At 36.2% G+C, this 69,431-nt stretch overlaps 7 protein-coding genes across 16 annotated transcripts in view; 2 read left to right on the top strand and 5 right to left on the bottom strand.

The window, feature by feature from the left end:
• Window positions 1-438, bottom strand: part of LOC111784077 (serine carboxypeptidase 1-like) — a 6,543-nt gene extending 6,105 nt beyond the window's left edge. Inside the window, exons 1-2 of the mRNA XM_023664905.1 lie at window positions 251-438; window positions 1-144 (exon numbers count right to left, since the gene is read on the bottom strand). The exon at window positions 1-144 is cut by the window's left edge and continues 5 nt beyond it. Of these exons, the coding sequence (XP_023520673.1) occupies window positions 1-144; window positions 251-405 (299 nt within the window). The 5' untranslated portion in view covers window positions 406-438. The remainder of the gene's footprint in view (window positions 145-250) is intronic.
• Window positions 439-4,180: 3,742 nt separating this feature from the next.
• Window positions 4,181-10,096, bottom strand: LOC111784076 (phosphoglycolate phosphatase 1B, chloroplastic-like). Its single transcript, XM_023664904.1, has 11 exons — window positions 9,609-10,096; window positions 9,154-9,221; window positions 8,419-8,511; window positions 8,279-8,350; window positions 7,992-8,063; window positions 7,792-7,851; window positions 6,641-6,693; window positions 6,272-6,369; window positions 5,862-5,961; window positions 5,258-5,361; window positions 4,181-4,471 (listed from the first exon to the last, which is right to left on the bottom strand). Exons 1-11 carry the CDS (start codon window positions 9,901-9,903, stop codon window positions 4,365-4,367), a joined length of 1,122 nt encoding a protein of 373 aa, XP_023520672.1. The 5' UTR covers window positions 9,904-10,096; the 3' UTR covers window positions 4,181-4,364.
• Window positions 10,097-10,894: 798 nt separating this feature from the next.
• LOC111784075 (protein TIC 20-II, chloroplastic-like) lies at window positions 10,895-13,035 on the bottom strand. 2 transcript variants are annotated; one of them, XM_023664902.1, is made up of 2 exons: window positions 12,333-13,035; window positions 10,895-11,336 (listed from the first exon to the last, which is right to left on the bottom strand). In XM_023664902.1, exon 1 carries the CDS (start codon window positions 12,963-12,965, stop codon window positions 12,339-12,341), a length of 627 nt encoding a protein of 208 aa, XP_023520670.1. In that variant the 5' UTR covers window positions 12,966-13,035; the 3' UTR covers window positions 10,895-11,336; window positions 12,333-12,338. The 2 variants fall into 2 exon arrangements, with proteins under 2 accessions (XP_023520670.1, XP_023520671.1); XM_023664903.1 differs by having other exon boundaries at window positions 10,895-11,325.
• A 354-nt stretch (window positions 13,036-13,389) lies between these two features.
• On the bottom strand, window positions 13,390-25,121 carry LOC111784074 (zinc finger CCCH domain-containing protein 16). 3 transcript variants are annotated; one of them, XM_023664901.1, is made up of 11 exons: window positions 24,984-25,121; window positions 23,660-23,849; window positions 21,921-22,012; window positions 21,716-21,811; window positions 19,645-19,738; window positions 18,144-18,364; window positions 17,901-18,019; window positions 16,971-17,142; window positions 14,304-14,376; window positions 13,688-13,756; window positions 13,390-13,479 (listed from the first exon to the last, which is right to left on the bottom strand). In XM_023664901.1, exons 1-10 carry the CDS (start codon window positions 25,025-25,027, stop codon window positions 13,718-13,720), a joined length of 1,140 nt encoding a protein of 379 aa, XP_023520669.1. In that variant the 5' UTR covers window positions 25,028-25,121; the 3' UTR covers window positions 13,390-13,479; window positions 13,688-13,717. The 3 variants fall into 3 exon arrangements, with proteins under 3 accessions (XP_023520669.1, XP_023520668.1, XP_023520667.1); XM_023664900.1 differs by having other exon boundaries at window positions 13,397-13,482; XM_023664899.1 differs by lacking the exon at window positions 13,390-13,479 and having other exon boundaries at window positions 13,522-13,756; window positions 24,984-25,120.
• A 2,133-nt stretch (window positions 25,122-27,254) lies between these two features.
• On the top strand, window positions 27,255-41,320 carry LOC111784048 (type II inositol polyphosphate 5-phosphatase 15-like). The gene is made up of 11 exons (XM_023664867.1): window positions 27,255-28,208; window positions 28,296-28,545; window positions 29,350-30,142; window positions 31,233-31,357; window positions 32,526-32,610; window positions 34,341-34,506; window positions 34,605-34,645; window positions 34,783-35,050; window positions 35,414-35,537; window positions 40,018-40,381; window positions 40,514-41,320. Exons 1-11 carry the CDS (start codon window positions 27,377-27,379, stop codon window positions 40,868-40,870), a joined length of 3,405 nt encoding a protein of 1,134 aa, XP_023520635.1. The 5' UTR covers window positions 27,255-27,376; the 3' UTR covers window positions 40,871-41,320.
• A 410-nt stretch (window positions 41,321-41,730) lies between these two features.
• LOC111784049 (ycf20-like protein) lies at window positions 41,731-45,058 on the bottom strand. 6 transcript variants are annotated; one of them, XR_002813475.1, is made up of 5 exons: window positions 44,858-45,058; window positions 44,328-44,573; window positions 43,370-43,852; window positions 42,527-42,689; window positions 41,731-41,971 (listed from the first exon to the last, which is right to left on the bottom strand). XR_002813475.1 is itself a non-coding variant. In XM_023664870.1 (4 exons), the coding sequence occupies exons 2-3, from the start codon at window positions 44,495-44,497 to the stop codon at window positions 43,405-43,407; spliced, it is 618 nt and encodes a 205-aa protein (XP_023520638.1). In that variant the 5' UTR covers window positions 44,498-44,573; window positions 44,858-45,058; the 3' UTR covers window positions 42,195-42,689; window positions 43,370-43,404. The 6 variants fall into 6 exon arrangements, 5 of the variants coding, with proteins under 5 accessions (XP_023520638.1, XP_023520636.1, XP_023520639.1 ...); XM_023664870.1 differs by lacking the exon at window positions 41,731-41,971 and having other exon boundaries at window positions 42,195-42,689; XM_023664868.1 differs by lacking the exons at window positions 41,731-41,971; window positions 42,527-42,689 and having other exon boundaries at window positions 43,192-43,852.
• A 2,591-nt stretch (window positions 45,059-47,649) lies between these two features.
• On the top strand, window positions 47,650-65,605 carry LOC111784080 (acetolactate synthase small subunit 1, chloroplastic-like). Of its 2 annotated transcripts, none has more exons than XM_023664908.1 (13): window positions 47,650-47,978; window positions 49,227-49,440; window positions 50,388-50,471; window positions 51,490-51,558; window positions 53,710-53,793; window positions 57,107-57,256; window positions 59,491-59,577; window positions 61,683-61,787; window positions 61,872-61,994; window positions 63,146-63,298; window positions 64,203-64,268; window positions 64,749-64,848; window positions 65,309-65,605. In XM_023664908.1, exons 1-12 carry the CDS (start codon window positions 47,755-47,757, stop codon window positions 64,830-64,832), a joined length of 1,443 nt encoding a protein of 480 aa, XP_023520676.1. In that variant the 5' UTR covers window positions 47,650-47,754; the 3' UTR covers window positions 64,833-64,848; window positions 65,309-65,605. The 2 variants fall into 2 exon arrangements, with proteins under 2 accessions (XP_023520676.1, XP_023520675.1); XM_023664907.1 differs by having other exon boundaries at window positions 65,295-65,605.
• Window positions 65,606-69,431: the final 3,826 nt, after the last annotated feature.

Here is a 69,431-nt window from a genome sequence, read left to right as displayed (position 1 = left end):
TCATAAACAAAGCCGTCGAAGCTAGAGCAGCCAGGGCCGCCGTTGAGCCAGAGAACCACCGGATCGGCGGCGGGGCTCCGTTGCGACGTCACGAAGTAATAAAACAGCCTCTTCCCACTCGAACCTCCGTCGATATTTATATACCTAAAAAAAAACCCCTAAATTTCAATCCTATCGCACAGAGACCGAAATTCGGAACCCTAAACCCTAGAAATCAAAATCAAAATCACGAAATTGAGAAGGCACTGACCCGGAGTGGTGTTTGGACGGGAAATCGCCGGCCGTGAAGCCTGGCAAGTGAGTCACCGCCGAATTCGCCGGAGCTGCTTCTGTAAGCCAGCGATTATGGTTCGGAAGAAGTATCGATGCACTCCAAAACAACACCAGTACTCCTAATTTCCTCATTTCTTCTTCCTTCTTCTTCTTCTTCTTCTACCTTTCGCCGTTTATATATATATATATATATATATATATATATATATATATATATATAATGAGACCCTCCTTTTTTCCATTTCAAATTTTGGGTTTATTTCCTTTTTAGTCCCTTCACTTTCGGCTTCTTTCCTTTTCGCCCCTCTTAACTTTTAAATTTTATATCTCGGGTTTAATTAGATTATATGTCCTAACCTTTTGAAATCTCGACTAGAGTGATCTTTGTTGTTTGATTGAAAGTTTAGCTACATTGGTCCTCTCGGGTTTGGTATTTGGAATACTTTCTATATATTACTTCAAAGATAACGTGCACCTGCACTTCACACTCATTGTGAGACCCTACATTGATTTGAGAGAGGAATGAGTGCGAGGACGCTGGCCTTGAAGGAGGTGGATTATGAGATAGGAATGAAACATTTTTTTAGAAGGGTGTGAAACCCTCTGGCGAACGGACGCGTTTTAAAAACCTTGAGGAGAAGCCCAAGAGGAAAAGCCCAAAGAGGATAAATATCTACTAGTGGTGTGGTGGGCTTGGGCCGTTACCGTGATGTCCCACATTGGTTGGGGAANCAAAAAAGACAAAAGAAAAAGCATATATTTGACAAAAACAATGAATGGTGACAATGTTGGTGGTGTCTTAGTGTACATTTTAGAGTCTTCCAAGGTTTCTTTTTGGAAGTAAACCCTAAAAGTATATAACAATTGAGAAAAACAATACAAAGGATTGCTAAATGATTGGGGGAAGAGGAACCCAATTGGGTCCATTCCCATTTTGTGTCTTCATAAAGTTTATGTCTTTTGTTTGTTGGATTTTGATACCCCTACACTTTTCCGTCTTCACGAGTGATTTCTTTCTCATCAGTGTTTGTATTATTTGACTCAATAATTGCATCAATTATAAGCAAAAGACGCGTTTGATAGATAAAAGTTAGTGACATGCTTAGTAAGATTTGAAATTCAGCACATCAGGGTCCCGAGGTTCTAGAAATTTTGCTGAGACTGGAAAACTATCCTGACAAATCAAAACAAACCCTTTATGCACGTTTTGTTCTCACTCACGTGTGTCCTAGAAAAAGCTTCCGAAAGGTAACCAAGAAGGTTAAATGTACTTTGCTTGAAGTAATTCTGAGCCACTGAACAGAAATGTGCACCTTGTTTTTCGGTGGCGATAATCTATGAAGTGTCGATAGATGATTTTTATAAAAATAAATGATGTTAATACTATTTTTACAATTTAGTCTTTTTTTACTNTTTCTATATATTACTTCAAAGATAACGTGCACCTGCACTTCACACTCATTGTGAGACCCTACATTGATTTGAGAGAGGAATGAGTGCGAGGACGCTGGCCTTGAAGGAGGTGGATTATGAGATAGGAATGAAACATTTTTTTAGAAGGGTGTGAAACCCTCTGGCGAACGGACGCGTTTTAAAAACCTTGAGGAGAAGCCCAAGAGGAAAAGCCCAAAGAGGATAAATATCTACTAGTGGTGTGGTGGGCTTGGGCCGTTACCGTGATGTCCCACATTGGTTGGGGAAGGGAACAAACCACCATTTATAAGGGTGTGGAAACCTTCCCCCTAGCAAACGCGTTTTAAAGCCTTGTGGGGAAGCCCGAAGAGGACAATATTTGCTAGCGGTGGATCTGGGCCGTTACAAGGCGGTGTGCCAATAAGGCCGCTGGGCCCCAAAGGGGGGTGGATTTGGGGGGCGGTCTCACATCGATTGGAGGAAGGAAAGAGTGCCAGCAGAAATGCTGGGACCTGAAGGAGGGTGGATTGTGATGTCCCATAAAATATTGCCCGAGTTGAAATTTAGAGGTGTTTGTGAGTTGAGTCCCGTCTGATCCGGTTGGATTGAGACATTTCTTAGACTCAACTCAATTGTTCGGATTGTAAATTTTTTCAACTCAAATAACTCTTACTAAATAATGAACTCGATCTAAAAAGTTTATAATCCAGCTCAAACCGTGCGAGTTGGATTGGCTTGATCGGGTTGTTTAAACCATTAAATTTTTTTTAAATGTAACTAATTAAAATAATATTTTAGCGTTATATTATATATATATATATATATAATTGGAATAATTTTTAATTTATTTAGGGCTTGACGTGGGAGCTTTGTGACAAAAATTCAAAACAACAACGTTTGTGAACAAAAAAAAAAAAAAAAAAAAAAAAAAAAAAAAAAAAAAAAAAAAAAAAAAAAAAAAAAAAAAAAATTAATTAGGTTACTTTATGGACCCAACTTAATCAAATCGAGTTTTACCGATCAACGGCACGCGCTAAGAGGCGAACTAGACCGTAGACTCAGCCTTGACCTCTTGTCGAGGCTGAGGAGGAGGTATGAGCATCGACCAAATTCCTGTTTTCTATTTTACAGATCAGGGGCATGGGCCAGGAGGCGGACCAAATAATAGACTCAGCCTTGACCTCTGAGGCTGAGGAGGAGGTAAAGGCATCAACCAAATTTCTGTTTTCTATTTTACAGATCAGGGGCATATATCAGGAGGCGGACTAGACTGTAGACTCAGCCTAGACCTCTTGTCGAGGCTGAGAAGGACGTACGAGCTTCGACCCAATTCTTTTTAGGTATGGGTGTTTCATGTTTTTCTACTTTATTCTATGTTCGATCTCTTTCTACTAATAGCTTATTGATTTTCCCACTTTTTTTTTAGGTTTCTCTTTTTGACTAATGTTACAGCTGACGTTTTGTAAACAATATTTTGGTTAAATGGGAAAAGAATCGATGATCCACAACAAAAAAGACAAAAGAAAAAGCATATATTTGACAAAAACAATGAATGGTGACAATGTTGGTGGTGTCTTAGTGTACATTTTAGAGTCTTCCAAGGTTTCTTTTTGGAAGTAAACCCTAAAAGTATATAACAATTGAGAAAAACAATACAAAGGATTGCTAAATGATTGGGGGAAGAGGAACCCAATTGGGTCCATTCCCATTTTGTGTCTTCATAAAGTTTATGTCTTTTGTTTGTTGGATTTTGATACCCCTACACTTTTCCGTCTTCACGAGTGATTTCTTTCTCATCAGTGTTTGTATTATTTGACTCAATAATTGCATCAATTATAAGCAAAAGACGCGTTTGATAGATAAAAGTTAGTGACATGCTTAGTAAGATTTGAAATTCAGCACATCAGGGTCCCGAGGTTCTAGAAATTTTGCTGAGACTGGAAAACTATCCTGACAAATCAAAACAAACCCTTTATGCACGTTTTGTTCTCACTCACGTGTGTCCTAGAAAAAGCTTCCGAAAGGTAACCAAGAAGGTTAAATGTACTTTGCTTGAAGTAATTCTGAGCCACTGAACAGAAATGTGCACCTTGTTTTTCGGTGGCGATAATCTATGAAGTGTCGATAGATGATTTTTATAAAAATAAATGATGTTAATACTATTTTTACAATTTAGTCTTTTTTTACTTAAAAAAAATAAATAAATGGTATTAACAAAACTTTTCAAATATTTTTTAGATTTTTTTTTTCCTAAAAAAAATTAAGAGTATTGGAAATAAAAAATAAAAAAATTAACTAACAACGTAAAAATAAATATTAATAATAATGTATAACATAATTAGAAAATAAAATTTAATTATTACTAGAAATAACTTCTATAATTTTTTTTTTTTTTGAAAAATTAAATTAATAAACATTTTGCTTTATCACCGAATTTTTAAAAATGTTTTAAAATAAACTTGAGCCAAATTTAGAAAACATGATCAATACCAAATCCTTTGAAACATTAATGCGAATATGAAAGCAGCTGCCTGCCCAGATGAAGAACAGTTTACATAACATTGATGAACACTAAACTATTGTTCATATATAATTTTGGATTCAACATGTAGTTTTGATAATAAAGCATTGATTTTCAAGAACAGAGGAGAGAAAAAATAGAGAGACATGCTGAGTGATCATACAGTCGCAGCTTTGAGCGACAAGAAATCTGAAATCTTGTTGGTGTAGAAATCTGGTTGTATAGTGTTCTTGGGACTTTCAAGGGTTGATAAGCTTGTAACACCTATCAAAACGAACACGAGATCGATCAACGTTTTTCCATCAACACGTTACAAACTCGCTACAACAAAATTTTATATCCTTGATGTTTACTTTTTATTAATCATCTAACAAGAGCCTAGATTTATTCGAAAAATCGAGCACCGAATCTTCCTGCTAGCAGATATTGTCTTCTTTGGGTTTTCCCTTTCGGGCTTCCCCTCAAGGATTTTATAACGCGCCTGTTGGGAGGAGGTTTCCGAACCTTTATAAAGAATGCTTCGTTCTCCTTCCCAACCGATGTGGGATCTCACAACCCACCCCACCCCTCCTGGGGGTCCAGCGTACTCGTTTCTCTCTCCAATCGATGAGAAATCTCACAATCCACCCTCATTCGGGACCCAACGTCCTCACTAGCACACCGCCCTGTGTCCACCCCCCTTCAGAGCCTAGTGTCCTTGCAGCACACCGCCCGGTGTCCAGCTCTAATACCAACTGTAACACCTCAAGCCCACCACTAACAAATATTGTCCTCTTTGGACTTTCCCTTTCGAGCTTTCCCTCAAGATTTTTAAAATGCTTCTGCTATGAGAGGTTTCCACACCCTTATAAAGAATGTTTCGTTCTCCTCCCCAATCAACGTAGGATCTAATATACTTATGTTATATTGAGTAGCTTTCGGTACAACTAAAAGAGTTTTGGTATGCAACATTCAACGACTAAGATATAATATTTGAAAGATCAGGTCTCGAAATAGACTAAACGCCAAAGTTCAGAGACGAAAATAAGATTTCAGCCGAAAAGTTATTACCTGACAAAACAAGAAGAGTCTTGCAGCCACCATTCTGCCCAAACAGAATATCAGTATCTAATCTATCTCCAACCATACATATTTGTGACTTCTGAATCCCAAACCTGTCATTTGGAATGGCATGAGTATCATTTGTTAAGAAGGATACAAGAAAACAGAGGAACCAAGCTTCACTTCATTCAATTTTTGATATCTAATAGCACAAAGAATGACCAACAATGGATTATAGAACTGGAAGTGATATCAATATTCCAATAGACTTTCTATAAATCTTCCTATGTAAGATGCGTTATTTAACTCGAAACGTTCTTGCAAAGTACTTCCCTGCCTAGACTAGCCCGAACCCTTCTGTTCTTCCTTCCTGTGACCTTTTCTTTTTGTAATATCTGCAAGTGTCGAGATTACTTGTACACACTTCTACTATTCCCACAAGACAACGGTTTAATCCTACTACATATGGTTGTCAAAAAAACTCGTAAGATATAAGATCTTAAGTAGACGCCATGACTTGAAACCATCACTCTAGCTCCTTACTATTATCATTAGCCTTTATTAGATATCAATCATAACAGCAAATTTTGAACAGATCAACAACAAATATTACTTGTTTGCTAAGTAGTCCATCATGAAAGTTGAGGGCTTCCCCACGACCAATGGCTCACGTTGAGTCGATCCACAAAGAGCACCAACCATTGAACCACCACCTGAGTTATGCACACGAAAGAAAGCTAAAGAGCATTCCCGTTTACATGAATTCTTAAAATCTAAACAAACGTGAAAAACAAGAAAAAAGAACTTCAATTATTCTTTAAAGAGCTTTCGATTTTTAGCTTCGAAAATAGTTATCTACTTCAACAAAGTAAAACTCGTAATCTTTATCCTGACAAGGCGTTACAGACTGGGTTCTTGACAATCCATACAAGGAAACAAATTGAAACTTAACCTTGTAAAAGTAATGATCAAATACTCCCTAAAATAAGTGCTAAAAGCCAAAGAGAGTGTAGAGAACCGAACCTGCCCACTCTTGCGCATCGGTCAGGTGAGTGACAGCATCACGATTAGTTGCAATGAAGAGGCAACCGGGGTTCTCCCGTATGCAGAGTGTTCCATACCTTCATTGCCCAAGAAAAATATTAACAAAAAACTTCTTCGTATAGACCAAAATGAACATAGCTCAGCAGTGAAGACGTCTACCGATACTCACACATTAGTTGTACTAAAAAAATTTCTTAGGAGAGATCAAATATATTATGAAACATTCCATCGCATCACTATTGAGAAAAGAATGAAATAAACAAAATAATGATTCTGAGAATTAAGTTGTAATCATACCACCTGCAGAACCAAGTTAATGAATAAAATTTAATGAAGGCTAGGACTTACTGAACTTTGTAGTAGTTAAAGTATCGATCAAATCCAACGACAACAGCTCCCACCTTCATGGTAAACAAGAACTGATTTAGATAAAATTCATGGACTATGGGGCGAAAATGAGGAAGAAGAGGTGATTCTTGATTGAATATAGTAAGCCCGAGTTAGATTAGTGTATGAAAGTGATAGGAATGGCATTTGGGTAGTTACTAGTTAGGAATATCATTAGGGTGATAAGGTATATTAGTAATTACCTAAGGAATTTGTTAGTAGGGATTTGTTATGAATAGAATGAATGAAGGTGAGGAAGCCAGGTTTAGGCTTGAGTGATCTCAAGAGGGAGGGTCCAAGATACTCTAATTACTTGGGAAAGAAATGTCACAAAGAAGGATATTCCAAAGGATATCAATGTGTAATTGGCAAGATGGGGGAGTTCAGAGAGTCTCCGAAAGACATCCTCCATAGCTTGTAATTCTTTTTTAGTTTAGTAAAGTTTTACTCATAGGCTAGTGCTCTTCATCTCTGTCGGAATAGATGTGAGATCCCATATTGGTTGGAGAGGAGAACAAAACATTCTTTATAAGGGTGTAGAAACCTCTCCATAGCAGACACGTTTTAAAAACCTTGAGAGGAAGCTCGAAAGGGAAGGCTCAAAAAGGACAATATCTGCTAGCAGTGGGTTTGGGTTATTACAAATGGTATCAAAGTCAATCACCAGGTGATGTGCCGAGGCGGAGCCCCAAAGGGGGGTGGACACGAGGCGGTGTGTTAGCAAGGACATTGGGCTCCAAATAGGGTGGATTAGGGGTACCACATCGATTGGAGAAGGGAACGAGTGCCAACGAGAACGCTGGGCCCCAAAGGGGGTCGATTGTGAGATCCCACATTGATTGGAGAGAAGAACGAAGCATTCTTTATAAGGGTGTGGAAACATCTCCCTGGCAGACGCCTTTTAAAAACTTTGAGGGGAACCCCAAAAAGGAAAGCCCAAAGAGGACAATATCTGCTAGCGGTGGACTTGGGCTGTTACAATAGAACTTTGAAACATTCCTGATAAGTGGTAGTAGTTAAGAGAAGTTACATCTTCATTCCTATTTGAGAACATATATACGAAACTAAAAACGATAAATTTGTACGCAAATCAAGAAAGATCAGAAATATACATCCTCATCATGCTCCATCAGAAAGCCTGGCTTCAGTTCTATCTTCTTCCCACCATCATCCTGTAAGAAAATGAAAGATATAACATTACTCTGTAAATTAAGTTTATGGGATACAAGAAACATAATTTACTAAAAGATTACAAATATATGAGGAAGATATTTCATAGCTCATGAACATTGAGAAACTTTATCACTAATACCGGTCCGCCAAGGTACTGATATCCAGCTAGTTCAAGTTCTTTCAAGATGCCCTCCTCACCAATCACATAAATCTGAAATCACAAAGCCACAAAGTCACAAGTCGAGGCCAAAATTTATGATTCACTATTGAAAACTTTAAGAAATAAGAAGATAGTGCAAAAAATGCAGTTCATAAGACAATGTCAAGTTTTTAGTTCGTTATTTGATCTAATTCCAATAACCTTCAGCTAAAATGAGAAAGAAAAGATCATGAACAATATAAAAGATAGCTAAATCAAGCAATTACCTTCTTTTCCTTTGGGAAATCAATGGATTTCAAATACGCAGCAGCAGCAAAAGATGATGCGAAAATTTCTTCCTGAAATACTCGAATTTAGTTAGCGTGACGAATTTAGACCGAACTTAGTAACTTTAAGTAACACTTACCTCAGTAACATTGAGACCAAGTGTCTCAAACTTTTTGCCATACTGCTTCCTTGACTTTGTTGAATTGTTGGTAACAAAAACTAATCGCTTTCCCTGAAATTAAAAAAATAATAATAATAAGAGAGGGAGGAGAGGAAAAAATAAATGTGTAACGGCCCAAGCCCACCGTTAGTAGATAAGAGAAGCCCGAAAGAGAAAGCTCAAAGAGAACAATATCTACTAGCGGTGGGCATGGGCCATTACAAATAGTATCAAAGCCAGACACCAGGTGATATGCCAGCCAGCGAGGAGGCTGGACATGAGGCGATGTGCCAGTAAGGACGTTGGGCCCTGAAGAGGGGTGGATTGTGAGATCTCACATCGTTTGGGGAGGAAAACAAAACACCCTTTACAAGGGTGTGGAAACCTCTCCCTAGCATACGCTTTTAAAAACCTTGAGGCGTTGGGCCCTGAAGAGGGGTGGATTGTGAGATCTCACATCGGTTGGGGAGGAAAACAAAACACCCTTTACAAGGGTGTGGAAACCTCTCCCTAGCATACGCTTTTAAAAACCTTGAGGCGAAACCCGAAATGGAAAGCCCGAAAGAGAGGACAATATATGCTAGCGGTGGGCCTCGGACGTTACAAAATGTAAGAAAAAAGGAAAGACTATCCAACAACCGAAGGAAACTACAGATTTTTGTATCATTTTCGCTCGTGTATACAACTTTCTGTTAGTTTTCTCTAGTTTTATACCTTTGATCGAAGCATATCAAGGGTTTCTGGAACTCCATCTATAAGTTTGTCTCCTTTCCATATAACCCCTGCAGGTAAATCATTGGACACCTTAAAAATATTGACCACAAAAAGAAGGGAAAAGAAAAGAGGAAGAAACTATCAGTACTCAGTTTCCCCCTTCCAACTACAGGCTTGACAGGAAGTCAAAGAGTCTCAACTAATACATTATCTTCTATATTTCCCCCTTTTGCAATTTCATATCATCTCTGCAACGTTTAATCTTTTTATGAACAAAATAAACATAATAAACTGTTTATGAAGTTTGCAATCTGTTCTTCAAAAACATCAACTACAGCCAATGAACTCAACAAACTCCATTGAAGCAATAGAAAAGCAGAGACCCAATGACAACAATCAAACGAGTTGGATATTTTGCATGCAAGAAGTCGAGGGGAAATGGGAGAAGAACTGACCATCGCAATCGAAAATGAAGGTCTCAACAGAATCAATGAGTTCATCGGCGTTCTTGAGTGGCTGAGCCGAAGCACGAACAGCAAAACCCTCCATTCTAGACCTGTTGAACTTCCTCTTGCTGCCACTATTCCATCCAAAACTCACAGACCCAGAACAGGAACAATCTGGGGAAAACTGCCTGAAACCCAAGAATCGGGGTATGTTGTGGTTCAAATTGGCAAAGGGTTTGGATGCGTTTGTGGAAGAAGCAACAATGAGTGAATGAGAAGCCGCTGGGCCTGCTGTGCTCAGCATCTCTCTTACTGCTTTTTGGCTCTTTTTCTGCAGCCTTGGTATCTGTGTTGGCAGTTTGAGGACGTTAGGGAGGGGTCTTGGGAAATGGTGTGGGGGAGTGACGTGGTGGGATGAGTGGCACTCCTTCGTTTGCTTGGGATTATGTGGAATTCATCAATCGCTAAGGGCTATTCTGTGGACGATACCATTCCCCCATTGTTTTTCTTCTCTAAATTCAGGATTTTCATTTTTTCTGACTATTTATATATATTAAAAAATTTATACTTCAAACAATATGGTATAACTATTTTTAAAAGAAAAATTCGATAATATTATTTAATTTACTTTTTTTTTTGTCTCCACCAAATCGGATTGGCGAGTCCGAGTACTCCGTATGATCATTGAACGCGAACAAGGGTTTCAATTATTTATTGAACGCGAACAAGGGTTTCAATTATAGACCAAAATAGAATGGATTGGGAAAGAAAAGTTTCCTCTTTTGCAAGAGCAATGTTCCTCGATCTTAAGCTTCTAACTTATAAAAGAATTTTCGTATCTCTAAAAAGAAGATTTCTTTGAATGGCGGTAACTCTGCTAAGCTAGTCTACTAGTGGTTATCCCTACCTTGGCATTTCACTCGAGATTGGGATTTCATGTAAATGTGACAAAAATGATGAAGTATCACGTGTAAAAGACAAAAACGCTAATTCAATTCTTGTTTTCATTTTTTAAAGCATTACCTCGATAAAAATGCAAATATTTCCTTACAAATCCTTATGAATTTTATTACATTCTCAACACAATTGCAATTTATATTGATTCATTAATCAAAACTAATTCATCATCATCAATGTCTCAACAATTTTTGTAGCAATACAATTTACACCACCTTTGTTGAATATAACGGCCCAAGTTGTACTTTTTGGATTTTCCCTTCCGAGCTTCCCTTCAAGATTTTTAAAACAGGCGGAAAAAGGTTTCCACACCTTCATAAAGAATTGCAATTAACTCATTTGAAGATATATCTTTTGATTCATCAATCAAAACTAATTTATCATCTCACTAATATCTCGAATGATTCCATCAACCATTTCTGTAGCAGTACAACTTACACCATTTTTGTTAGATATAACAATCTAAAGGTTTTAAAACGTATATACTAGAGAGAGGTTTTCACACCCTTATAAACAATGCTTCATTCTCCTCTCCAACCGATGTAGGATCTCATCTTGGATATTTCCTACCGTTACTCTTGGATTTTCTAATATCCAGTTTCATCTTGTCCACAAAATGGAAGGCTTCGTCGTATCAAAAGTCGAGCACAATCGATCGTGGACCTAATCAAGTTTGATATCCAACTTTCTAACTAAGAACCCACATCAAATCCTCTTTCCCTTGACAAGTCTCCTCCATCTTCATTGTTCTTTCCATCATCTTCGTTATCTAAAACATCCCTGGAATAAATACTTCAAAAACTTGTTCAAACTCAGAAACCAAAAAATGCACAATCAAAATACACTTCTCAATTACTCTACTACACCTTCTAAAGGAGTACAGTTCTACATGGAAACAAAATTTCAGTACTTTTGGAGGAAAACCACAGCCCTACTTTACAAACTCTTCAATTCAAAACTTCCCAGAAAAACAGAGGGAAAAAGGTGGGTGAAAAGAAAGTATGAAGATGCAGAGCCCAGGAACATCCATATCCAACGTGCATAACAAAACACTACATTCTCTTCAATATCGTTGCTCTCTTCAATATCTATCAACCTTTCCCTTATATTTATGATACTACTGCCTCCTTTGCAACTCCGTTTCGCGGCACACCCCACAAATCTTCCCTAACGTAAACCAATTATTCAAATGTTGGATTCCATCGAATTCTAGTTCTATAATCATTCTTCGAAACATCCACAAAGGTTGTCTTATAGCAATTCAATTCAATACATCTAGTAGACTTCACTCTACCTTAATCAATCCTTCTTTCTCGTTTTTTGTAAACCCTTTTTTCCAATCCAAGGGCACGACGCCAATGTCGGTTTCTTATTAAGCTCGCCTAAAATTTTGAACACTTCACCTATGGGTAAGGTAGACTACATGCCTTAAGCCCAACTTGCCTTAACCATAGGGGCAACCCTTGGGGGCTATCTATCATCCATGATCAACCTATTGCAATTGCCTCTCACCCAAAATTTTCCTTCTGCAAAACACTACTCAGTATTGCTGCTGCAGAAACTCATAATCAACAAATGCACAACTAAAAAACACTTCTCAATTCATTTCTTACGCATCATCTAAAGGCGTGTATGGACCTACATTGTTTCAGAATTCCAATAATTTCAAAGAATAATCCAAACCCTACATTACAAGCTTCTCAATCCAAAAATTCTCGGAGGAAAAAATGGTGATAAAAAGAGGAAAGGATGAGAAAGAACAGTTGAGGAACAAACCTAAGCCTAAATCTGCCTCCCAGCAGCATCAGCAACAAGCCGCAAGTGAGGGGTCCGACCCAGAAGGCAAGAAGCGAGCCTGTAAACAAAACACAAAACACTGAAAAGAAACAATCCATTATGGCCCCAAACCATAATCTGGAACCCTAATCCGCCCGGACCGGGACTCAGAATCCTCTGTATCAACAACGGCACCGCCAACAGCACGTCCAGAGTCACCGCCTGCATTGAATTGAACCTCACGTAGCGGTTGAAGTTAGGGTTCCGGACAACGCCCAAGTAGAGCGCAAAGAAGGCGATGAAGCTCGAGTGTGGGATCGAGCGATAAAGCCCTAGAATAGGGAGAATCGGCTCGAAGGCGAGGCCGAGGACGGGGTACTGGGTGAAGAGTAAGCGGCCGTACTGGAGGGAGTTGAAGAAGGGGAGAGTGTAGGCGACGGCGGAGATGAGGCGGTCGGTGGCCGGAGTAGGGTTGTAGGACATGCGAACGGTGACGGATTTTGCGGGTTTTGAGGAGAGAAGAGGGAGAGAGGAACGGTGGCAGGATTTGAGGACGAAGAAGTGAGGGATTAGAGTGGCTTTAATGGCTGTTTGAGTGGGGAGGTTGAGAAGAGGGATGAAAGTGGAAGCCATTTCTGCAGCAGAGGAGAAGAAAGAAGAAAACGATGAAGCAATGCCCTTTTCAGGGTATACACACAGCCTACGATACAATTCATCTTTTAAAATGATAAAAACACTTAAAAATGAATAAATAATTAATTATTGAACTCAATTAGTAGCTGCATTCTGCTCGAACTCTCTACTAAACTTGAAAGATTGAAATGTAACCACAAATAAGCGGATGAAAGTTTTCCATGAACGGATGCTGTATCTACCTTAATAGCGCCCCTGTCAATCCAAACAAAAATTCACAATAGAAAAAGTTGTTCTTACGTGACTTCGGTTTCCTTCAGAATGGAAAGATTTCATCAACCCTCAAAATACTTCTCCAACGACTTTACTAGTCACAGGTCTGCCATTCAAACAAGTATCTAGAACTAGAAAAGTCAGATCATGGGCTTACCAATCGCCTCATTCTTCATTCTTAGACCTCGTTTTGATTGTCATGACTGCTCCATCTGCTAGTATAACAAACAAGAGGCTCCATCTACTGGTATAACAAACAAGAGGCTATCAAGCAATAAAAATGTAAAACAAAAGTTGAGATAAGACACTTTTCAAGATAAAAATGTAAAAATTTACAATAGATATGCAAGATTTAGCATTCTTTTAAAAGCAGACGCCAGTCTCTTAGAAGTTTGTGAGATGAAGATCATAATTCATTCACTTAAATTTCGCCTATGTACTACAAATACCTAATATATTGTTGTCCTCAAAAGTATGGGCTATTGAACAACTGCATCTGGAGGTGCCACTTCTGGTATCTGAATACATTTTCAAAGAAACCTGAGTTTAATAATACTCAAAAGATCATACGGATGCAGCCAGAGTAGAATGAAGATGTTATAAACTCTAGTTTTCCTTTGTTCTTTATATAGGCTTGTGGTTTTCAAAAGAAACTTATGAGGTATACTTATGTAGTCTAGTTTCAAGAAGATTTTTCAAAAACTAAATAATTATACAAGGCTAGATTCCACTGGTCTACTACATTCCTCTTTTAAAGAAATTTCCATTTTCATCTTTTTATAAGAAATTTAAAACAAATGGGTAAATATTTATTGCAAATCTAGATTTTTGTAGCTTAGATCTATATATAGCTCGTAACATCTAACAAATTTATATTCTAACACAAGTTCAGCTACAAACTACACTCAATTTGTGAGCCAAATACTCCGACATAGAGTTTAGGTGGGTTGTGAGAGTGGGGATCTCTAAAGGAAATCAATGGCAGCGTCATATCGATATTCACAACTGTTAACGATACCGATACATATGATGAACAAGAACAAAAACAAACGAAAAACATCATACCTCTCCAGGAACCCATTTCTCTTTCAACCAAATGCTGACATCCACAGAACTATTTTCCTGCTGTAACTTATTTCTGCATGATTCACAAGAGAAACATTACATAAATTTCTAACTTTTTTAGGTGTACAAATTTAGTAAGTAACATGAAGCTGCTTGAGTTTAATTGTTATTGGTAAAGAGATGATGAAAAATCTCATAAAAGAAATAAAAACCTAACAGCAGTTTCATGAAATTGAAAGAAATGATGTTCAAACATGAAGTTGGAATGAGACTGAGCAAAAATTTCCAGTGGGGAGGAAAAGATGATGCACAACCACAATTAGTGACTAAGAACTTCTTAGAGGTTTGTAGCGAACAAATTCTATGAGATCGGACTCAAATACGGAACACATGCTCCTAGATGACACGACTCAAAAGACAAGGTGACAAGGTGAGGGTAAGAGGTGTTGAGGATTTGAACCCATGGGATTGGAAATTCGAACCTCCAACCTCTCAGTCAGGGACATATGTCTTGGTAAGGTAAGCTATGGGACATATGTCTTGATAAGGTAAGCTATGGGACATATGTCTTGATAAGGTAAGCTATGTTAGGTTGGGTTAAATAATGAAGGTAATTAACGTCAATAACAACAATATCAAATATCAAAAAGAACTTTAAAGGATCAACTATTTCATTTCCAAACAATAAAATTCTACTAAGAGGCTAGTAATAATAAAAGAGGGCTTTTATTAATAACCCTAGTTCAAATTTAATAGAAGAGAGTCTGTTGAGCTTCTTGGAAGGTAAATAGATTTTAGGGAAAGAGAATGCTCCCAACCGTTTTCCTTCCATTAATTTAAAACATAATTTTTCCATTAAACACCATTTTTATAATAGAAGTCGAAGTATTGTGGATTTAGATGAACTTTGGAACAAATGCTGCTTTGCCATTTGCAGATCCAATTGAAGAAGCCTTTAGATCTATTATTTCTGAGCAAGATTCCCCTGGTTTTAAGGAAAGCTGCGGTTTAGAAGTCCATACTCAATAGAAGGAGCAGAAAGCCTTTTCAACTCCAAATGTATCGGCTGTCAAAGATTTATTTTCTTCTTATATTACGATCTATGAAATCCCTCCACTCTCTCGGATTATTGACAACTAATCCACAATTCCAATGTTTTTTTTTTTTTTTAATAAAGAACTAAACTTTTATCGACAAAAAGATGAAAGAACATATAAAAGCATCCAAAATACAAAGGCCACAAAAGGAAATGAAACTAAAGAAAAGGGCTCTAGACAAGTACAATAAGACCCAAAGAACAATTACAAAACAACTTCATCACCAACCAAACAGAAACATAGAACCTAACAAAAAACCAAACATCAATAGAGTCTCTCTCAGTCCCTCTCTTAAAGGTCCTAATAATATGCTCTCCGCACAAACCACACAAAGTAGAGCAAACTCTTACTTGCCACAAAACTTCCCCTCCTTTGCATGCAGAGTGCATTTAGGTGCTCTATGTCACAATCCATGGTGTGATTAAGACTCTCAAAAAGTCATCGAGGATGATGACTAATTTATGTGGGAGAATGTCACAACCATACTATGAATAGAGTAGGTTGTGACCCTCATATAGAGACAAAGAAGACGACGACCCTCATATAAAGACAAAGAAGACGACGACCCTCAAATGGCACCCATCTAGCCATGTGAGGGCCAAGATAGACAAGTGTACATGAGAGACCTTGGCCCCGAGTAGAGGCAAGGTCAAGTCAAATGACTTGGCCTAATACAGAGGCAAGTGATTAAGGCCACAGACAATTTAACATGCATGGCCGAATATACTAGATTCCACATGAATTGTGTTCAGTTGGCAAAGGTAAACCTTACCTAAGGTTCGATGAAGCCACAAATACATGCGGAAAATGTATATAGAATGTATATAGAACTTAGGTTTTCCTTAAGGCTTGTCATGAGCATTTCAAAGTAATGACACCAAAGTAATGACACCGCATGGTTAGAAATGTACGACTATGACAACCCTCTGTCTGCAAAGCGACTCATTTATTGGTATTTTCTTGCATGTCTCTTTGCATGAGGAGGAGTGGCTCGGAATTGAACATTGTTCTTTTGTTAGTATCAGTAAAGAATTTATTAGGTGATTTGCACGAAGAATTGGTGGCAATTGAAGAGGCTTTATGATCTCATGCTTGCCTCTTCAAATTTATTGACTCATCAAAGTTAGTGGTTCTGCTGGAGATTTATTTTTGGCAGTCAAATGATTGCTTGATTCATTGGGTTTGGTCAGCTTGCTTCAATTTCCATCTTTGGAAGCTTCTCAATTGTTTTTTTTTTTTNAAGTGAATGTTCATTTTTAATGCTTGTATTGTTGTGACTTTTTTTTTGGGGGGAACTAAGAAAAGAGTGACACCCGTAAAATTTAACTATTTTTTTTTTATTTTGGTTGGGTTGCNCAGTTAAAGCTTTACTTTCAGGATTTTGGTTGGGTTGCTTTTATTTTATTTCATTTTTCTTCTTTTATTATTGTTTTATTTTCCTTCTCTTTCATCCCTCCCTAGTGGAGTTCGTCTTGAGCATTAATATATTTTCATTTCTTCAGTGAAAAGTTCCATTTCTAGTACAAAAAATAAAAAATATAATAACAAAAAATGACTACAACAAGCTTACACCAATTGGGCATTTGACAGAATTTGTCCACCAGCATCTGTTGAGGGGAACTTTGTTGGGATCGCTGGAGAGGAAAGAAGATTGCTTCCAGCATTTGTTATGCCACTGTTATTGAAACCACTTAGGGTAGAGTTTCCAAATGTTTGGCTAGGAACTTGGCTACCAAATACACCTACAAATTCAACAATCAGAAGAAACTAAAAGTTTATGATCGCAATAATAAATAAAATAATAACCACACTTCACAGCTACCATTAGGAATGCACAAAAACCATATCAAATCGAAAGAGCTTTAGCTTTTTATCGAAATGATTATGGAACTCTCCTGCAGAATAACTCACTACACTGCCCAGCTTTACCCATCTGGGACTAAGGGTGCATTTGGGATTGCTTTTACAATGGTCAAAAGTAATTAAAGAAGCATCTTTAACTAATCTTTACTAATTTTCTTATTTGGTAAAACTAGTAATTCATTAATTCATCTGCAGTCACTTTTCAGTTTCTTCTTACATGCAAAATCACCTACCTAGTAGTTTTTAAAAAACAGCTTTCCTAAAAATCTGCCATATTCTCTAAGACTTAAAAATTTCATTCTCATCATAATACATATCTTTTTTTCTTTCAAATCATCCTAGATCGATAAAATCAAATTTTGATTTGACTCAATTTTTTAAAACAATGGTCTTACTTACGCATCAGCGACCATTGAAAAGGAGTTTCTTTCATGTGGGAAAGTGGTATTAAAAGGTTGTATCAAATAACTTATATTAAACAAGATAACTTGCAGTTTAAATCATATAAAACCTTAGCTTATCGTTTTACATTCTTAGTTCATCTCCCATTCATAGAGATACTTTTTCGTTGATTTGGAAACAATGATCTGATAAAAACAAGTCACAGCCTAACTTCTACAAAAACTCGGGAACACACCTCCAACTGCACCAGCATTTGTTGATGGAAAATTGGTTGCTCCAAAGGTACTCGAATTTTCAGGGGAGCTTGAAAATTGAACTGGCTGGCCAAAAGCATTATTAGGTGGGTTAGAGGGCCTGTAAAATAAATTGTCAAAATGTTAGGTCGAATGATTTACACAGACGGCATAGCATCAATTCAATTTTGTAAAGTACATACAGTCTCATAGATAAATACTAAATCAAGCTGTTTGCTTCTTACCTTGCACCAAATCCCGTATTAAGTGATGCACCCAACTGGCTAAAACTTGACAATGAAGGAGGACCGCTATTTTGAGAACTTGGTTGAACTGAAAGAGAATTAGTTCCCGACAGTGAGCTTTGGTTGCCAGAAGCACGATTTAATGGTGTTACATATGGCTTATGAAGAAGGCTCTCAAACTCAGATAACTTAGAATTAAGTAAATTTCTCTCCCTTTCAACCTGTAACAGGATACATGAAGTTAATAGTTAAGGAAAGATGTAAATGTTACCACATTATGTTGTCAGATAGGGAACAGTTTCACCAATATTATGAAATTATACAACGGAGCATATCCCATCTAAAGAAGTTACAAAAATCTTCCCCAATTGGTAAGAAGAGAGATTATGCTATAGTTGCTAAAAGGTAGAATATTTTTACACCAAGATAATGCCAGAAAAGATAGGTAATCAGTCAAAGCTTCCTATGTCAAAAGAATGGAAGCGTTAGTTACTGCTTCACAATTCACGTACGAGGGATTGAATACTACTCGAGTCAAAGATTAAACCATTGCTATAATTGAACATGTACTCTACACGTCTAATTTGAAGGTTTGGATAAGGGCTGCTTTTTCGTGGTTTGTGAGGGTAAGCTATTTTGCAGGGCCTTTGGATTGAGAGAATCAAATTTTATTCCTACATACCAAACACAGAATCCTATTACAAAGAAAACCATTACATTCCCAAGCTTCATATTCCTATTTTGCATACCAAGAGCTTCCTTGTTAATTTTTCTACTTTCAATCTCATTTAATCAAATCTTGAAAGTCAAATTAACAGTTGAAGGGTTTGAGATCTTTCTTTCTCTCTTCAAATGTTTGTTGACAACAAAGGTAAAAATCCAATAGGAACGCTAGGAATGGGAACAAGGGGATGAAACCGAGATGCATACCCCATTTAGGATTGGGATTCCCACAAGAAAATTTCTTGTTTTTTTATTTAATTATTTGTTTCATTAAAATTATATTTATTCGTGACAAAATTAGAAATTACATTATTTATTAGTTTAAATAACTATACATATTAATAATTGGAAAAAAAATGGATAGGGGAAGGTTAAAGTGAATAAAAATTCCCTGCCTCCATCTCTCCATGAAGAAAATAAAAAAATAAAAAAAAAAATTGTTTTTCTATGATCCTATTTTAGTAGGGGATTCACTGTCCCACCAGTATGGATTTTTGCCACCCCTAGGATTACCCATAGCTCCCATCATGACCCAAATAAAACCACGCAAACTAAAAATTGAAATTGTGAGGTCCAATCATATATAAGATAATAATATAATTTTCAAAAACCATGGTACATTCTCATCTGTGGAATATTTTTAAAACAGAAAGTAATATATATATAAGGAGAGTTCATTTGACAAAAAAAAAAAAAAACTATGAAAGCTCAACTACAATGTAACAAGAAACACCTGTGCAGTTCTAGGAAGTCAAAAGCAATCAACATGTTTCCTTACAATTGATTGCAAGCTTATCCCTCGTTTGGCTTCATCATATGCAATCGCCCGTAGTTCTTCATAACTAACATCACCAACAATGTCACAAGGTTGACTGCAAACGAAAAAGTGCAACGGCGTCAGATCGGATGAAAAGCACTGCATAGAAATTCCCCACTACATTTAGTTTTATTACTCTCTTTGTGTGTGNGGGGGGGGGGTGTAAGAAACATGCAAACAAAGAAGGGGATATGGGATAGTCCCTACCACAAAGGAATTACAAAATAGGCTCCTTATAGGCAAAGATTCATATAAATTCATCATTAGAAAAACCCTTAACAAGTACACCATGTAGAAGCAAAAAAAATCCCAACTGGAGTCCTCTTGTCCAAACACCTATTGTTCCTTTCAAACCATAATCTCCAACCATCTTAGGGAAGACACATCAAATGTTGAAAATCTTGAAAGGTTCATGCCAACGTAAGGCTGCAAAAGGAAGTTAATATTGATATTCCTCATCATTTCTACACATCACAAACCAGCAAGGAGAACGCCGTAATCATCTTTTTTGGATTTTACAACACGAGTTCAGCCTCTAAAGAGCAAAAGTTAACATGAAACCTTCATGTTCCAGGGCACTGTGCCTTCCATATAAGATTCACAAAGAAGCAACTGAGGACAGCTTGCTCAATAGTTAATTTTCGCACCAAAGTTCTCACACTGAACGTAGCACTCCTTCGAGGGAGCGTTTCTTTCTATCCTGCCTGCATCAGAAGAAAAAGAAGAGAGAAGATTTGCAAAAGCAGCCCATTCTTCAATTTCAGCATCCACCAGGTCTCTCCTAAACTTGAGAACCCATCCATTCTAGCATATGACCAGTAATGGCATATGGAATTACCATTGGTATTAGCAATTGAATAAAGCCATGAAAAGTCTGTACTGTCCCTTGGAGGGAGGGAACCATTCATTAGGAGCAAGCTCGTATTTGCAGGCTTCTCCAAACAAGCTTTCTTTTTCTTTTTTTTTTTTNTTTTTTTTTTTTTTTTTTTTTTTTTTTTTTTTTTTGGGTTCATGAATCACCATCTCCCTTGAGCGAGAAGGGCCACTTTCTAGCTCGAAGGTTCCCAGCACTTAGACCACCCTTGGAAATTGGCAGGGAGGATACTTCACTATTAACCAGATTACATCTTCCTCCATTTTGAGTGCCTCTCCAGAAGAAATTTCTAATAACCTTTCCAGCCTCCTCACAATCTTTCTTCATAAATTAAAAATGGATAAGTAACATTTGCAAGGGTCCATCTACATTCTCTAGGGCACGTCAGTCTTTTCAACTTAACCAATCTATTTGAAAAATAGTCTTCAATAGGGTCCAATCTATTTGAAACACGGTCTTCATAAGGTTTGAAATTCAGAACCATCTGGTCTTCTGCCCAGGGGCATGCCCAGGAGAAAGGCCACAGTCCTGTAGAACAGCCATAAAATGAGCTAGGTAACTCACACCATCATCCCTGATATTGATGCCGACTCTAGAAGACTTTGATTGGTTTGAAGGTCAGAGTCTCACCACATCTACCAAATCGTTAACTTGAGCCATAATTAGAGAAAAAGGAACATTGAGATGGTTTACTTGGATGTTGTCTCTACCAACTCAGAGCCTCTAGTCTCCCAACAACTAAACATTTGACAAACAAACCGCTAAAGACACATGCAACGATAACAAAAAGGAAAGGAGCAAAGGGGTGGCCTTCTCTAGAGGGAAGGGTTGGTACAACAAAAGAAAATAACTCAAAATACACTAACACAAGTTGTAAGGATACCGGTATAAGCTCTTCGAGTTTTATCCAAAGCCAAGGAATCTTAAAAGGAATAACCAAGGAGTCAATCTATAGATGCAGTTGTCAAATAAATGTCACTAAACAGGAACTACAAGTTTCTGTTTTCAATTAAAAAAAAGAAACTGATATGACAACGACTTCAATAAAAAATAAGTAAACATCAACTGCAAGATTCATTGGTGCTAAAAAAAATAATTCTAAATAGCAGGATTCAAAATAAAATTTTAGCATAATGACAAGTCCAAATGTGAGCATACCTTTTACTGTGGCCATAGCATGTCAGTTTCCATAATGGCCTCTCATTTTGAAAATCTTCAGCAATTTGGCGCTTGCAAGACTCCCCATCTGTGCATCTTCATATACACGAATTTTCAATTCCATTTTTAAGTGATTGACATTTATGACTAAACAGCAACAAACAGAGGGAAATATAATCTGATGACCAGAGGATTGGACACACACATGTGATTAGCTGATGCGGGCTGATTGTCTGGTTTTCGAGAAGGAGCATTTCCAGTAGGTGTGGAAGAACGAGTCCATTTGTTATCATATAGCTAATGAAAAAAGAAGTAATGAATCAAACCTATGAGTTTATCTCAGTAAATAAAAAGTTCGAAAAGAACAGGGGGTGGGGGGTGGGGGGTGGGGGAGATATAATATATATTGTAACCTTCTCTTTGAGGCCTTTCTAACCCCTCAAAGAGAAGGCTAGAGAAGTATTCTCTTCCGAGGCCATAAGATAACAAGAATTTTTCCTATGGTAGCTCCTTAGGAGGTTTAGTAGTAGCTCTTATTGGGTGGTTACAAAAGATATTGTGGGTGGGTGCGGAGTAAGCACTTTTTTTGTGGGAAAAAAAAAAGAAAAAACTTCATGGAAAAAATGAAAGAATACACAAGGACCTAATAAACAATACCCAAGAAAACGAGCCAAGATAAAATTAACTATAAAGAAAGAGGCCAAATAGAGATAAAATATAATAATAAACCTCAAAATTGGATCTTTGATTTGAAATTGAAATAAAACAAAGAACCTTTGAAGACAAGTTTCTTAATTAAGAAGATCGTTTTGAACTCATCAAGATCAAAGTTTCTTGTTGGTGTTCACTGTCTCAAGTTTTTTATGCCTATTCATTGTTTTGTATTTATGCTGATTGGAAGGCTTTTTCGTAGTCTTGTTCTTTAGTTTCCCTTCATTTTCATTTCCTCCTCCGTCAACTCTTTGTAGACCTTGTACATTTGTACTCCTATTAACTTTTTCGTTGATGAAAAGTCCTATTTCTTGTTCAAATAATAATAAACCTCAGGCTATAGTTAGCATCTACAAAGTATATACACTCTTTTTGAAAGTGTCCATATCGGACACAGATATCTACAACACATTAAAGACATACATTGGACATGTCTCAACACAGGGGGAACACGCGGATACATCAACCTAAACACATGCGTGGGATAGTGCTCTCATTGGTGTTCATTGTCTTCCTTATTTGATAACTATGCTTTCAACAATATTTTTCTTCACTGGGATGGATTCTTATGTCCTTGTTCGCTGTACTTTTGCTTTCTCATATTTTTCTCTCTCTGGACAATGTTGCCTGAACATTTTTTTCTATCTTTTCATCAATCGATGAAAAGTTTGTTTCTTGTTTTAAAAAATTATAAATAATAACAATAATAATCACCTAGCTCATTGTCCAACCCAATCCACCACTTATGATCAACCATAAAATTTAACCCAACCCTAAAAACCCTATGAAAGACGAAAAGAGATCACAAAAGGAGATCCTGTAGCTCTCTGCTACAAGCACACTTATTTTTTTTTTTTATGTTGAATTTACATGTTTTATCTATTTTAAAGTATTAGTTTATCAATATACAGACATATATTCTTTTTTTTTTTTAAATGCATCCCCAACATGTCCTACTCCTGCTCCTACTTTTCTAATTGACACGCGGTGATGTCCAAGTCTAATCTCCTTGTTCGTGCTACTTAGCTTAGTGTTGGTCTAACATAATTAAGTCTTTAAATGGGCCTTGTGTTGCATATCTGTATATTGGCATTCTTTCATGTAATCAAAATTTCTTTTATGTGGAGGAACTAACTCCTCATATAGATATTATTGAGGTTTATGATGAAAAAATTAATGCTGCTAATAACTTCAAACATATATGAGCATAATTTCTCGAAAATGAAAGGTGACCTTATATTGGTTTTGTTTGGATCCAGAATCAACAGCTGCTTTAGATTGACCAGTACTATGAACTCCAAATCCAAAGGGATTAGGTTTTTGCTGTGGCTGTGAACTTGTTTGCATCCCAGAGCCAAAGTTACTCGGTTTCTGTGGTTGCTGAGTGACGTGGAGAAATTTGCACCTTTCACCATATTGACAACTGAAATAGTGCAGATCAGACATTAAGCACAAAGCCAGCACATAAATATAAATAAAGGCTACCAAAAACTGAACTTGGATAAAACATGATATCGTTCAGTTGGGGATGAGAAACCTGGGAATGAGAAAACCCAAAAAAAAAAAAAGTGATCCTAACAGTAAGCCATTTAAAGAATAATCATGTCCTAATCTAATAGATACTTCCATTCTCTTCTTTTAGTTAGGTCATTAAGGTCTAATAATATATTTTCGAAGTTTAAAAGTATATAAGAAAAGGATTCATGTACAGTTAAGGAACCGTTGTTTATCAAAATATAATAACATAGTAACATATGAAAATATGAAAATATACCTTACAAAAAAATGTCCGAGGAAAAGACATACTTCCACCTGACAAGGAAATAAAAAGACTACTAAACTAAGAGCTAAGAGCTAAGAACTATTGATTTCAGCTATGAGGCAACGCAAAGTGCTCCTAAAACGCAGACTTCAAATTAAAAAAACTGGCACGATAGCTGAAACTACCAATTTCAAGAATCTCTTAATCTTTAAGTGTAACTCCTCCCAACAAATCTTAAATGAGCAAATATGAGACATTGGTATAGCACAACCAATGCATATCAAACCATTGAAAAAGCTTAAGCTATATCAACAAACATGGATGTGCATAATGCATTAATTTGGACATATCGAAGAAAAATGTCAAAACGAAAAATAAAACCGCACATTTTATAGTCAAATCAACAGACTTGAGAACTGAAAATATCTTACTTCCCTGAATTCCTCTTCGCCCAACCAAGATTCCACGAAGATGAGAACTTTCTTCTCGCAAATATCACCACTATTAACTACTGAAGTAAATGGATTAAAATCCAAGCACTGGTGCACTCCACTAAATCTAAGAAAGACCATAAAATCCCACTTAATTCATCCTACTTACCTCGAACCAAACTATCAAAAATCTCATAATCTTCAGCAGATTCGTATAGGAATCTCTTAAAGATACAGTGTGCGGAAGTCTTAGCACAAATTAGCGATTACAAACAATCGAAGAAGCAGAACATAAGATAAAATTGTCGAATATAGCGATGAAATAGCACTAAACAGACGAAAATAGGTAGAAAATCCACCATACCTGCCACGCTGAAAATTTCTGCAGGGTTCTTTCTTGTAATGCATGATTTCTCTCTGTCCTTCGGCTCAAGTTTTTGCTCCGCGCTCAATTTCTCCTCGGCGGCGAGTCTTCGGCGGCGAGTCTTCTCTTAATAATATGCACCCGGCGGTGAGGCAATGGCCAAACTGGTATAAAGCATTTGAGGGTGTGAAATTACCATATACTCCTTTAAAAGAAAATAATTTTACCTTTTATCTAGATTAATTGTAAAAATTAGACAAATAAATACATGGTGAAATTACTATTTTGCCCCCTTTCAAATATAATTCCTAATTTTACCCTATAGTGTGAACTTTGTAGTGTTTGTTATAAAATTAATACTTTTAAAAACGTAAAGTCAACTACCAAAATGATCTATCGTCAGATACTTTCACTGAAACATTACAACTCATACTACAACACGAGTTCTTCAGTAGCAACTTAGCGTAGCGTGGAAAATTTGAATACCGAACTTTAAATCGTGAGTGATTTGGGCACGTAAAGAGTTAGGTGGGACATCGTTAGAAGACTAAGATTTCATCCAAGGACGTGAGAGAGATTGGTGAACTTATAGGAGAGAGGCATGTGTGAAGAGTTGGGAGGATTTGAGGGACATCAAGGACACGCCTTGTTGGGTACCATGGCGTTGTGGGGTACCACTCATTTGACTTAGAGATATAATTGATAGATTATAGGAAGATTATGGCATGGCCTTGTCTGGAGAAGGTGAACATAGTGGCATGGCATTATCTCGAAAATAATAATCATCTTGTCTTGCTATTACCTTCATATAGTGATTGATAGGATAGGTTATCGAGAAACTTGAACGGATTAAGAGACTCTTCGAGTAAGTCGATTACAGGTAGAATTACAAGTCATTTTGTGCTCAAAATTAAGTTGTTCTTACTTTGAAAGCATTAAAATTATCTATTTAAGGAATCAAGATGCGTGTAATAGCTCGAAAGTCAAGTGCCTGGGGACGAGCAAAACTCGTAGTAGCTTTAAAGAGCATATGTTGATCACCTTGCATCGATGGAATATATCTGGTTCAATGTAAGTAAAGGGAAGTTATCTTTCAATGTCGCACGTTTAGATTCCTATCAACGTATCACATTGTCGTTTAACGACATTTGCTACATCGCACGTTTGATATTGTCAAACAACGATGATCCTGTTTTCTTTGATTGATTTTCTACGTGGTGTTTTTTTTTAAGACATTTGAAAACGACATAGAAAATGTCAACATCATGCTCAATAACATTTTTTATGAGCTAAATTCAATCTCGAACGATACTTTTTAATCACAATATCATTCCAAAAAGAGGACGTTTATGAAAGAAAAAAAAAAGTGCTTTTTCTTTTGGTATTTTGTTTGGTGGCACTAACTACGAGGAACACGACCAAAGAAACATATTCCCATCAAAGTGAAAGTTCTTGAAAAAAGCAACTAACCTCGAGAAGTCAATGCAAAATGTAATGTTATCTCTCTCGTGAAAATCAAAAGTCAAACCAACAAGTTGTAACAGTCCAACCCAAAAGTCAAAATGTAACGGTCCAAACCAACCGCCACTGTTAGCGGATATTGTTCTCTTTGAACTTTTCCTTTTAGGTTTCCCCTCAAGATTTTAAAACGAGTTCATAAATTTCCACACCCTTATAAGAAATGCTTCGTTCGTCTCTCCAACCAATATGAAATCTCACAATCCACCCCCTTAGGGACCCACGTCCTCGTTGGCACACCACCTAATATCGGGCTACGATACCATTTATAGCGTCCAAGCCCACACCGCTAGCAAATATTGTTCTCTTTAGACTTTTCCTTCTAGGCTTCCCTTCAACGTTTTGAGACACGTATGCTAGGGAGAGATTTTCTACATTCCAATGCTTCGTTCCCCTCTCCAACCGTTATGTGATCTCACACAAAGTTTGACCAACTCATCCGACCTAACCCCATTTATATTATTTAACTGGATACGAATCACCATTTTAAAAGTCAGACAAGTCCGTCTTATTTAATGTTTTTTTATTTAATATAATTTTAAAAAAAGTGTTAAATGTTAATAAAAGATAAAAATTTATAATATCAATAAATTTATCATAATAAAAAAAAAAATATATTTAAAAATTTTAATAAATAATTAATATTATTTAATTCGATGATTTTAACCAAAGGGTTATGCCACGAGCACCAAACAGTACCTCGAGAGGCCAATGATGAGGCTGACTCAAAACGGTTCCCCTCTCTCTTGATTCTCATCTTCCAATTTTTGCTGTTTCTGTTATTTGGTGCTTTACATTATTCTCTCTTTTATCCATTTGGGTCTCTTTTTTTCTGATTTGTTTCTGATTTGCTTCAATTTTCTAGCTGGATCCCGATGGAGCCGCCTCCTCTTATCGACCTTGGCGACGACGATGGCGGCGGTGATGGTGATCATACTCCATCTCCCTTCCCCAATTCGTATACCCAAAACCTTAATCACATCAATTATGGGTTTGAGTACTCGAATCGCGACGATTCTACCAGTAATTACCGCACCCAATTCTTCGATTCCAGTTCGTCTTCCTCCGATAATGAAAATGACGGTGTCTCTTCCAATTCCGTTGAGTCCACCACCAAACGATTGGATTATATGCTGCAATTTCTAGACCGGAAGCTTTCATCTCAATCTGTTTCGTTTAGTAATCATGATGGTAATATTCAGGGTTCGGATTATGATGTGAGTCGTTCTTCTCTTCCTGAATTCGTTGGGCGGGGCGGAGGAACTGGGATTTTTAGGCTTGCGGTGCGTGCTGCTGTTCACCCTCATCGGCCGCCTAGTCTTGAAGTGAGGCCGCATCCTTTGAGAGAGACGCAGATCGGGTGCTTTTTGAGGACTATTTCCAGCAGCGAGTCCCAATTGTGGGCTGGTAGTGAATTTGGTGTCCGGTTTTGGAATTTCAAGGATTTGTATGCTGCGGCAGAAGACACGGCTGTGAGGAATGGTGATGAAGAAACGGCGCCATTTCGCGAGTCAGTGTGGACGTCTCCTACTCTTTGTTTGGTTGCTGATGAGGGAAATCGGTTAGTTTGGAGTGGCCACAAGGATGGTCGGATTAGATGCTGGAGGATGGATATTCAAAGTTTGGATTCAAATGGTCATTTTACAGAAGCGTTGTCTTGGCAAGCTCATCGTGGTCCTGTTTTTTCGCTTGTAATGACATCTTATGGTATATATAATCTCTTGTGATTGTCTAAGCTTGGTGGGTTTTGCTTCTTTTTTGTTGACTGTTTTGGTTTTCCTTTCTTTCTCTTAGGTGATCTTTGGTCAGGTTCCGAGGGAGGTGCTTTGAAGGTGTGGCCATGGGAAGCTATTGAGAAGGCTCTCTCCCTGACAGCGGAAGAAAGTCCTATGGCTTCTTTGTTGGTGGAAAGATCCTATATTGATCTTAGGACTCAAATCAGTGTTGGATTCAGTAACACATTTACCTGGGATGTTAAGTACTTGTTATCTGATGACTCTACTGCCAAAGTCTGGAGTGCCAGTGACCTCTCTTTCGCACTCTGGTACGTTTGTACTCATGTGATCGTTACATAAGATTGCTTACTCTTTTTTGTTGTTGCATTTGGTGGATTGATTTTCTTTAGTAGATGAATCTTTCCATCTAAAGATAAGGTGTATTGATTAGGAACTTATATAATCAAGTCCCTTTGTTATATGCAACATTGACCTCGATTCGTTTCATCAATGAAAAGTCTTGTCTTGTTTTTTGATTTACAATACATTTGATTTTATTTGACCTTGTATTTATAAGAAGCCATGAGAATTATATACAAGAGACAAGGTAAGAACAATGATTATTCGAGAACAAAGCTCACTCTCCCAGCCAATTCGAGAGGGTTGGTAATCTCGCTCTAACCTTAGAACACTGATCTATTACAAAATGACAAGAAACCCTTCCTAAAAAAGAGACTTCCATTTTAGACTACCCTCACGCCGACACAGACCTTACATCACCCCCACAGAAACTTTTCTAGTGGTTGATCCCCTTTCTCATCCCTCCAAGTGTATTCACAATTGGAGGTCTCACAACCGCCTTGGGGCCAGGTAGAGAGAACCCTTGCCCAAAACACTACAAAAATTTGTCTTCCATTCATTCGACATAGTACGAACTTTTTAAGGTTACGTGCAGTTGGAGCATGTCCTAAACACATAAGTTCCTGCATGTCTATGGGTAAAAGTTCTCTTCAATATCCTGTTTTCTTTGTGCTGTAGTTGTAACTTGCTTCTGAGTAGCTAAAAGGATACTTTCAAGCGTCATTGCCTTTTAATATGTGGATTTTAGTTATTTATTGTTTCCACTTTTCAAGGGATGCTCGCACAAGGGAGCTATTGAAAGTGTTCAATACTGATGGTCAGCTGGAGAACCGAGTTGATATGACGCCTGTCCAAGATTTTACGTTGGAGTCTGTTTCTTTTCCAAAGAAAGAGAAGACACAAAGTGCCTTTGGTTTTTTTCAGCGGTCACGTAATGCTATAATGGGAGCGGCTGATGCTGTTCGCCGAGCTGCTGTGAAGGGAGCCTTTGGAGATGATAATCGGAGAACTGAAGCATTAGTGATAACAGTAGATGGTATGATCTGGACTGGATGTACAAGTGGCTCACTTGTTCAGTGGGATAAATATGGAAATCGTTTGCTAGATTACACTTATCATTCTCATGCTGTCCAATGTTTTTGTTCTTTTGGATCACGAATATGGGTGGGTTATGCCAGTGGTACTGTACAGGTATTGGACCTCAAAGGTAACCTTATTGGAGGATGGGTGGCTCATAGCTGTGCTGTGATTGAAATGTGTGCTGGATCTGGTTACATATTTACCCTGGCAAATCATGGTGGTATCCGTGGGTGGAATGTTACTTCTCCAGGACCCCTTGACGGCATACTACGCTCGGAGTTGGCTGCGAAAGAATTCTTGTATACAAGAATGGAAAACTTAAAAATATTCACTGGTACATGGAATGTCGGACAGGAAAAAGCATCTCATGACTCTCTCATCTCTTGGCTGGGTTCTGTTGTCACAGATGTTGGCATTGTCGTTGTTGGGTTGCAGGAAGTTGAAATGGGAGCTGGTTTTCTAGCAATGTCAGCAGCTAAAGAAACTGTGAGTTCCTTCATTATAAAACGTACAAATCTTTCTTTTCGTTATATCTCAAATTTCCGAAAACTAATAAATGAACCTCAAGAAAGTTATCTGCATGTTTTATTATTTCTAAATGAAAAGAAAAACTACATACTCCTTAGCTTGAGGCTGTTGCTTCTTTTGTCATTCATGGAATTCAAGTTATTTCTTGTTTTTTTTTTCCTTAGCTAGAGGCTATTGCTTCGTTCGTCATTCTTGGAGTTCAAGTTACTTCTTGTTTTTCTTGGTTGGAGAGCATAAAAAAATTTCGGCAGTTGAGCATGGGTAGCATCATTTCCAGTCAATAATATCGAATAGAGTATCATCTTCAAAGTTAAACAAGTCAATAATATCGAATAATATCAAAAAGCAATCATGAAAGCTACATAAGAACTTGTAAGACATAAAGACCTCCAATTTCATCATTTTAATGTTCTTCATCATTTACTCTCAGGTTCACACTTTCCTCTAGTAGTTTTCTTCATCATAAGATCTTAAAACAAGCAAGAACACTTCTGCATGTTAAAAGGACAAGTTATTCAGACTTCTATAAACGATGATAGTTATATAGATATGCAATGGTATACAATGTACATGTAGTAGCAATTGCATCCAAATCATTCCTAGAAGTTAGAATCAAGAAAAGGGTAAAAAGAAATTTGGTGGAAATACTAGAAGGTTCAGCTTCCATAAGATAGAATCCATCTGAGGCCTGTGTACAAAATAATTGATTAGATTAATAAAAGTACCTAGCACCTAATTCAAGTAAGTAATACATTCTCCCTTCTATATTGAACAAAGGTTTTTTCAGTAGAAATCTGGTGAGTACTAAAAAGGAGGTAGACGATAATATTTCCTTTTTTAGCCTAAGAACAAGATTATGCAGACTAGTCCTTTCCATACATATGAAGATAAAAATCATCAATAATTAGTGCATAATACCAACTCAAGTATAACTTCTTTTGTCAAATTCAAATGAAGTAGGTTGTCAAATTGATTAAAAAATGACATGCCATTTATCTGCATTTCTTTCTCTCTCAACTTCTTTTCATTTCCTTCCTTCTTAACGCAGGTGGGTCTCGAGGGGAGTTCTCTTGGCCAATGGTGGTTGGATATGATAGGAAAAACACTGGATGAAGGATCAACTTTTCATCGTGTTGGTTCTAGGCAGTTGGCAGGCTTGCTTATAGCAACATGGTTTGTAGTTGATCAGCCCTGCACTTATTTAATAACCTTTATTTTATTTTCTAATGTTACTATTTTCTTTTAATTAGGAAAATAATTTTTATTGATCTTGTTGGACTGGATGTACGAGTGGTCTTTCAAATGCTTAGGATTCTCTCTTCGTTCTAATCTTCCTCTGCCAATTGGGATTCTGCTACATTTCATTTGTATTTGAAAAGATTTCACTTAGAACAATTAGAGAAAAATCAGAACTCCCAATGGAAGCATGATATATCTCCTACTAGAGTTGAATACATTACGAAAATAAATAGTAGACAACTTGATAAAGAATCCTTAGGAAAGTAAAAATAACAGAACAAAGACAGAATGTATCGAGAGGCCCACTCTTTGCATTCGACTGAAAATGGTCATCCCAAAGCGTCTCACGAATCTTGCTCACCAATCTAACCACTATCTGTTGGTTTCTTTCAAGCCAAATAGGGTATATCTTTTACTGCATCGTTCACAGCAACCTGGTATTGTTTTCCATCCTCACACCACTCGATATTTGGAAAAAGTTTTCCTTTGATCTTCTATCTAAGATCCAAGAAATATTAAGGATCTTTAGAATTAGCTACTGTAGCAACATTGAAAAACAAATGCGATTGATCTTCTCCTGCCAAAAAAACCACAGAACACAAATTGTAGGAGACAAAGGTACTGAAGGACACTTCTTTTTTCACTCTGTTCATCATATTAAGACCATCCAATGGGCAATGCAAATGAAAACGTTTACTTTTCTTGGGATAAACCAAATCTCTGCTTGAAAGAAACATAACAATTTTATAATGAGTAGAAGGCTATTGAGTTCTTAGTTAAAATGATTATTTTTGTTCTCTTGTTTGCTCTCATCGTCAGTAACTGTTTTTGTTTTTATAACTCAGGCATTTGAATTTCCATAGTTAAAAGTCATCACCGTCACTCAGGATTCTTTTCCCCCTGAATTAGAGCTATTTTCTTTTCTTTTTTCTTTTTTCTTTTTTCTGTTCTTTTTATTATATAATATTGGCTCTTAAGAGATCTTGTAATATAATATAGCTTAGAAAAATGGTTTTTCGAAGCGGTGTTTATTCTGTAAGGGTAGGTCTTTTGCTTAATTTATCTCTTCCAGATGGTCCATAATACGAATTCAATTGTTCAGGGTTAGAAGTAACATCCGAGCTCATGTGGGGGATGTGGATGCTGCAGCAGTTCCATGTGGCTTTGGACGCGCAATTGGTAATAAGGTATATCTTGTTTCTTTATTCAAATTGTACTATATCTTCCAGCATTGCTTTTTGCCACATTTTGTACGTTGTATTTCCAAAAACATTATGGTTATTTACTAATTAGAACAGTTCGATGAGCAATAGGAGGGAAATTCGCATGAATACCTTTGTTATTCAGGGTACATATATGTTAAATTACTAATCGAGAAATTCCTTCTCCATTTGCCATTTCGGTAGAAGTGAAAGATTTTGTAGCAAGCAGGATCTTTAGAATGGTTGTGAGGGGATGTGTGGTTCCTTGCTAGATTTTATGTTCTCCGTGAGGCTTAGTGATGTAGTTATTGTGTAATTATTCCTCAAGTTTTATTTTACTTGTTTGACCCCCTTCCTTTTATGGGATTTTTTTTAGATGCCCGTGTGTTTGTTCATTTTTTCTTTCAATGAAAGATTGATTTTTACCATTACAAAATAAAAAAACAAGGTAGAATTTGAACCTTGATAATGCACAAATATTTGTTTCACTGTTAAGAACTAAAATATTGACTGTCGAGTTGTTGAACAAGCAACACGTAATACTGATTTAAGGATGACTTGCATACACTTGAGGAAATGTCCTTTTCTAGGTAGATTACAGGAAAAAAAGAAATTATTTGAACTAAAAAATACTCTTAATTTCAAAAGATACAATATTAGCTTTGACCTTTAATAAACGTTACGAAACTACTAGAAATCAATTAGAATACTGAATGAAAAGTCAACAAGACACTGCCTCAAAATGACGTGGCGGTGACTAGAATGGGTCATGTTTCCTCTAAAAGAGTGGTGTTCTACCACATTGACTTTTTAGTCAACTTCTAACAAATTTTCTACTTCAAAGATAGTTTTGAAACATTTATGAAAGATCATGGCTGTTAAATTTAATTACAATAACACTTAACATTCCCTTCACTTGTGGGTTTGGAAATTTGTAGAAGGCCAACAAATGGAAGTCAATATAATTGTGGAAGAAATGACTTTCCATATGTTAAATCACGGATCCAACCCAAAAGCTTAAGCTAATGAGTTTTGGTAAATTTAATTACATTAATACTTCAATAAATTTTGCAACAAAGAATGAGATATTTTTTATAAACAAAAAGCAAAATTCAAAAGTTACAATGTAAGATTTTAGTAGGAATACCTAAGTGACCCCTATACAATCAAAGATCCCCTAACTCAAAAAAGTTCCAATCCTTTTAGAAGAACATCCGTGCCTCCCAAAAGATACTCCCTGATGGAAATGTTCACGTCGATAACATTCTTGGTAATTGTCATTGACGTAAATCAATCGATCTTCAGTCATTACCATATGTAGAACTATTTTGTCATTACCATATGTAGAACTATTTTGTCATTACCATGTGTAGATATGAATCTTTTGTAACTTTTTGACAAAAGATAGATTTCAAATGTCATAATCATGTATAGGACTATTCAGTCCTTAGATCTGAACGGATGAAAAATATATCAGTTCTTGTTACAAATGGAATTCTTGATGAGTATTCGTTTACGGATTAGTGAAATGTGAGACTGCCTTCTAATATTGGTGGTATTTTCATTTACAACATTTGATTGGTGAATTTGAAATTAGTCTTGAAAAGGGTTTTGGCATCTCCCTTTCAGAAACAATAGCTTCTTATCATTTGTTTTATAGCCTATAACATTTCATAATTGTAAATCTTTAACATAATTAAAGATTGTTTGACCAGGGGGCAGTTGGTTTAAGGATACGAGTGTTCGACCGGGTGCTATGCTTTGTTAACTGTCATTTTGCTGCACATTTAGAAGCAGTCAACCGTCGCAACGCAGATTTTGATCATGTATATCGCACTATGTCTTTCCAACGGCCGTCCAATCCTTCGAGTACTGCAGCTGGTAGAGTATATTGGTTCTTCTTTTTGCACTTTCCTTATCGATGCATTTGTCTTTACTTGTTTAAAGACCTGGTTTGCCTTTGCTCCTTTCTTGTGCAGTTTGTGCTTCACCCACTGCTCAGTCAGCTCGTAGTTCAAATGTATGTGTATAATTTATTGTAGCATGGTCCATTCATTCTTTTAAATTACTTTCTACTAATTTTTAACTAAGATGTACTGAAAGTTTCTTGCTCCTTTTATCTGGGGTGCAAATGATGGGGAGTTGTGTCTTCCACAGGTTGTTAGTGGGTCCTCTGCAGAAATGACACCTGAGTTGTCTGAGGCAGATCTGATCATTTTTCTTGGTGATTTTAATTATCGGCTCGACGGTGTATCTTATGATGAAGCTAGGGATTTTATTTCTCAAAGAAGCTTTGATTGGCTCAAAGAAAGGGATCAACTCCGTACAGAGATGGAATCTGGAAATGTCTTCCAAGGGATGCGTGAAGCAGTTATTACATTTCCTCCCACATATAAATTTGAGAGGCAACAACAAGGATTGGCAGGTAGCTTTTTGATGCCGTTAAATGGTAGTATTATCGGTGCAAGCTGCTCGAGAATTAATTACTGCTAGTAAAAAAAAAAGGGATTTGCTGATTCTCATTGTTTCCTTACGCCCTTTTTAGGCTCTTAGATGCATACCATCTTGAATCTTTCTTAATCACAAGTAATAGAAAATGAGAGAGTCTAAATGTTCCAGGATCAAAACCTGGCTTCGATAAAACAAAATTGATTCCTTGATTTTAAAAGAAAGAAAGAAAGTGGGGGGCAATTATAATCGGAGAGGGTTTTCTGTTTCTATCCTGCAATATAGGTTACTTGATTTTTCTGATGATTCTAATATCAAATTTATTTTTCCTGTTTAATAGGATATGATTCTGGGGAAAAGAAGCGTGTCCCTGCCTGGTGTGACAGGATACTATATCGTGATAGTCGATCATCTTTGGCATCTGGATGCAGCCTCGACTGTCCTGTAGTCGCTTCAGTATCACAGTATGTCATCCAATTTTAATTTTCTTTCTATATGTAGCAATTGAATTAGACGCTTGGGCTCAACTGTTTACTTTTGAGAAGATTTGGTAAGTGGGTGTGGAACTCCTATGAGTGTTGTTTCCCCATTTATATTGTACCCCGAGTAAGAAGTTGTATATTGTGGCTTCTATCTTATCATCCTCCAATCCTTTTTCTCCTCGTTGTTTTTGGGCTTTTCACATCATTTTTCCGATAGAAAGGCCTTAGACGTTGGGACCCCAAATTATTCAGGCAACTCTCTTTTTTGTTTGTTGTCTGCCCCTTCCCTGCCCCATTTTGCCTCCGTTTTCTCCCCCATCTGGAAGGTTAAAATTTCATGGAAAAGTAAGTTTTTCTGTGTAGTGGTTTGTACATGGGAGAGTCAACTCTATGGATCGGGTCCAAAGACGTTCTTCCTCTATGTTGTTCCTACTCAGCCAATTGGAGGCTCTTGATCAGTTGTTGTGGGACTGTCACTTTGTCCAGTCTCTCTAGGTTGGGTTCTGTGGCTGGATTCGTTTTTGTTATGTTTGGCATAGAATTGTGGCAGCTACGCCCGCGCTCTTGGGTTGNGTCTTATATTTGATCGACCCAAATTTATAAATCTAATAAAATTGAAATGTTCGCGGGCGAATATTTCCTCTTTTTATATGTGTTTCGGTTCTCGGGTTAGTTAGCCCATGAACCGACTTCTCATAATAAATGGATTGGTCTTGGGTTCCTTACGCCATCCTACCCAATGAATTATTAGGATTCCTTTTCAATAGAATATTATGTATTCACGGGTTCCCTCGTTCCCATCGCCTCTCGATTAATGGTTAGGTCTTTATTCTATAATGGAGTCCTTAATCAAACTAAAATTTGTTCTTGAATCAATCTTCTCAGTCTTTATTGTCTTGGGGCTCTTGGCTTTTTTGTTCTATTCTATGAACAGATTTATCTAATTATGAATTCATCAGTCTTAATGCTTTATTACACTACTTTTTATGAGATGACCCATCGACCTTACATATTGGAATCATATATCATTCATATTCTTTTTCTCTCTTTCTTTCACCCTTCTATTTATCCGCATACTTTTATTGCTTCACAACTCATAATCGGATTTTTTTTTATGCAAAAAAGATTTCAGTTGCTACAATGATATGACCAATATAACATATCTTGACTGGTTGGTTTTTTAGATCCAGATAATGCGAAGCGATGAGTTGGTTATTAGTTTTATAATTATTAGTTCAGATTATATATGGGCTGATCCTTCTTTTTGGTTTTAATCCTAACCTTAAAAAAACCCACGAGTCGCACACTAAGCATAGCAATTTTCTAAAATGATTAATTTCATTTTTATTTAACCTTATAGAATTGCTCATTTTTTATTTAAACGAAAAAGACTGATTTGTCATTTCTTGGTCGATCATTGACTAAAACGTAAACACAAGTTGAGTAAGGGCTTATTATTGCTCGTCTACAAATATCCAAATTTTTATGCCTAATACCCCATAGATAGTTCGAACTGGATAGCAACAATAATCAATTTTAGCTTGAATGGTTTGTAGAGGAACCCTTCCTTCTCTGATCCATTCGACACGTGCAATTTCTTTTCCGTCTATACGTCCGGCAATTTGTACTTGAATTCCCTTTGTACCCGCCTGTTCAGTTAATTCAATAGCTTTTTTCATTGCTTTGCGAAATGAAACTCTATTCTGTAATTGTCCGGCTATAAATTCTGCGAGAATATTAGGGTGTCCATAAGGGTTTGCTATTCTTGTAATAGCAATGTTGAGTTTTCGGTTCACAGAATTTAATTCTTTTTGTACATTCATCTGTAATTCTTCGATTTTTCGAGACCCACCTTCTATTAATAACTTTGGGAATCCCATAAAGATTATCACTTGAATAAGATCAATTCTTTTTTGAATTTCGATACGTGCAATTCCCTCAACACCAGAGACTCTTGTCATGTTTTTTTGTACAAAATTCCGGATACAATCTCGTATTTTTTGATCTTCTTGTAAACCTTCGGAATATTTTTTGGGGTGTGCAAACCAAAGAGAATGATGCCCTTGGGTTACACCAAGTCTAAAACCGAGTGGATTTATTTTTTGTCCCATAATCCCCCATTGTTATACATGTCATAAGACGTCATATCTGGGTACTTTTCTTTCGTTATCCATCCATCAGGTTTGTTTAAGTCTAATATGTTGTATTGGTATCTTTTCAACTTGTCTGAAGAAAACTCAGACAAAAGTGTATCTTTCAATACAATAGTTATAGAACAAGTGGGTCGTTTTATGGGATAACTTCGCCCTCGAGCTCGAGGTTTTAATTTTTTCACAGTAGTACTTTGGTTGACTTCCGCTTTACTAATGACTAAATCTGCTTCGTTGAAACCCATATTGCAACGAGCATTTGCTGCTGCCGAATAAACCAAATCAAAAATAGGATAACATGCTCGATAAGGCATGAGTTTGAGTATTACCAGTGTTTCGTAGTAGGAACGTCCACGAATCTGATCAATTACTCTTTGCGCTATGTGAGGGGACATACATATATGTTGACCTAAAGCGTATACTTCTGTAGATGGATGCTTTTTTATCTTCTTTATCATAGGGTTTACCTCTTAGTAATGAACGATAGGTATCTATATTCACTTTTTTTTAATAATATTAATTATTAACGACGAGATCTATTATCATTTTTCACATGCCCCCGGAAATTTCGAGTGGGTGCAAATTCTCCCAATTTATGACCTACCATGCGATCCGTTATATAAATAGGNCAGCTACGCCCGCGCTCTTGGGTTGTACTTTTCGGGAGAAGGGTACTAACTTTCGACAAACTAGCTTCTTTGCTACTTTGCAGGGGTTTGGTTTGAAATGAACAATAGGATTTTTAGGGAGGTGGAACGGTTGTGCAATGAGGAATTGGGAAGTGGTGAGGTTTAATGTCTCTGTGGGCTTAGATCACGAACCTATCTTAATTGTAATAAATCATCACTAGGCCTAATAGTTTGTGTAACGGCCCAGATCCACCGCTAGCAGATATTTGTCCTGTTTGGGCTTTCCCTTTTGGGCTTCTCCTCAAGGCTTTAAAACGCATTTGCTAGGGGAAGGTTTCCACACCCTTGTAAATGGTGGTTTGTTCTCCTCCCCAACCAATGTGGGACATCACAATCCAACCCCCTTCGGGGCCCAGCGTCCTCGCTGGCACTCTTTTCTTCCTCCAATCGATGTGGGACCGCCCCCAAATCCACCCCATTTGGGGCCTAGCGTCCTTACTGGCACACCACCTCGTGTCTACCCCCCTTCAGGGAACAACGAGAAGGCTGGCACATCATCTGGTGTCTGGCTATTCACCACTAGCAGATATTGTCTTCTTTGGGCTTTCCCTTCAGGGTAGACACGAGGCGGTGTGCCAGTAAGGACGCTGGGCCCCAAAGGTGGAGGGATTTGGGGGCAGTCCCACATCGATTGGAGGAAGGAAAAAGTGCTAGCGAGGACGCTGGGCCCCGAAAGGGAGTGGATTGTGATGTCCCACGTTGGTTGGGGAGGAGAACAAACCACCATTTATAAACCTTCCCCTAGTAGACGCATTTTAAAGCCTTGAGGGGAAGCTCAAAAGGGAAAGCCCAAAGAGGACAATATCTGCTAGCGGTGGATCTAGGTCGTTACAGTTTGCAATAAATTAATCTTTTTTACAAACTTCCTTTGGCCTTCTTGGAAATCTTGACCTTCCATAATGAGGTGAAAGAAGGAAATATCCTTTATTTGTCTGCATGATTGTCCGGGGATAATGAAATTTCCTTGTCTATTGCACGCCCTTCTCTCTTTGTACATGCAACGAGGGTTACTGCTGCTAGCTTTATTACTTCCGTTGGTGTTTGTTTGCTATGCTTTCCTTGTAGTATGGTATGCTGTAGCTAATAATTCTCTAGGTTGTACTTGTACAAAAGGAGAATGAAACAAGTGGGTCGTTTTATAGGATAACTTCGCCCTCGAACTCGAGGTTTTAATTTTTTCACAGTAGTACTTTGGTTGACTTCTGCTTCGTTGAAACCCATATTGCGACGAGCATTTGCTGCAGCCGAATAAACCAAATAAAAAATAGGATAACATGCTTGATAAGGCATGAGTTTGAGTATTACCAGTGTTTCGTAGTAGGAACGTCCACGAATCTGATCAATTACTCTTTGCGCTATGTGAGGGGACATACATATATGTTGACCTAAAGCGTATACTTCTGTAGATGGATGCTAGTATGTTTCTTATTGGGTTCTTCTCCAATCATGCCCCTTCAATTTGAATGCTATTACTTTTTTCTCTTACGAATCTGGTTTTGTGAAGTACAAAGATTTGATTGCGGAATATGATTCGACATGGTTTTCGTTACTAACGATACCCCGATGTCAAATTTTACAGTTTTTTTTTCTTCCTGTTTGAAGAACTAATTCCTTCCTGTACAGGTATGAGGCTTGTATGGATGTGGTAGATAGTGATCATAAGCCTGTTCGCTGTTTATTTGATATCAATATTGCTCGAGTTCACGAGTCTGTAAGAAGACAAGAGTTCGGAGAAATTCTTCATTCAAATGAGAAAATTAAACATATGCTGGAAGTGTCATGCAAGATTCCTGAAGTTATTGTCAGCACAAACAACATACTTCTTCAAAACGATGATATATCTCTTCTACGTGTTACGAATAAATGCGAGAATAGCGATGCTATATTTAAAATAATTTGTGAAGGTCAGTCTACAATCCGAGTGAACGGGAAAGCGTCGGGTCATTATAGTTTTCGAGGTTCTTTCGGTTTTCCACGATGGCTCGAGGTAACTTCATTTATTTACCTCGATCATCTACTTATAATTTGGTCTGCCTGAGTCTTGCATTCCCTGAACTGAACATTGCATGAACGATATCAACTATAACAAAAGCTGGGTTGTTTCTTGCTGTTGTAACAGGTCTCTCCTGCAACTGGAATCATCAAACCGAATCAAATCGTCGAGGTATCAGTTCGTCTAGAGGAATCTCATATGTCAGAAGGATTTGTTGATGGTCAACCGCAAAACTCATGGTGTGAAGTGACCAGAGACAAAGAGGTTATGTTGCTTGTTAAGGTGTATGGAACCTTTTCTAGTAAGTCCAAGAATCATCGAATTCGTGTGCGCCATTGTGTTTCGCCCAAGACGGAAGGAACCGAGTCCAAAACCAATAACTCTACTCAAAATCAAGGAAAAGTTCTTCATCGATCTGATATTCAACGTCTCAGCATGCCGAGTGATGTGGTCGACCATCTACGAAATATGCATACCCCTTAAGACGGATCTTCGACAGATTTAGCATGGTAATACTCATCCAAGATTGTGTGGAAATATCATGCCTCAATTCTACCTGCATCTTGGTTTACATAATACCTGAGGTATCTCTTACTGTTTTGAATCAAAACTTACTGCTTTGATTTGTGTCAATAGTGTTCATTCAACAACGTGTTCATTTCTTGAAATTCTGTACACAATTTCCAGACGGATCCATCTCCAGGTGGTTGTTTATGAGTAGATTCACAAATCTGTAGATTAAAATTGTATACAGAAACAGCAGTAGAGTAGGTGAGGCTGTTTCATTTCCTCTTCCTTAAATGTTATGTCCCAGAAACATCTGTGTTTGTGGAACTGGTTTTGCTGTGTCCAAGTTTAAGTTCCTTGAACAAGAACAAACTTTTTAAGCGAATTGAAAATATGGGTCTATAGCTCCATGGTTCTTATTTTATTATTTTATTTTTCTTGAATTATTTGTCATGTTTCAATGCAGAAGTGTACATATGAATGAAAGCTTGAAATGTTTTCTTTTTTTATTGTGAATGGCAAATATAATATAAAGAGAGAAGCTCGAGCGAAACTGCAACTTCGAAGAATATGATTAAGATCTTCATTCGTCCTCTAACAGAAAATGCAACACGATGGCTCTATCATCGTAAGCATCCGAAGTGTTAACCGTTGCATAAAACAAATATAATTGACTACAAAAAAAAATGTCCACAAATTTGGATTCCAAAAGTGAACATTTCTTCTCCCCAACATAAGCTCAAACTCCTATTGCCTTGTGAGTAGAAGAGAGTTTACTCCCAGATAAAGCTAAAAAATGTAGATTCGATAAACTAAAGTCCTTCCAAGCTCGTAGGTTGGGGGACAATATTAAATTCCTCAATTTTGCGCCAATTTGAAAATTACATGATAGTTTGAAACTATTCCATGGTGAAACTGAATGCTAACGAGACTGATATGAATATTGTTCGTATGATTTCATCAAACCATGAAAAAAAAATGAGAACGATACTAAGATTAACGAGCTTCGGGTGAGACTCAATCCCGCTAATTTGGATATCAACTAGTCATCAGCTCGGGTAAAATCTACAGAGGAGCCTGCTTATGCACCAAGGAGTTGGAAAGGAAAGGTTAAGAGAAAATGCATAGATGTGTGAGTTTGAAAGAATAATAACTTTTCACATTTCAATTATTATTCTAACAAGATGTTAAAAACAAACACCTTTTTATATATAATTTTTAAATTTTAGCTTAAAATTGAAACTTCCAACTTCTTTTGGGTAACGAAATCTTAGTTTTAAAAGAGAGAACAAAAATAAAGTAATCTTCTATTTTTAGTGTCATTTTCCTTTTATAACTCAAACCAAACAAAAGGAATTCCAGAAATATGAATCAAATACATTATGGAAATGGTCTGTTATCCCGAACATGACTAAATTTAACTTTAGAGCCACACGAATTACTTTCAAATCCTTTCATATTTTTAACCTTAAACCTTCCTTTCTTATAATGTATATATAAACAGAACCATTCTTCTCTATAACCAACTCATTCATTTATTTGTCTCAACAGTTCTATATAACCATTCACATCCCAAATCTCAAAAGGGTTTTGTTCAGATAGTGAGAATATGGAGGTTAAGTACAGAAAAACCTGGATTGAAGCAGCTCCAGCCCCCTTGATTGCCCATCAAAAGCCTTCAATGTCTCCAAAGTTGGAGCCTATTGTAGAGGAACGTTTGGAGAACTCTCAGATCCTCCTGGCTAAGATGACTTTTCTTCTTCCTGTTTTGCTTTCTTTCTTTCTCTACTTTTCCCTGTATAAGCAATTATAATATTCAATAGCAACTGGTAAATTAGGAGATTTCAGCAGCACCTGCCTCTCTTAAACAGAAAATGGAAAGCAATGGGCTCTGTTCAGCTATCAACAACTTATTTCAAATCCAAAATACATTCTACATCTGAAATGCCCAACTTCACTGCCATTGCCAACCAGCTTCATCCCTACTCCGCCTAATTTCATTGTAAATCTTCTCTAGTTGCATATCGGGTCGGGAAGTAGGTAATGGATGAAGAAGAGGGTGGGAAGACCAAATATTTAAACAGCAACAAACCAAATTCAAACATTCCCTATAATGTTGTTGGGTTGGGTGACAGAAAAAAGGCTGCTATTGTCATTTCTTTTCATGGGATTGTCACTATGAGAAAGGTTTTCCGTTTTACACTTGGAAACCAACTTCGTTTATTCAATGATCCCCGTGGTCCAAACTGGAGGAACGATTATGGAAGGAGGCAGCATCTTTTCCCCATTCGAAATAGTAAAAGCATTAATTACTAAAATTTCTTACTAAAAATGTGAAGATTGCAGAAGATCATAGTACAGAAACATCCTATAATAGGTATCTATAAGATTATACAGTTACAAAAGTAACACAAGATGGAATAAGAACTCGTGCCTCGTACAAAAATAACTTTCCTCTAAGATAAAAAGAACTACCTTTTGTTCTATTTCAAATCAGGAAGCAACATCTTTCAACTCCCCAACTTGAACGCATCGACGAAGAGGCCTAAGCATACGCCGGCTTTCCAATAGTTTATCAGTACTATTAATGATTTCAACCTCCTAGTTAATAGAGGTGGTGGCTTCTTGTACATGAGTATACCAATCCATTCAATGGCAGCAACCACCACACCAGCAACCAAAACATCCCAGTCACCCGTCTGCCCAAGAATTGTAGCAAGAGCATTGGCTGTATAGAAACCCAAAAGAAGCAAAAATATCTTTGTAGGAAAGTTCTTTCTAGCTGAGTTTAGTTTTTCCAGTAACTGTCTGGCACCTGCACTAACTAGCCTGCCTAATCGAGTACGACCCAGATTCGACTCATTACCATCATCAAGGTTGTCTCCCCCACCGTTACTAGATACCCCACCTGTGTCTAATGCAAAGGCTAATTGTTGTAGATGTCTACTCGTCCGGAAACTGTAAAAAATAACATCACAAACGAATGTTCATAACAGCAACGATACGGAGTTTACTTTTCTTCTTTTAAATAAGAAAAAAAGAAAAACTTTATATAGAAAAGTGAAAGAATGTACGAGGACATACAAAAAAGGAGCCCGCAAAAGGAGACTTAACACTAACTACAGAAAGAGACTTCAATCCAAAAGAAAGAGACCAAACTAGTAATTAAAAAAGAATGGACGCTCACAAGATGCATTAAATCTAGCAACCTCCCCCAATCCCCTCCCAAGATTTCTCAACCTCTCTAGACGTGCTACTAATCTGTTCCTCTCCAGCTTAACTTTTGTGCTCAACAAAATTAGCATTCATCCAATACTATTAAGACATGATCTTATGAACCAATAATTCTCCAGCTAAAATGGAAATATATGCAAGAAGAATAGCACAGGTCTCTTAACAACACGTGATAGAAGTTTATAAATTCCACATCTACCTTTTTCGAGGAAAAGGGACAGACTTCAAGCAAAGAGTTGAATTGTGTCCATTAAGGATAGCCACATAGCCCATGTTATGGATTAGGCAAGGCATATAAGTAAGACATAATCCTTTGGAGATATAATTCGCTATTGTCAATAATCTGGACTGCATAATCATAGCTTCCATTCGAGCGGGTGGTTATCTGCATACTGATATTGCCATTTATTACACAATCTTCGAATCAAAAGAGACAGCCTCTGTACTACAAATTAAAATCAAATCAAAATTGTTCAATCTACAACTTTGCAACAAATCTAAAATCCAATGTTTAGAATTCAAAACAATGCGTAGGATATTCAACATATGATCACTATCGTGCATCCCAACCGAAATGCAAGAGATAAAGGAGAAATATCAAACAGTTGCAGTCTAGTCGGCCTATGATGCTCGAGGAACATTCAAGCAAGTACTTCAGCAGTGAATTAGAACACACAACAAATTCAGGCAAGAGAAATACAAATGAAATTTCGAGACCGAGAAAATTACCAGTAAAGTTCTTGCCGGAGGGTTGAAATTGCCGGAAACTTCAAATGCCACTGGAATTGATAGCTCCGAGACGAAACCCTAGAGGCGAAATGCGTCAAACGAAGGGCGATGTGGTTACCCTCATCCTCGAAAATCGTTGCCCATTAGAGGAAATTGTTCACAAAATCTGTTTCGTTGCAGAGAAAGACAATGAACAGCATTCTTTGTTTCTTAACCAATAATATTAATAGGAGAAAAAGAAGGCCTAAAAATTAAATATTTTTCAATAATTTTATTATATTATTTAATTTTAGATAATTATTTTTCTTAATTTAATTATTTTATTTTATTTTATTTTATCTACGAAATCCACTAACACGTAATTAAAAAGGATTCAAAGTGAACTTGTAATTTGACACAAAAATAAAAAATAAAAAATTAATTATTTGTCTTTTTTGGAACTTGTAATTCCAAATTTATTTATTTGACCCAAACTTTTTTGGCTTTTTCTCGAGATTTTTAAAACGTGTCGTTAGGAAGAGGTTTCCACATCGAATGTTTCGTTCTCCTCTACAGCCGATGTGGAAAGGGTCCAGCGTCCTCACTCTCACTCATCTCCTTCTCCAATCAATATGGGACCCCCAATCCACTCCTATTTGAGCCCAAAGAGTCCCTGACACACCGCCTCTATTCGGGGTCCAGCGTCCTCACTGTCACTTATCCCCTTCTCCAATCAACGAGGGACCCCCAATCCACCCTTATTCGGGGCCAGAGTCCCTGACACACCGCCTCGTGTCCACCCCCTTTTTCGGGGATCAGCCTCCTCGCTGGCACATCACGCGGTGTCTAGCTTTGATACCATTTGTGACAGCTCAAACCTATCACTAACAAATATTGTCCTCTTTGGATTTTCCCTTTCGAGCCTTCCCCGGAGCTTTTTAAAACGCCCCCAATCCACCCCCATTCAAGGCCCAGAGTCCTGACACACCGCCTCATGTCCACCCCCTCCCCCCCTTGTGGATCAGCCTCCTCGTTAGCACATCGCGCGGTGTCTAGCTTTGATACCATTTGTGACAGCCCAAACCTACCGCTAACAGATATTGTCCTCCTTGGGTTTTTCCTTTCGGGCTTTCCCTCAGAGTTTTTAAAATGCATATGCTAGGGAGAGGTTTCACACTCTTATAAACAATGCTTCGTTCTACTCCCAAACAGATGTGGGATCTCACAATTTTGGTAGTAGGTTCACATAGAAAATGCAGGTAGTTCATCTCACAATTTTGGTAGTAGGTTCACATAGAAAATGCAGGTAAGAACTGACTATGGACTTTATTTATACACAGTAACAAGATTATTCCGAATGTTTTCATCTCCCAAATACTCTTTTACATACAAAACATCTTCTGAATCTTCAAACTCTGGAGAAGAAACAAATTTTGGCGAATACATCTCTATTCGTACGAGGTATTTTGAGAAAAACCAAAAGCAATGAGAGCTTATGCTCAAAGTGGACAATATCATACTATGGTAAAGAGTCGTGATTCCTAACATTGCTTGGATAAAGCAACGAAAAGTCTTCTAATCACTTTCCAATGTCAATTGGGGTTTATTGCCACTCAATTATTTTCTTGATTTAAATCGTAATATTATAAAGATTTTCAAGCTAAAAAATCTTTGTTTCAACTTCTAAATTTGCTCTAAGATGTAATGTATAGGCATCTTCAATCTTTTTTACCTTGCTCCTTGTAATTAGTCCTTCAGATACATACAAAAGATCAGTAGTCAGATTCATATCACAGTGGATGTATCGATACCCCTTGAATTGATTGTTATGAATGCCATGACACAAGCAACGAACATGGTTGAAGAACAAGCTGGCGGCCAAGCACAGCCACAACGGTTAGCTGCTACAATACAACGCCCACCCGATTCGTAAGCCGACGATAGGAACTTTTGATGTGATAGAATAACCGTCACGTATAGAATTCACAACCCAAAACCCAACCTGAAAATCCCATTTATTTGTTGGACTGACGTTCACTCCCTATATCATTAATATATCATCATCACAGTTTGCCAGTTTCCTAATTTAAGATTTTTTTTTTAATGGTAAGTAATCTAATAAAAACTTAAAATAGAGTTCACCGCCCAATTGGAAAACAATTCAACCCATATCTCTACTGTCCAGTTGTTTTTTTATAATTATTTTAAAAAATATCACAATTATCTGCTATATATCTTAAATTAATAATTTAAGTCTTATAAAGTGCAAATATCAAATATTCACAAGTCACAGTCATCATTAAAATATTGGAGAACGAGAAAGAGATTTCTCTCCATTGGATAAATAGTGGTAGGGACGGAGATTATATTCCCCATCTCTACCAATTCCTCGCCCCATATTATATATATATATATATATATATATATATATATATATATATATATATATATATATATATATATATATATATATCTAGTACGAGTTACAATAAATAATTTTTTAAATATTACATTTTCATGACTTTTTTGCATTTTTTTCCGCTATTAAATAAAATTTAGCCTAAATTTTTTCTTATAAATATTATTATTTATATATTACAAACTTTATAAATTATGTTACATTTTTTAATTAGAAATTGTGTAAAATAGAAATTATGTATTAGAAATATTGTTTTTTTTAAAAAATAAAAATATGGGAATCACGAGAAATTAAATGGGACCCGCCCACGACACCAAAATCTACATATCCGAGGACGACAAAAAAAGAAAAAAGAAAAAAAAATAAAAAAAAAAAAAAAAAAAAAGGCGAGGAATGCCAAATGCCCTCTTTCGGCTAGTGTGCGATACTCCACTCTAGGAACGGTGTGGTTTTCTTTTCGAACATTCTCACTCCCTGTTTCCTTCTTAATCGATCAGCCATGGCGGCCGCCATATCGCTTTGCCCAGTTTCTGCGAAAGCTCACAGCTCTTGCTATTCATCACTTGCCTCTAGCTTTGTCTTCTCCAAGAGTTTGGTTGGTGGCTTCCAGAAAGCGCAGAAATTGAGCAGTTTTCAGCTTCCGAGGCTGCGTGTTTCTTCTGCTGCTGTTAATGAGAATGTAGTGACTGTAAGCGACTCCTCTCGTCCTGCCATTCGTTTAGCGTGAGTACTTTGCAAAACCTTCTGTTCATTCTTCTTCAATTTTCTTATTTCTTGTTTTTCGTTCTCGTTAGTATCTTGTTTTATTGGCTATTTTCGGTTTTCCACTTATTGAAACACTATGAGTATTGTCTGCTTGGTTGCTTCATCGTTCATTTTGTCTTTGACGTTTTTTAAGATATCGTTTTATTTAGTGGTGAGAAATGTTCATTATTTTGTTGATATATGAAATTTTGCGACGGAGAGGGCTAATAGGTTTACTGAAAAAATCTCCCACTGGCGGAAATAGAGTAATTACGTAATTGTTGAGTATCAAAGCAGTTTAATGAGTATCAAGTTCACTTTCACTCATCTATTTCTGAATGAAAAATACTTTCCTGCTAACGGTCGTGCATGAATCTTGCCCACCATTCAATTGTTGACAACAAGAAGAGACAAAATATTTTCCATCTTTCTCTTTAGTAGCCGTGCTTTCTAGCTTTGTTGTCACAGTTGAATGCAAGGATATTCCAGCATATTGGTATGGAACCAAGTATCGTTCTTTCTTATTTGTTATTTTGTAGTAATTCCCTTTCATGCAACTTTTTTTTCTTTTCTAAGTGAAGTTATAAATTTGGTTTCTAAATTTTGATAGTTGTGGCAAAGTTTTACTTACATCCTTGAATTTTTTATTTTGATTCTTATAAATTTCTGCTAGTACCATCGTTGCTTAAATGATGATATGCATATTGAGTACACTAACGAATGATGATTTCACATGACGTGACAATAGATGGTAAATAGGGGTGGGCTAGCCTGACAAATAAGAGCAAGCGAGCACAAGTAGGCCACAAAACTTGTTTTAAAATGTATTTTGGCTGATCATCACACCGGTTGTTTTGTTTATCCACCCTTATTTTATCTAACTAGCCTCTTCACTTGTGTCACATTGTGCAACTCATTGTTTGTTGGTTCAATCTATGCGCCACATCAATGTCTTAGTAATGGTGTTAATGAATTATTCTATATCCTAGTGAGAACTTTTAAAGTTGATGGAGTAAACTAAATTTTTGGGGCTAAATTTGTAATTTTACACCTTTTATTTTCCTGGTGAAAAATCTAACCCATTTTTTTTATTAACTGGGTTGTTGCATCTTTTTTAGTGCTAAAAGGGATCTTTTTCCTCAATTATAGTATTTTTTTTTTCTTAAGAATTCATCCTGCATGTTACAAAGTTCAAGGTGACGTTGTGTTCTTTTTTTTTGCTTTCAGGGTGAAGCGACATACTATATCTGTGTTTGTTGGGGATGAAAGTGGAATTATAAACCGAATTGCGGGTGTCTTTGCTAGGAGAGGTTACAACATTGAGTCACTTGCCGTCGGATTGAACAAGGATAAGGCTCTGTTTACCATTGTTGTTACTGGAACAGAGAATGTCTTGAGACAAGTTGTGGAGCAGCTACACAAACTTGTCAATGTTATCAAGGTTTGGTTAATTTTTTATGCTATCGTTCTTTACTTCGGAATCTTTTTATATACAATTTCCTTGTCTTTTCGGGGTTGCTGTTGACGAAGGGGATTGGTGTGTGCTAGTTGGGATAGTAGTTGTTGGTCTTGGGAGAGCATTCTTGAAGAAACTTGAGGAGGCTGAAGTAGGGGAGTTTTCTGGCTAGACAGGAGATCCTTCGTTTACAAATTGAAATCTGATCAAGGGGTCAGTATTCTTGATTTTTTTTTTAAACATAGAGGATTATAGAAGTTTATGCTCAAAAAAGGTAATCAGAGGTAAAAGGCTTCATTTGGAGACACTCTGTCAACGTATTTGATCAATTCTGGTTGAGAAGATCTTTTTTGGTCTTGATTCCGCTTCTTTTAACTTTAATTTTACATGCCACAAGATAAGAAGCTTAAGATGTCTCCTCTTTGATTTCTTTGTTGCTGGTGTTTACATTTGTCTGGGTTATAGAGATGTTCGTTTTGTGGAGCCTTAATCCTTCTATTAGGTTTTCCTTTAGCTCGTTCTTTCTCCTTTCATGTGCCTCTCCTTTTCCTAGCTCTCCTTATTTTATTTGCTTCAGAAGGTGAGAGCTTTGAGGAAGATAAGAATCTTTGCCTAGGAAGTCATGCATGGAAAGATTAACATTATCAGCTCAATGCAGAGGCTTCCTCTATATTTTTGGTGAAGTGAACGAGTAGTGCCGCCATGCTGCTATTTGTAGATTTTTTTATAGTATAATTGTATAATTGTGTTTAGATTGAAACATTAGTCATATATCTTTTAATTATTTTCCCTTTTATATTTAGTTTCTTTGAAAGAAATTTATCTTGTATTATTTACCCACTATTGGGTCATTTGTTTCATGAAAAAGTATTCCCTCCAAAAATAACAATTTATAACACTCTCTAAACTCTTAAGATATTTCAATTTATCAGGTGGAAGATATCTCAAAAGAGCCCCAAGTGGAGCGTGAGTTGGTGCTTATGAAACTCAATGCAGATTCAAGTACTCGTGCTGAGGTGATGACTTGCATTATGTTTTTAATTGTCATTCGATATTCTCGCCAGAAAGAGCCATTTTGGTATGCACAAGGAAAATTTTAAACTCTAATTTCTGTTTCTTTTTGTGACAATATTTCTAAGTACTATTTCCCCCCTTTATTCCTCTGATTCTCCTTTCCTTTTTTCTTATTTAGTTTTATTTTAATGATGTTTAGTTAACAGAATGAAAGCCAAAATTTTATGTATCCTCTCCCTCTTTTCAACATTAATTGGAAAATTTGCCCTCTAAAATCTGCCTTTTCTGGTTATTGTTATATTATGTACTCATGGTGCAGTACTTGATAGGTGCATGACCTTGTTTTATGTATTTATTTTCATTTTTCTCAAGGACAGCTTCTCTCTCTCTCTCTCTCTCTCTCTCTCTCTCTCTCTCTCTCTCGCTGGAAGGAACCAAATCATAAAATGAAATTACAAGAAAGGGAAGTCCTACACGAATACCTCTCTAACCAAATATACCACAAAAATGCCCCGATGAAGCTATTGCTCCTTAGTGCGCCTTGAGGTTTAAAGAACATTGGATATGGTTGATTTTTGAATCAATTAAAAGAAGAGTACATATGGAGCGACTCAGTTTTAGTGCCCTTGTTGGTTGAAGACTGTTTTTGTTGGTTCACGGTTTCACATTTTAAGGGTCATTGATTGGATGCAACTTTGGCCTCTCTTAGAAGTGCTAAACCTGTCGGATCTTTGTGTATATATATATATATATATATATTTTCTCTCTGTTAAGGAATTTGTTTTCTTTGAACTTTTGATGTATCTTTTTTATTTGATTCATATGTCTTTTTTATTTGTTTCACGTAAAAAAGAAAGAGAACTTTGATCTTTCCGTTTCCTATAGAATATGCTACTATTTTGTGTGTAAAAAATACCTAATATCAAGTTGTTGAGGATTATGAGAACTTTCAATTTCCTTTACTGCATCATCATCTTCAATTTTTAATTGTTTTATACCTCGTTTTTTTTTAATCCTCAGATAATGTGGTTAGTAGATATCTTCAGAGGAAAAATTGTGGATACTTCAGAACATTCACTGACTATTGAGGTAACTACCTTCAGATCCTTTTAAAACATTCATCTATTGCATGGTCGATGATCAGCCTTCTGTTTGAATGTTAGCGTCAGAAAAAAAACATGTCAATATCTCAAAAGTATTTTTTCCGTTTTATTAATTAATATCAGTTCTACTATTTTCTTTAAGGTAAAAATTATTATTATAAAAATTCATATTTGCAAGTCTGGGGATATGGGAGATTCTTAGCCTAAAGAGTTGGATTAGTTATTTACCATTATTTTAGAAGCTGTGTGTTGAGTTGTAGTCTTTATTAATCTGGTTAGATAACGACGCATTTACATTTTAAGAAAAGAGCAGTAGATTCTATTACTTAAACTTTCATCCGAATCAGATTCAGTGGTTTGAATAGTTTTATTGGAACTATTTTTCAAACCGATGAGAGGCGAGAAAGGTAAATGTTGGGTTTAAAAGAAGTTCAATCAATTTGGGTGCAGTGCTGAGCTGATTATGCTATCCAATGAAGGTTCAAGTTGTAAAACCATAGAGACTAATCTCTAAGTCTTTCCAAGCCATAGGGTCCAAATTTGTAATTTAACCCGAATAAAATGTTTGTAAAGTTTGACACTATGAATTAGTTATTTATTTATTTTTGGATTTGTAACAATTTCAATTGATTAAATGAAATGATACAAAAGGGAGGAAAGTGAGGAAGCCCATCCCAAAAGGGTTACAAAAATATTGTCCAGTTGGAAATGATTGAATTATTTATTAAAATGAGAAATTTTTGTATGGCAATCTTAAATTCATGATTTGAGTTGGGTGTGGTAAGTCTATTGAAAGACTGATGGGGAATTTATTGTGGGAGGGGGTTGAAGAGGCGAAAGGTCTCATTTGGTTAAGTGAGAGTTGGTGGTGCCAGTAGAACTAGGAAGATTAAGAATTGAGAGCTTGAGATTATGCAATGAGGCGTTGCAAGCTATTTGGTTGTTCGGTTCTTCATGGATCCTGATGCTCAGTGGTACAAAGTTATGGTGAGCAGAAATGACTCGCATCCTTTTGAGTGAGTGGTAGGTAGTGGTTCTAAGAGATCGGGTACAAACTTCTAGAAAGCTATTGCATATTAATTCCCTTTGTTATCTCAATTTATTATATGCTCCATTGGGGAAGGTGTGGGTTTGGAAGATTGTTGGGAGGGAGATGAACACTTCTGTGAGTTGATTCCTAGTTTATATCACCTCTCTTAGAAGAAGCAATATTTGAAGGCTTTGATTTTTCCTTCTCCTTCTGATCTCTCTTCTTCGATATCCTTAGGCTTCTGTCGCCTTCTCTTCTTATAGAGAGGTGATTGATGTGACGGTTCTTCTTTTCCTTTTGTAAGACGAGCATGTAATTCTAGGGAGAAAGAACTCTAGGATTTAGTCTCTTGGTCTTTCGGAGGTTTCTCCTGTAGACCCTTCTTTCTCATTCTATTTGACCCTTCTTTCTCATTCTGTTTGACCCTTCTCCGCCCCAAGTTGTCTCAGCTTTTGCCGTTATTTAGAAGATTAAAATTTCAAAGAAATTTATTTATTTNTTTTTTTTTTTTTTTTTTTTTTTTTTTTTTTTTTTTTTTTTTTTTGTGTGTGTGTGTAGCAGGACTTGCATGGTAAGATAAACATTGTAGATCTAGTTCAATGCGACCCTTCCTTTGTGTTGCAACTGCAACATTGCTTTTGTATTCGTTTTAGGCTGGAAGAGACCTTTACCACTTGCTGTGGGGTTACCATTTGTGTAGTCAATTTGGAATAAGAGGTTGACCTCATTTGGCTTAGAGGAGATATTGTTATTCTTTGATGAAGGAAGTGTTCTTGAGTTCTCCTTTTCATGAGAGACAAAAGTGCTGAGACAAACTGGTCTTTTTTTGTTTTTTTTTTTTGTTTGGGGAATTTGGGTTGAAAGAAATAACATGACTTTTAGAGAGGTGGAGAGATTGTGTGAGGAGGGGCCAAGTTNTTTTTTCACATGTTCTTGTTTTTCTTTCATTTTTTTGTTAGTGGGAACTATATCTATCTATCTATCTATCTATCTATCTATCTATCTATCTATATATTTATATATATATTAATGCTAGATATTCATTTGTGTCGCCTATGTTCTATTTATTAGTAGTTTAGTAGGTTTGTTTCATCTTGATGTCTTAAGGTGACTGGAGATCCTGGAAAGTTGGTTGCCGTTGAAAGAAACTTCAGCAAGTTTGGAATTAAAGAACTTGCTAGAACGGGAAAGGTAAAGATATTATATTTGTTCTGACATTTTTGTTTCTTTAGCAATTTATGGGAGTGAGATTCAATATTTTGACCTTTTGATAGAAGTTATAATGCCTTGATCAATTGAGCTATCATCAAGTTAGTGCATTGTTCTGATCTATTTTTTATGGAGACACACTTCTTAATGGCGGGTTATTAATGCATGCATTAATATCGATTGAAAGTAAATGATTTGAAATGCTATAACAAGAAGAATGATCAAGAGCTCCGACATTCCAACTCCATTTCTAGCTTGGGTAATTTAAAGTTATGTTATACCATTGCTCTAAGCTATCAAATGGAACTCTAATTTTTTGTTCTTTTTTATTTATTTATTTATTATTATTACTATTAAGAAACAAGAAATATATCAATTGAAGACATACAAAAAGAGGAGAATGAGATATGTCCACGCAATCAGAAGGTTACATAAGGGCTTCACAACGGGCAAAGATGTTTCAAAAATCATAGGAAAGCTCTACGGAAAGAAGACCATTGTTGTTGAGGTGAGCCTAAGTAGTCACCTACAGTGAGAGGGGGCAGGGTTATAGTAGTCCTTTATGCCTCGAAGATAACCATGACGAGCACTTTCAACATAGCACTCTCCATGGTGGGCCACCGCTAGAAGGTGAGGTGAGTGTCACGTTGAAGGTTGGTGTAACTTCTTTATAAAAGAAAAAAAAAATAAAACAATATTTGACATGAGGAAAAGAAGAAAGAAAAGAGAAGGAAGAGTGGGGTAAAGAAGAGGAGGTGGAAGAGTTGAAAAAAGAAGAAAAGAAGCCTGATAAAGAAGAATAGTAATTTTTTTTCCCAAAGGAGCAAAGTTGGAGACAGTGCACTAAAGAAGCTTGCATGTTCCTTTTTGAGAGGAAATAAATATTTTATTGATAATATGAAATAATACAAAAGAGGATCTAGATACATTGAGTGCTGAAAGTGGATTTTTTTTGATTGGGAAACAAAACTTTTCATTGAAAAAATGAAAAAAGATTAATGCTCAAAAGGTACAAACTCTACAAGAGTGAAAAGAGTGAAGAACAAGTAAACAAACAAATTACATAAACTATAAATGTATTCTGAATCAGAAACTAACTATCAAGGTAACAAAAGGCTTGGAACGAGAACACCAAGAAGAAATCCTTAAGCTATCAATTTTTCCGACTCAAGTTGATCGACAAGGAATACTTGGAAAATCTTGACCATCCAAAAAACTAGAGGAGAAACCCATGAATTGAGCTGGAAGAATCTTAAGATCAAATTTTTGAAACTGCGAGTGAGCCAACCTTCAAAGAAAAACTACTTGACCAAAAAAAATTCTAGATCGACGAAAGACACCGACATTCTCCTAACTAATGACTTTTGAAGACCATATGGATTTAATGAAACTCTTGACAGAAGAGCCAATTTGTAGTTCAAGAAAAAGAACAACTGCGGGGCAGTAGAGATATAGAAATTTTCAAACTGATTCTTTGTTACAAAAGAATACATTCGATCGACTGAGTCTTCGATTGGGTTATTTTCCCTAGATTGGAAAGAATTTGACTTGGACCCAATTATCTCATTTGAATTCCACATAGATTTAATGAATCTTCTTGAGAAAGGGCCTACCACCTTTTTTTCTTGAACAAGAACCATAGCTGGGGTATGCTGTTGCAACTATTTCTTAAAGCTAATTCTTTTTAAATAATCTCCAAAACTCTGGAATACCACTGACTTCTGATTCATCATCTGAACATTGATTGGTTCTAAGTGATGAAGGAGGGTTAAGTAATGATTGGATAAAACTTCGAGAAAAAAGAGTGCCCCCAGTACCGTTATGGCCTTTAAGGAAAATAGAACGTGACTTATTTGTTGGTCTTCCGTGTAAATTCCTGTTCAAATGGTGTTAAAATTCGAGTGACAACCTCTTCGATAATAACGTCGTCATTGAAAGAAGAGTTTGGAACCTTGGAAGATGGGGGCCTGATGAGAATAAAGATAGAGTCTCCTCCTCAATCTTTCTATCCTCCGTCAAAACTCCCACATTAATCCATGAAGTCTCTAAGGCTCTGATTCCTCCTAGCTCTCGCCCAATTATATGGAAGGACGCATTGTCGTCACCATCCTTAACCCACTTGACCTTGATTTCTTATTTCAAACTTGTGTACTCTACGCTAAATAATGGTCTCCAACTCACCCTCAAGTTAGTAAACTCAAAAGCCACAGAAAGGTAGAAGACCCCTCGCACCACTTCAAAAGCTTTAAACAAGCCACCATCCAATAAAATCAAATCAGCCCTAGATGCTCCCACGGACTCCAAACCCACCCACTCTACCCACAAACTCCTATCAAAGGAACCGTCAATACTTTTCTCATTACGTACAAAACCAGATGCTCCCAAATTAACAACTCCCCAGCTAACCTCCTTTTCTCCCTCCTTCCTAGCCCCCTCATATTCCAAGTCAACAATTTCATTGAGGAACCTTAGAGTCCTTAACTTTCAATAAAGGTTTCTTGCCCTCATAATTGATTGAGACGGAAGATCTTTTTGAAATCTCTATCGTATTTTTTCTTTTTCCCAATTTCTTTGTTAGGTCCTCGTCCTAGAAGAGTTGGTTGGGGTGGATCCATAGACAGTGTGCATCCCCACAGTGTGAAAAAGAGAAACCCAATTGAATCATTCTCTTATTAACTGCTCTTGAAAATATTACATTTCAGAGGATTAAATAATGGGCTCCAATTACCTTTCAGTGAAAAGGACATTTCAAAGGACTAAATAATTGGCTCCAATTGCCTTCCAGCCCTCTGACTTTGGAAGGACCCTCACAAAAACTGATATTTGACAGCAAGGGAGTTATGATGCTTAGTACAAAAATCTAAAAGAGATAGTGGGTTGGAGAGTTCTTCTATTCCCTTGCTGCTGGGTGTCAGTTTTTGTGAGAATTGATGTTAACCCTTCTAGTGTACGTCTAACCAAAATACTCATGACTACCATATTTTACGTATGTATATGTTTGTTTTTGTCCAATAAATTTTGCTCATTGGAGACAACAAAAAATCAATTGAACCTTTTTCTAGTAGGCTTTTAAGTATAATTTTCTATAATATCCTAGAGATTATCTAATATATTGTAATGAATATATATTACTACACGTTCCTATCTATACATATTTAAATATCTGATATAGAAATTTTAGCTATGGTATATTGATTATAGCTTGGTACGATATCCTTGCTTAAGTTTCTCATGTGCATGTGGATAAACAATTTTTCATTTCTCATGTACATTGAATTTGTTTGACTGTGTATAGATAGCATTGAGAAGGGAGAAAATGGGGGAGACAGCTCCCTTTTGGAGATTCTCAGCAGCTTCTTATCCGGATCTCGAAGACTCAAGGCCGGTTGAAGGCTTTGTAGGGGATTCAATTCAATCAGTCAATGGCAACATCTCTACCTCAACCGTATGTACTTCTGTTCTTTTCCATGAAAGGTTTGATGAAACCTTTTTTCTTCAAAGTTGCTGAAGCACGGAAGTATGTATTTTAACTATGAACTTTTATTGAAGTTCTAGGGCTACAAAAATAATAATAAAGTCTGCTCTTTCTTATAAAGGTTCAAAGTTTGTGCCTTACCTCAAGACTTTGCTAACTTGGATTGGCATTTCTGAAAAGCAAGTGCCAATTAACCTAGCGACTAGACTTTGCCAACTTGGATTGGCGTTTATCTCTCTTTCTCCACCTCCAGCAAACAACCATTTCTACACTCCTTGCTCACCAAGTAGTCTTTGATCCTCAATTTATTGATAAAATATGATAAAGAAATAGTACTTAAAAATGCTAGAATCACGGGTGGATCAAGCTTTGTCAACATTCTTATGGATAAACTTGGTTTTTATTGAAATAAACAAAAGATAACAAAGGCCCACAAAAGGAATAACCTGGAACCGAAGCTAAACAAAAAACAAAAGACCAAAGAAAGAAAGGTCTCCAATTATAAATCCTTAATAATAAAAGCCTAATGCAGGATATTAAAGTTGGTAAGGGACTAAACCACCTCCAATGACTTTCAGAACCTTTAAAGATTCTTCAATGTCTCTCTAACCAAGTACTCTAAAGAACTGCAACAAAATGTCTGCGCAACCCTTATCATGTTGTATAGGATGAAACATAACAAAACCTCTTCCATCACGAGACCACAATCTCTGCTACAAACCAAGCAAATTCCAAACGTCAGTTGAAAAAAAAAAAAAAATCGAAAGTAGGTAGAAAACTGCCCTAGTGAGGTAGCCTTGTATTTATATGGCTAAGCTAAGGTTGAGAACATACTTGAATACATGATTAAAAGGTGTCAAGTGGTTGTGGAGCGTGAGCCCTTACTTCTTTTGAAGTGTGCTTGGTTGCAGTGATTGATTGGTAATTTCTTTAGCTGCTTGATTGTGTTGAGTTGGTGTGACCAATGCAGTCTTGGACGGGCCTAGACAAAGAGATCTATTGGATACATGCTTGCATGTCGCTTAGTTGAGATGCCCTTTTGGAGTTGTGTGAATGAAGAGGCCGACCTGTGGTGCATGGTGGGACAAGAGAATAAAAACGTATTGGAAATTTGGAATGATCGCTTAGGATCCTTGGGTGATTTTTTTGCTGATAGAGCTGCATAATTTTGTTGCTTATTATATGGCTTGCATTATAGCCTCCTTTTCTTATATGTACTTAGGACTGCTTTAGTGTAGTTATCCAGGGTTTCTCTCATCTTAAAATCCAACTTTTCTGTGGCTCTCTCTCTAATTAAAAGAGAATCAATAATCATTCCAACTTTTTGTAAGCAGTTCTTGAATTCCTCCGTTCTCAAAAACTGTGTTCTTTTTCTGTCTAATTTAATATTGGGAAAATATTCGTTAAACTTAATATAGTGAAGTCACACATATATAGGTTACATACATATGGGTAAGCATGGAGGCCTAAACTAACATAGTAAGTTATACAAATAGACTAATAAACTCTGAATCTAAGACAATACTCTAATATACATAATAATGATACATAATAATGCCTACTACTACATTGTGAACCTAATTGGTGCTGTCTTTGCAAGAACAATGGAGATTCACCGTGCCATCTTTTCTTGTTCCAGCCAGGTCACCAATTCAGATTTTAGGAAAATCTTTTAACCTTTACTAACCTTCATCTCTCCTATCCTAACTCCACTTTTCAGTTTATGGTGCAAAACCTTTGTGGTCATCGGTGGAATTGGCATAGAAAGTCCTATGGCTAAATGCTTGTGGAGCTTTCTTTTGGCTGACTTTGTTGAAGCGGAAGAGAAGGATCTTTAAAGTGAAAAAGAGGAATACTATCCTCATGCAGGATTCTTTTTTTTTTTTTTTTNTTTTTTTCAGCTTCTGATGCGTAAGTGTTCGTTTGTTTTTTTTTAATAATTACTCAATCCTATTGTTATATACTTGCCGATTGATTTTTTTTTGAAACTCCGTTGATCCATTTATGCAGTTTATTATCTCTAATTAAAATTGATTCTTATATTTGAAAAAAAGACAGCTGACTTCTTTGAACTTTCTTTACGAGATTTTTCTACAATTTGTTTGGGATGCTTGTTCCCCCTTTTTTATTTTATTTTATTTTATTTTTTGGTTGGGAAATGTTCTAACCTTTCACTGAACACAACTCTAATGTGAGTATTGCAGGGAGATGTGTATCCTGTGGAGCCATATGAGAATTTTCATTCAAATCAAGTTCTTGACGCTCACTGGGGTGTTCTCTATGATGGTGATGTATGTATATAATTTTCAAATATTTCCATTGTAGTTCTAAAAGCAAATTTATCTGGATGTCTATTATTTCCTTGAGTAGTATTAGGACATTTCGCTGAATATATATCCAACCAGTGCTGATTGAAACGTCATCCATTTGGGTGAGTCAAGTTCGATATTTAACCTGAGTTTTTTAACCATAAGGTTGTTTGTTATATTTTGTTTTTCCTTCGAGGGCTTCCTCTGTTGGATGTGTGAGAATGTTCTTTGTTCTTTCTCGTGATTTATGCGTTGACTAGCACTTGGCTGGGAGAAAAAAAGGACTTCCAACTGAAATCTGTATGAAAGCTAACCTTCACCAAGAGCTCATAGCCATTGATTCTAAGGAGGAGACTTCCTAACTGACAATTGGTAATATACAGCAAAGAAGTTCCATTAAAGGGGAGTTGATTTCTATTTCTGCCAATGAGGAAGCTATATGGCATCAGAGTTGCAAAACAAATGGTTAATTGCCAATGAGATCATTGATGAGTGGAATAGAAGGAAAAAGAGTGGAGTAGTCATAAAACTTGATATAGAGAAGACTTCGGATTTGGTGGATATAGATTTTTTATAAGGAAGCCTTCGTGTAAAGATTTTGGGCAAACTTGGAGGACATGGATTAGAGAGTGCATCTCTTTAATGAATTTATCCATTATTATCAATGGTAAACCTAGAGGAATAACACAAGCATCTAGAAGTCTTTGTCAAGGAGATCCCCTTTCTCCTTTTTTTTATTTATGCTTGTGGTTGATTGCCTTAGTAGGATGCTCTTATCAGCAGAACAAAAAGGGTTGATTGAAGGTTTTCATGTAGAAAAGATCCACAAAAACTATCCATTACCGACCTCCAATTTACTGTGATGATACCATACTATTTTCTTCTTCAAATGCAACTCATCTCCACAATCATTTTCGTACCATCCAGTTTGCGGGAGCTTCGGGTCAAAATATTAATTGTCAGAAAAAGGAATTCTTGGGTGTTGGAATTGGCTCGCAGCAAGCTTAGTGTCTTGCTTCACCCTTTAGTTTCCGGATTGGATTTTGGCCAACTACCTATTTGGGTCTCCCTTTGAATGACAATCCTTGTACCCTAAATTTTTGAGCTCCAGTTATTGAAGAAGTGGAGAAGCATTTGAATAATTGGGGGGCTTCTCATGTATCCAAAGGAGGTAGGCACACTCTTATCCAAGCTACGCTTACAATTTTTCTATTTATTATTTTTCCATTTTTCTTGCTCCATCCAAGGTCACAAATCCATAAAGTACAGGACTTTTCTTTGGAGGGGAGGCATTGTCAAAAGGGCATCCACCTCCTCAGATGGTCCATTATACAATCCTCTATTGATGAAGGATTGGAGATTTTTGATATACACGAAAGGAACATCTCAATTTTGGCCAAATGGATTTGGTGTTTTCACCAAGAAAAGAATGCTCTTTGGCGTAGAATTATTGCTACAAAATTTGGTTCCGGACTTATGACCTCAAGCTGGGTAGATTTCCTTTGCAAACTTCCAAGGGGCCATGGAAGTCTATTCAAAATTTGCAGAATCTGGTTTACAATCATATTGAAGGTAGAGTTGGGAGGGGAGCCAAAACTCTGTTTTGGAAGGAGGTTTGGTTGGAAGCACAAAGTTTTCAACTTAAATCCCTTTCTTTACCATCAATCTCTCAGTAAAGAGGTTCCCATTGCTTATCTTTGGAATCAAAGTGCTGTTTCTTGGAACTTTTCCTTGAGAAGAAATCGAAACGAAGTTAAAATTGAAGAATGAGCTTCTCCGATGTGAAACAAGACATCTCAATCATCGAATATGAACCTCAGGAAGATGGGCTTTGAATATGAACCTCAATGTTCGGTAATGTGCAAATTTTTGTTCCTTCCAGTAAAAGTGATGGGATATTTTCTAGTTAGTCTAGTTTTAGGTCAAATGATCCACAACTTCTGCGCCATTTTCTTGTGTACATATACTGCATCTCTTTTTATCAAAATGTTATCTTCTTGTCATTTTAATTCCTTCCTTATGTAGTTTGTAGATTATCTCTTCTGCAATTTTTCTTTTAACTTTTCATGTGTTCTGCTAACTTTCAGTCAAGTGGTCTTCAATCACATACATTATCTATGCTAGTAAACGATTATCCTGGAGTTCTCAATGTTGTTACTGGGATTATTTCTAGAAGAGGTTATAACATTCAGGTAGGTTCTAATTATATTCTTAACTTCGAACTTTTTCTTATTTTCAACGGCGTCGTGATAATTTTGTATTTGGAAAATTTCCAGAGTCTTGCTGTAGGACATGCAGAAAAGGCTGGATTATCTCGTATCACAACAGTCATTCCTGGAACTGACGAGTCAATTGGAAAGTTGGTTCAGCAGCTTCATAAATTAATAGATCTTCATGAGGTAGCATGTTCAGTAATTTTCTATTGATAAAGTTTAAATGCTAGTACGACTGAGTTTCTTGCCTTGACTAATGCTTCAAATATTTTTTTTTCCCTACATTTCGATATTTGAAAGTATTGTAGGCAAAATGTTTTTCACTTTGGAGGTTTCATGATCCTAATTAGTATTTATTTTTTTCTGTTAGATTACAAATTTAGTCTCTAAACTTTGAAGTTTGTGTATTTGGTATATGATCACTCAAAAGTGTCTAATAAATCTCTAAACTTTCAATTTTGTGTTTAATAGATTTCTTAAACTTTCAATTTCAATTTCAATTTTATGTCTAGTAGGTTACTGAAGAATTTAAATTTTTTTAAAAATTAATTAATTTATTAGACATCAATTTGAATTTTTCTAAAGGAAACTCAATTGTGTTTAGTAGATATGTTCATTTTAAAAAATTTGAAAGTTTATGGTTTAAATTTGTAATTTTTAAATTTTAGGGATCAAATAGACCCAAATCGCTGCAAGTTATTAATTTTTTGAAAGAGATGCCTGTGCCATTTGACTAAATAAATCTCTAACACTAGGTAATAATACAGAAAGAATAGGAAGGGATGATACCTAGATTTTTACAAAATGATGTTACTGTCCGTTTTCATATTCGTTTTCTTAGTTTTCATGACTTTATTTCTTTCCTTGTAGGGGTTTGTTTTGTTTGAACACATGTATCTTTTCATTATATCATAAGTTCGTATATTGTTCAAAGAACAAAAAGCAAACAAAACCCGTAGTACCCTACTTAAACTACGTATCTAGTGCGGGAAACTTACTAAAAGATAAGTTGGTTCTGAAGGATGAAGGCCCTTACCTAAAAGATTAACATATCCTTTCTTTTGTTGAGATATTTTATGGTTCATTTTGATTTTATTTTTTTGTTATATTTAATTTATGCTTATTTTATTTTTCATATGAGTTCAGTTGAGAAAAAATAGGTGGCATTGTTATTTACTCTATTCCTCTAAATAATATTCCATCTCTTTTATGTTGAGAAAAAAAAAATTCCATGAATAATCTTATGAGATTCTTAAAAGTGCATAGCTTACAGTATTATGATCTTGCGACTTGTATTAGTTCATGATTGATAAAATAATCGGGGATGACATCTTCAGGTGCGGGATCTAACGCACTTGCCGTTCGCTGAAAGAGAATTAATGTTGATAAAAGTTGCAGTAAATGCTGCTGCCAGAAGGGATGTCCTCGACATTGCTGACATCTTCCGTGCAAAAGCTGTTGATGTTTCTGATCATACAATTACTCTTCAGGTCATCTTCTTTCCTTGATGTGGTATAGAGAATTTTGCATAAATGCAGATATATATTTATGCGGCTAAGACTATTATGTGCGTGATTTATTATAAATGTAGTAACGTCAGTAGAGCAGCAAGTGGGGATCTTTTTTCCTCTAAACTAATTCACTGATTGAAGAAATACTACAATTTCTAGCTCAATTTGGACTAAATTCATTTCTGTAAGTTGGTTGTTCTAGCAAAAGAGTTATCTATAATGATTGAAGAAATACTACAATTTGTAAGGAATGATGTTTGCGACAAATTCTAGTAGTGGGCTTGGGCCACTACAAATGGAGGCTGAGCCCTGAAGGGGGGTGGACACGAGGCGGTGTGCGAGCAAGGACGTTGGGTCTCGAAGGGGGGTAGATTGGGGGGTCCCATATCGATTGAGAAGGGAACAAGTGCCATCGAGGATGCTGGGCTCCGAAGGGGGTGGATTGTGAGATCCCACATCGGTTAGGGAGGAGAACGAAACATTCTTGTAGAAACCTCTCCCTAGCAGATACGTTTTAAAAATTTTGAGGGGAAGTCCAAAAGGAAAAATCTAAAGATGACAATATCTGCTAACGGAAGCCCATTACAAAAATATTGAAAATAAATTACAAAAATATTGAAAATAAATGTGTAATCTTATTTGCTTAAAATCAGCTGTGAAAAATGATGCACTGAAGTGTTCTTACCCCTTAAAGTGTTCTTACCCCTTAAGAAAATGCGCACTAGAGCGCTTGATGTTAATGTTAAGCGAAAGTATAACTTCTCTATAGTATAAGTGCCAAAGTAAGTATTGAAGAATGTTTTTCTACTTTTATATGGTCTTTTTTTCCTTCTCTTTTGATCTGGCGATTCTTATGCTACACTTCTTCATATTTACTCCACAGCTCACTGGGGATTTAAACAAGATGGTCGCATTGCAGAGGTTGCTGGAGCCATATGGGATATGTGAGGTTTGTACTTGATTTCGATCTCTTTTAGACTAGCAGTTGGAGAAATAATTCCTGTTAGGATTTTTTCCTTAAAAATTGAATATTGGATTATTAATGTTTTCTTAACTTAATCTTAGAAATTACAAATATAATGTGAGGCCGAACATAAATGTTCTCTTGTTCTGATACCATCTTAAACTACCATTAAATCTAAAATCTAATAATTATGGTATATTTAATGTTTTTACTTACATTGGTTGGAGAGATCAATGAAACATTTCTTATAAGATAGACGAGTTCTAAAATCTTGAGGGAAAGAAACATTTCTTATAAGATAGACGAGTTCTAAAATCTTGAGGGAAAGCCTAGGAGGGAAAACCCAAAAAGGACAATATCTAGGGGTGGGCTTCAGCGGTTACATTTTTAGCACACTATGTTTGTGCATGTAAATGCTTACATACAACAATCCTAATTGCTGAATTCTTCTCTCTTTATTCGTAGGTGGCAAGGACAGGAAGGGTAGCATTGGGTAGAGAATCCGGTGTCGACTCGACATATCTTCGTGGTTATCCTCTTCCGATCTAAGTGCCAGCTACTTGATGTCAGTTTTTCTATCCCTTCCTGTTAACCACCATGAATGTTAAAGCAATATTAATCTGTTAGAGAATATCTTTAGCAACGAATTAATGAATATTATTAGGATAGAAGCATGCTAGTATGTAACAAGGGAGTTGTTTGTAAAAAAGAATTAACATCTATTGACAAGTCGATATATTCATAAATCAGAGGGTTCGACATTTATATTAACAATTAATCTTATTTCCGTTCTATGGTATAAATATCAACGAATATATAAAAAAAGACACCATTTGTCACACCATGAGTATAGATACCAATGATAGGACTCATAACCTACTGAATAATGGTTCAGCTTTTTAGCGTTCTCATCGAGGGCCAGTCTAAGTACCTCGAATGATTTGTTAGTAACTTATTGTATTGTCTTATCAATCTCTTGATACAATTTCCTTTGCATATTCAACGTCGTAGGTTGAATGGACTTCGTTTAATGGACTTCGTTTAAAGTTGGACCGTAATGAAGGTGGTTGAAGCACAAACTCAAATATGGACCTATAAGTTTCAGGCATTTTAGTCATGGTTGGCTTAAGAACGTTTCTAAATGAGTCTGTGAAGTAAGTGAGAGAAGAAGTGGAAATACAATTGTGTAGTATCATGTTCTCCAATTGTGTGCACCTTTGGATGAAATCCTCAAGGATCTTCTTACCTGTAACTATCTCAAAATTGAAACATATCTTTTTGATCTTTTGAAGTTTAGAGAAATAATTTGTTTTGTTCTTTCTTTTAGAATAATTAATATTTTATTTTAATCTATGCTTTATAACATGAATAGCATTAAATAAAGGCAGTAGTTGGTTTCTTGGCAATTGTTATGTATATACTATATGGAGTAAAATATTTATATTATAGTGATTGATTTATATATATATGTGTTAATTGAGTACATTAATATTTCACAAGATAATCATATGTGACTCGATGTTAAGATTATCTTAAGTTATGAACTTTGGTTTAGGAGGGTTTGTTTTTTGATTTATACGGGTGAGAATGATTTTTGAGGTTGATTTAATAAATCTAATTTTAGGGAATTGACCAAGGAGGTTTGGAACAAAATTTTACGAGATGAAATTCTTTTCTTCTCATATATTTGTAAGTACATAGTAGTTCTTTCACGTGCAGTTTTGGGATTTAAATTATAGAATCTTACTCTCATTAACTCAAGAGGAACCTAGTTTATGCTTGAGAGGAACCTGGTTTATGCTCGAGAGGAACTAGTTTATGATTGTATCATAAATAAATTGTTAACAATTAGCTAAAGAAAGTAGTGAAAGTTAAGAAGAACCAAGTTGAGTTTGAATGTTAATGGACTTATTGTTTAAATGTTCGGGATGAAATTATTTGAAGCATAAATAACATGTAATATGTAGCTTTTATTTACATGTTATTAAATTGAATGATTACGTATATTTTATGGATAAATGTATATTCATGTACGATCGATCATGACTTCGTATGGTTATGCATATATTATAAGAGATACCATTAACATAATTATGTGAGGCACCACAAATATGAATTTATACATGTCGTATGAAAGACAATAACTACACATGCAATGAAATGATGAAGTCATGAACAACACGAAAATCTTATTGTGCATTGAATCATGATTATATACGTGGGATCCTAGGCATGTGGTATGTTCATAGAGTCATGATTTTACTTTTCCATTTATGTAATATACGGATGTATACACTCACAATATTTTTCGTGTCTTTTTCTTTTTCGTCGGTTTTTAGCAACGTGTGTGCTTGCCTATAGCCAAGCCTAGGGAATACATTAATGAGCAGTCTAGTGGATCCACGTGCATGAGTAAACTATTGGTAGAGAAGTACTGTGCATCCAATCCTACTCAGAAATTAAGTAGAGTCCAAGGAACGATCATGAATCCAGGTCCCATTAGTCATAATATATGTTGTATATGAATGTATATTTCAACTCTAACGGTTGAGTAATTTACTAAGTATTTCTTGATGTCCACTTCTAATGCGTTTAGTTGAGGAAGATATTTCTTGTGTACGAGATAGTTGCTTGCTTCCACTCTAAGGTACGTTGTTAGCCATATATATATAAATTGTTCCACTCTTGACGTTGACAGTTGAATGTCTACATTATTCTCAGATTTCATCTTCAGATTAAAGTAAGTAACTTTAAAGATAAATGCAATCGTAAAAATAGCTCAATACATAAAACATCAAATACTATTTCAAAAGTCGATTGTCTGATATTTCATCTCTACAATTATTGACCTGAAAAAAGCTAAAGTTAAAATCTCATTCTGGTCCTAAAAGAATCATCATTTTTTGTCCACAAATTTTGTCGCCGAACATTCATTTGCACAAAACTCGCTTTCCGTAATATATGCAGCTTCAATATACTTAATATTTCAAAGTTACAACGAATCAAATCAAAATATAATAAAAAGCTTAAAGATCTGTCCGTATACATTATGGTTAAACGAATGGACGTAAGCCTTACATCGTCTCATTATTTCTAACCATAATTCACGATATAACCCGAACAGATCGAACCCAATTACGATAAAAGGATTAGAGTCGAGAATAAAAGTTTGTTTTTGTAGACATTCATATAATAAGAAAGAAATGGGCAAAGAAAGAAAGCAAAAGTAAAAGAAAAGTAGTTTATACGAAAGAACAAATGGTGGTAGTGGGCTTACGTGAGTTGCCTTCAACTTTATATGTCATGCATTGAAATCAAAAGCTTACTATTTTGAGACAAACCACAATTATAACATAACATAACATATAGGAAGCATATCGATCCACAGAGAATTCACACATATCAATATATATGACACGTGCAGAACCACAGGGCACGTGTCAACATCAAATATAACCATGCTGATAGTAAGGTCACTTACCTGGTTAGCTTAGGCTGATATTCCGTCGTTATCCTTAATGAAAGTCCAATGAAATCCAAGTCAACCGAGAAATCTCAAATCTCTCTTCCATGTAAATGTTGATCATCTCTGTCAACCCATCTCCTATAAATTTGATGTGAGGCATGTCTGTTTTCTAAAATCTGAGATTTTTCATTTATGTTTCATTTTCTAAATTGTGAGGTGCATTGAGGAGAGATTATTGGGGAAGTGACTTACGATAAATGAGGGAATAATGGTTTATTTATTTATTTATTTATTTATTAATATTAATAATAATATTGTTTTTTTTTACATAATAATTATTTTTATTTATTTATTTTTGGGCTGTTACATCATATCCCTCTAAAAAAACTTTCGTTCTCGAAAGTGTTTTAATCTTGGAACAACTCAAGTTCTTATTCTAAGAGTTCTTTATTAAGTCCTAAAGTACCACTCACTAAAATTCTTAACAAGTATGTTCTCACTTGTATGGATCATAAACACTTCTTTAGGTGTCTAAGTCCTTTCTAAATTCTTTCCTAAATTCTTAATAACCACCTAGTTGCCAAGAATAAAAATCATGAAAATGGTGGAAAAGTTTTATAGATGCTATACAAAGAGAGGTGTGAAGTAAACCGCACATCTTAGGCTTTCCAAGATCCTTCTACGTTCTTGAAGATTATCCTATTTCATTGTAACTAGATGTTCCAAATGATATAAAAGAATGTTGCACATATAAGTTTACTTCTATCTTTAAAGGGTTCTACAAGGCAACATCTCATCAAGTTCTGACAACAGGTTTTTATTTATTTATTTATTTATTTATTATTATTATTATTATTTAATAATCTCCCATAAACCTTTGTAGCAAAGAGATATCTCCATGAAATGTGATCCTTGTTTTCTAACCAACGTCCTTGGCAAGAAACGTACCGTGAGTTTCAGAAACAAAGGATGAAGATCGCTGGACAAAAGCCATTGTATTAATCCTCCTCAAAGAGCTAACTTGCAATAATCTTATGACAAAGTCTTTAGTAAAGGAAATATATTAATTAGCGCCAACATTCATATGCTCATTTTGTTTATTTGAAGTGCATGACAACTCATGCCTTTCATATTTGCTGTATTTCCAATTCCATAATATATAAGTTTACTAATGTTCGATTTCACATTAGAATATCAGTGAGAATACTACTATCCTTATATTTGTTTCCTGATGACATTGGTTGTTGTCAATTGTCGGGGAGAATCCTACTATCCTTTTATCTTTTCCTCTTGATTCATATCCCAAAGTTGTCCTAATTTCCTTAAAATCTTCCATACTCATCGTTAATATCGTATGAGTCTCATATAAATTTTCATAGTATTTTGAGTCTTTCAAGGTCTCGAAAACATCTTAGAATTCTCATAAGGGTATTTTGGTCATTTACCACTCCAAATCTTCGTTTAATTTCTCAGCATATTCCAATGGCCTTGTAACTTGTATAATCCTTTCATATCATGACATAAGACTCCTCATCAACTTGAATGCTATTGAGAGATCACTTTGGTCATAAACCAGTGGTACCTAATTATAGGGGCATTTTAGTCATTTTTCACATACCCTTGGTTTAGCCTTATCATATTCGAATGATCACCAAAATTTCGTAAATAACCTTATCGCGTCA

Source organism: Cucurbita pepo, unplaced genomic scaffold (genome assembly GCF_002806865.2).
Source record: "Cucurbita pepo subsp. pepo cultivar mu-cu-16 unplaced genomic scaffold, ASM280686v2 Cp4.1_scaffold000150, whole genome shotgun sequence".
Classification (NCBI taxonomy): domain Eukaryota; kingdom Viridiplantae; phylum Streptophyta; class Magnoliopsida; order Cucurbitales; family Cucurbitaceae; genus Cucurbita; species Cucurbita pepo.
The sequence above is the reverse complement of the archived record's forward strand: the minus strand, read 5'-3'. Positions and strand labels throughout refer to the sequence as shown.

What these genes read in the sequence shown, in the direction of transcription:
- LOC111784075 (XM_023664902.1), bottom strand. Translation starts at nt 12,965, where the DNA reads ATGGCTTCCACTTTCATCCCTCTTCTCAACCTCCCCACTCAAACAGCC.
- LOC111784074 (XM_023664901.1), bottom strand. Translation starts at nt 25,027, where the DNA reads ATGCATTACAAGAAAGAACCCTGCAGAAATTTTCAGCGTGGCAG. An exon ending in AATACGGGATTTGGTGCAAG is followed by an intron (nt 18,020 to 18,143) that starts GTAAGAAGCAAA and finishes TTTATTTTACAG; the next exon opens with GCCCTCTAACCCACCTAATA. An exon ending in AAATGCTGGTGCAGTTGGAG is followed by an intron (nt 17,143 to 17,900) that starts GTGTGTTCCCGA and finishes TTGAATTTGTAG; the next exon opens with GTGTATTTGGTAGCCAAGTT.
- LOC111784048 (XM_023664867.1), top strand. Translation starts at nt 27,377, where the DNA reads ATGGAGCCGCCTCCTCTTATCGACCTTGGCGACGACGATGGCGGCGGT. An exon ending in GGCTTGCTTATAGCAACATG is followed by an intron (nt 31,358 to 32,525) that starts GTTTGTAGTTGA and finishes TCAATTGTTCAG; the next exon opens with GGTTAGAAGTAACATCCGAG. An exon ending in GCAACAACAAGGATTGGCAG is followed by an intron (nt 35,051 to 35,413) that starts GTAGCTTTTTGA and finishes CCTGTTTAATAG; the next exon opens with GATATGATTCTGGGGAAAAG.
- LOC111784076 (XM_023664904.1), bottom strand. Translation starts at nt 9,903, where the DNA reads ATGCTGAGCACAGCAGGCCCAGCGGCTTCTCATTCACTCATTGTTGCT. An exon ending in TTGATATGCTTCGATCAAAG is followed by an intron (nt 8,512 to 9,153) that starts GTATAAAACTAG and finishes TTTTAATTTCAG; the next exon opens with GGAAAGCGATTAGTTTTTGT. An exon ending in TGATGGAGCATGATGAGGAT is followed by an intron (nt 6,694 to 7,791) that starts GTATATTTCTGA and finishes TTTACCATGAAG; the next exon opens with GTGGGAGCTGTTGTCGTTGG.
- LOC111784080 (XM_023664908.1), top strand. Translation starts at nt 47,755, where the DNA reads ATGGCGGCCGCCATATCGCTTTGCCCAGTTTCTGCGAAAGCTCACAGC. An exon ending in ATTCAAGTACTCGTGCTGAG is followed by an intron (nt 50,472 to 51,489) that starts GTGATGACTTGC and finishes TTTAATCCTCAG; the next exon opens with ATAATGTGGTTAGTAGATAT. An exon ending in ATCATACAATTACTCTTCAG is followed by an intron (nt 63,299 to 64,202) that starts GTCATCTTCTTT and finishes TTTACTCCACAG; the next exon opens with CTCACTGGGGATTTAAACAA.
- LOC111784049 (XM_023664870.1), bottom strand. Translation starts at nt 44,497, where the DNA reads ATGGAAGCTATGATTATGCAGTCCAGATTATTGACAATAGCGAATTAT. An exon ending in GTCCCTTTTCCTCGAAAAAG is followed by an intron (nt 43,853 to 44,327) that starts GTAGATGTGGAA and finishes TATTTTTTACAG; the next exon opens with TTTCCGGACGAGTAGACATC.